The sequence below is a fragment of the Nelumbo nucifera genome, chromosome 2, assembly GCF_055504915.1.
Source record: "Nelumbo nucifera cultivar China Antique chromosome 2, China Antique-T2T, whole genome shotgun sequence".
Taxonomy (NCBI): domain Eukaryota; kingdom Viridiplantae; phylum Streptophyta; class Magnoliopsida; order Proteales; family Nelumbonaceae; genus Nelumbo; species Nelumbo nucifera.
This window is the reverse complement of record NC_142650.1, coordinates 98,660,587-98,732,675: the sequence shown is the minus strand read 5'-3', so window position 1 is coordinate 98,732,675 and position 72,089 is coordinate 98,660,587. Positions and strand designations below refer to the sequence as shown.

The window sequence follows — 72,089 nt, the reverse complement described above, 5'->3', positions numbered from 1 at the left end:
GCTTGCTTGTTAGTTGATATATTAAACTAGGGAAATAACCTATAAACTGTTTTTTTTTTCTTCAGAAAATTCCATTGTGTAGGCAATTTTTATCTAGACATGGGTTGTTAATGGAGTTCTTGTTGACTACCATGCGTTATAACTAGGTGCTGGATTTTATTTAAATGCTACACAAGAGAAATGGAAGAATTGGCGCATGTATGATTATATTGTCAAGGAATTGCCAAAACTTCTGAGTGAAAATTTTCAGCAGCTTGATACATCACGAGCATCCATATCTGGGCATTCAATGGGTGGACATGGAGCTTTGACAATCTACCTCAAAAACCTTGACAAATATAAGGTACTAGATCATCCTTTTTAACTGTTGGGGGAAATATTGGTGTGCATAGGCTATATTATTATTATGTTCCAATTGGGGGTTCCAAAGGAAAATATTGTATGGGGATATCTGGGCCAGTTGCTGAATTGTAAATTAATATGTTTCCTGTTTTCTTCAGTTCATGGGGCTAAATAGTTAAATGCCATTCTCTGTGCCCTGCTCATTATTTTTTCTGGGAAGGATTTCTTTCTTAAAGGAATGAAATTTTGTCTATTGTTGATGATAAAAGAAGTATTAACATGCTGTTTTTTTTTTTTACAAGCAGCATTAACATGCTTTTACTTACATAACTTATTCTTTTTCAGTCAGTGTCTGCTTTTGCACCAATTGTGAACCCTATAAACTGCCCCTGGGGTCAGAAAGCTTTCACAAACTATTTGGGTGGTAATAAATCTGATTGGGAGGTGAGCTTTTAGAAAATCTAGCTGATTACAACTTTAGCTATGCTCAAATTGTAAGAGTTCCTGTTAGTTCTGGAAAGAGCATTGAAGTTGTTAGTTGGTACAAAATTGCAGGATTACGATGCAACTTGCTTGATTTCAAAGCACAACAATGTTTCAGCCACTATTCTAATTGATCAGGTAAAAGCATGAGAATTTTAATTTTAGTGATTTGATTCCACAACAATGTTTCAGCCACTATTCTAATTGATCAGGTAAAAGCATGAGAATTTTAATTTTAGTGATTTGAATGTCAAGAGTCCATAGTCCTTCAGAATTCCAATTCATCCACCCAGTCATTACCTGTGAATCTACCTCCACTTCAACCTGATCTTAGCCAAAGAAAACAGTGACCTCAAGGCCTGTATCAATGGGTTGCTCATGCTTTAGTAGAGTTATCTTGGCCAATGGGTACAGAATAAACATGGATAATATCCACTTTACTGATAAAATCCACCAGCTACTCCTAAAGGGTTTGGTTGCATTACCACTTGTTTTGAGTATCTAGCAACCTCCTGCCAACCCATAACTACATCATCCACTGAGAAGTATTTGAACTTTTCAATGTCCAATGTGCAACTCTATTGGTGACCAAATCAGTCGCTTTGACCATTGTTACCAAGGTGGCAAGGTGCGCCTAGGTGATTGTTTTAAACAGAAGATGACCCTTTTAGGATATGTTCCCTGTTGACATGGAACATGTTTCTACTTGGATATGCCTTTCATATAGGAACTAGGCAGGTTAGTACAACAAGAACCAATCAAATAAACAAGGTAGTAGCATATTAAATCCAAGAAAACAAGTGTTGTTGTAGAATTCCAAGCAAAAGGCAATAAAAAATTCAATCTAAGCAATAAATATTACAGGAAAAAAAGCAATAAGCACAACTAGAATTTAAGTGCAAAGCAAATAAGCAGAAATGGAAGTTGTGCTTATTTCAAGCAAGAAATCAGAAACTCTAAGATCAAACATCCAAATTGAAGTTCAAAAATATTAAGAAAAACCGTAAATTAAAGTTTTATCCCAAAATGAATTGGTGAATCCTTCAAAGGATAACAAAACCAAAGGCAAATGCCTCTAGCAAGGTGATAATAGGAGTGATCAAAGGAGGCCTACGTTGCAGCTTAAATCATCAGATACCCAATTAGGGAAAGAGAAACAAGTAAACAAGGAGGGTGTTGAAAGTGCTGACTCTGGTGGGAAACTGGGAACTTGCCGATACAAACAAGCGACAAAAAGAAGGATGATTCAGATGACATGTCTATCCAGAAATTAGCAGAAAGAGAGGTAACAGTTGGAAAAAGCATGGGCTTATGATTTTAGGGTGGCAAGGAATTTGTTAGAAGGGCTTTCGAGGAGTTCGGGAGGAAAAGAAGGGATGAGAAGTTGAATAAAAGAGCTCGACTGAAAGAAGGCAAGGTTTGGGATGAGGAAGATTCTGGGCAAGAAGATGCTCTGGTGGACGAAGATCGAGGCTGTGTTCATATCACAAGTAGAGGCTTAGTCGGCTCACGGTCAGTATTGTGGCGGTCTCAGCTCTAGGGGTTTCCTTTTTAGTGTCTGGGGTTTGTAGCTGTCCTCAGGTAATGTGTGGTGTTTGCATCTTTGTGTGGCTTTGGGTTGGTTATGGTCGCTGTTTAAGGGTCTTTTGGATGTGCCTCTTTCTCAGGTGATATCTTATCACTTTTCTTTTGTACTCTTTTTCTTTTAATAAATCTTTTTTTTTCTGATTCTTAAAAAAAAGCCTCTAGCAAGGTGCCAACTGGCTAGTTGGTATGGTCTCTTGCTGGTTGTAGCGGAGACTTGGGATGATATGCACAAATCGAGAAATGGTCCAAATTTTTTATTTATAAAAAAAACCTCACCTGCACCAGGGTTGGGGGGATGGGCTACCCTCCGTTGTGTAGCGCCCATGGAGCAAAAAAAAAAAAAAAACGTTAAATACATCTGAAAAACATGTAGCGATCTTTGATTAGATCAATGTAACACTGGTATCTTGCAAGGAAACATGATAGGAAGAAAATAGTGAAGTAAATCAATAAATTCGATTGAGACTTGATTTGATTTAGTTTCACTTCTTAAACTCTTCAATCATTTGCTTTTCTACCACATAATGAATCTGCATTCCTTCCATTCGATAATACTAATAATTAGCTGATATACATATACAGGGGGATGATGATAAGTTCTTGCATGAACAATTGCTTCCTCATAAGTTTGAGGAGGCATGCAGGAATGCAAATGTTCCACTGCTCTTGCGCTTGCAGCCTGGGTATGATCATTCTTACTTCTTCATTTCGACTTTCATTGATGATCACATTCGGCACCATGCCCAAGCTCTTAAGTTGTGAAACCTGCATCATTGGAGGCTTTGAACAATCTAGGATGGATGTGTGTGCTATTTTTCTTGTTCTTGATTTGAGTTTCCTGGTGTACCTAAACTTCCTCAACTCCGTAATGCTTGAATAAGTTTCTCTACTATCTCCTGCATGAAATTACTCTTTGTAGGTTGAGCATTTCTCTTGGTTCTTACAACAATTTTCGACAGATTTGGCATGGGAAATAGGGAATAGTGCTTGAGATTACTTGCTGGTCGAGTCTATCATGTGGTAGCAATGACCAAGGTTTTTAAAACCGACCCAGAGACCGAACCAGTCAGGGGTCCGGTTACTGGGTCGAGCGGGGTTCAAACGGTCAGCCCTTTCTGACAAAAATAAAAAAAATAAAAAATGGTCTAAACCATTGAACGGTTTGAATGGTTCAACCACCTGAGTCAGTGGTTTGCTGACCAAATCAACGGTTTTTTGCAAAAATCCGGTTTTGGAGAAAACGGAATCGGTCACCTGACCAGTTCCTGCTTTTTTTGGTATGACGGTCTGGTGCGGTCTGGTTTTGAAAACCATGGTAATGACGGGTGCATTTGGTATTATCTGATTACTGTTGAATTTTACTTGGGCGGGTGTCACCTACTCACCTATTGAATGCTAGCTCTCACTATTGCAAGTTAACACTATGACACCCGAATGCTATTTACAACAGCTTGGCCAGGCCAACCAACGCAGGTGGAATTTGCTAAAGCTGAAATGTGAAATCTGAAAAGTAAAAAAGCTTTGTTTAACCATTTGAAATCTGAAAAGTGAAAAGCAAAGACCTGTTTCTCTTTTTTCTCCCCTTTTTAGAGCCATCGTAAGCCAACCAACGCAGGTGGAATTTGCTAAAGCTGAAATGTGAAATCTGAAAAGCAAAAAAGCTTTGTTTAACCATTTGAAATCTGAAAAGTGAAAAGCAAAGACCTGTTTCTCTCTTTTTCTCCCCTTTTTAGAGCCATCGTAAGCTAAGTGGGGGTGTGGGGGGGGGGGGGGGGGGGGGGGGCTTTTAGTCCTTTATGAGCCAATAAGCACTTAAATAAGCAATTGTGATCCTTTTATCTTTCATTTTCTTTTAAATTTTCAAAATACCTAATCCAAAGTGTATGAATAAAAATACTTTGATAAAAGTGTTTTCATAAAAGTACTTTGGTAAAAGTATTTTTATAAAAATACTTTTTATAATAGTGATTTGTAAATGATTTTATAAAAGTACTTTCATAAAAGTTTTTTTATAAAATTGTTTTCGTAAAAGTTATCTTATAAAAGTGCTTTCATAAAAGTGTTTTTATAAAAATATTTCTGTAAAAGTGCTTTTGTAAAAATACTTTTATAAGACTACTTTGTAAAAGTGCATTTGTAAAAGGGCTTTTGTAACAGGGCTTTTGTAAAAGTATTTTTGTAAGTGTTTTTGTAAAAGTACTTTTATAAAAGTGCTTTTGTTAAAGTACTTTCACAAAATGTATTTCTATAAAAGTGTTATCATAAAAAGTATTTTTATAAAGGTGTTTTCATATAAAAGTACTTCTATGAAAGTGCTTTTGTGAAAGTATTTTTATAAGTGTTTTTGTAAAAATACTTTCATAAAAGTACTTTTCATAAAATTACTTTTATAAAAGTGCCTTTGTAAAAGTGTTTTTATAAAAGGGTATAATTGGTATTCTAAAAATTTACTTGGGACAATTATGGGAGAAAATTTTAGTAAGTGCTTATTGAATGAGAACTTAAAAAAGCTAGAAATTAAAATAAGCACTTATTTTTCAAACATCAATAAGTGCTTAATAGTGTGGTTCCCACTCAAATAAGCATTTATTTCAAATAAGCACTCCTAAAATTGGCCTAAAACACATTTGAAAAAGGTATGGTTCAAATATTAATACTGTAGGTACATAGTGGTCACTAAGACCCTCAGAGTATAAAATGTGTCAAACCAACACCACACAGATGCCTGTGATGAATCCAAAACTTATTGCACGATTGTGATGAGTTCATCGTAGATTCGTGATTGTGATAAACTCATACCTGGGACAGGTTGCGATGAATTTTGGTTAGTGCGAATCTGCGATAAAGCTAAGACACATGCGCGATTGCGATGAACCCCGAACACACGGATTTATGATGAACCCGAACACGCGTAAAGCTGCGATAAACCCGACACCATTACAGAATCACGAAATCACAGTAAAACGGGAATACATATAGGTTACACGTATGTCTTTAACTTACGCATGCAAATTTAATGAAAGTATGCCTGCCAAATGGTGATGTCACCCGTGTCACGTCAGTATAATAGGGTCGCATACGGAGAGAAACTGGAAGGGATAAGATTCTTTGATAATGATCCTTTAATATTCAAACAAAAGGAAATATCTCATTTCCTAATAGAAAATATCATCTTTCCTAACAGGAAAGAACTTCCTTGATAACCTTAACTTCCTCCCTATAAAAGGGAGAGAGCAATTCTTTCCCAGGGAGAACACAATATAACCTTGACCTAGGGTTTCCCGGGAGGGTCATCTTTCTCTTCTCCCTCTCTCTCTCTCTCTCTCTCTCTCTCTCTCTCTATTTCTTCTCTATTTCTCTCTTCTCCACCCATCTCCGGACCTTCGGAGATTGACCAACTACTCGGAGTCTACGGTGAAAACAAATACAAATGAGACATAACTTTTAAAAAGCAAACTTTTCAAATTTAGGGATCAATTAATCAAGTGCCGCCCAAGTTCAGGTTGGATATGTTTTGCTCTTGTTAGAAGTGCTCTTAGCATTGTCTGAACTACAGGTGTAAATAGGCCTATAAATGGATCAAATTCAAATTGAATCATGTCATATTCAAATTCGTTAATCGAATATTTAAATCAATTAGAATTTGATAAGTTAATAAACGAAGTTGAAGAATAACAAAAAAAATAGAAAACACAAAATAAAAATAAAAAACTCAAAACAACCAAGTTCAAATGCCGGCATTCTGTATGTCTCTTGCTTCTTATTTCCCATTCAGTTTTGAGTCTTTCAACAATTAAGCATAAAGGTAGATTACTGACAGGTATAGCAGTATAGGACACATTACTTTATATAGGTAGGTATTTAGGTATATATATATATATATATATATATATATATATATATATATATATATATATATATATATATATAATACTATTTTATTTAAATTCGGTTACATTATTTTGCGAATTTGAACTCAAATTTTCGAATATCATTTACACCCCTACGTGTAAATCAGCTTGCATGACATGGCCTATTGGTTGAGCTGTCCTTACTACCTCTGGGAATTGGGATGTTTCAAAAGTATGGTCTGGCACGGCTCATGGGCCTGGAAACTCAAACCTGACATTGCTCAATCCATCATGCTGTGCCTGGCATGGCTCATGTGCCGTTGTACCGGCCACGGGCAGTACGATACAATTTACATCTCTAGTCTGAACAGACGGTTAAATATTAAATGCCTAAAGAACAATTTTTTGAGAGCCTCGACAGGGTTATGCTATCGAAGTAAATAGATTATCCTTCTCAATCGGCCACAAGCAGAATAGACTGAAGGTTCAGAAATGAATTCATCCTCCATATATCTTGATATGCATTTCACAGACTAGTATATAAGTTTGCAATGCCATGCATGGTTTTCAAAACCGGACCGGACTGGAAAAACCGGGAACCGGTCAGACGACTTGTTTCGGTTTTCCCCAAAATCGAATTTTCTTCAAAAATTGTTGATTTTGGTCAACAAATCACTGACCTGGGCAGTTAATCGTTCAAACGGTTGACCATTTTTTATTTTTTTTGTCAGAACGGGTTGACCATTCGGTTCGAATAGTCAGACCATTTGACCCGGTAATCAGACTCTTGACCAGTTCGATCTCTGGGTCGGTTTTAAAAACCATGATGCCATGTTTGTCAAAAGAATGCAGTCAGTTCGACTATGGGCTGCAAATGGATTGGATCAAACTCGATAAAGGGTATATTCAACTCAGTTTGATAAAAAATTCCTAGCGAGTTAAATCTAACAAGAAATCGTTGGATTTTCAAGATTATGATTCAAATTCAAATTCAAATTTTTATCATATACGAATTTGATTTGAATTGTTATAAAAAAATTGATGATACCAGGAAGAAAGGTTTTAAAAACTGACCCCGAAATAAAACTGGTGTGGCCACTAGTTTTTGGGTCAATGGTTCGACTGTCCAGATTAAATGGTTTAGGCAGTTTGGAATATTAAGGTAAATAATATTCATTACTCTTAGTCTTTTATAAGAAAAAAGAAATGGTTGTAGGCTGATAAAGAAAGAAAGGCAAAAAAAAGAAAGAAAAAAAGGAAGGAGGTAAGAAGAAGAGGAGGAGCATCCAATGTTCACTGGCTATGACGACAACAATGGCGATGGTGGTAGCAACAAAAAATGCTATGGCAACCATTCAGATCTCTTTGAGATCTCAGATATGAGATCTCTCTTCTGTTCTCCAGTCTCTCTCTCTCTCTCTCTCTCTCTCTCTCTCTCTCTCTTTGGGATCTTAGTGATCTCAGATCTGAGATCTGACTTGATCGTCCAGGTCAATGACGGTTCAAAATCACTGCCTTGACCAATTGATGCACCCTTATGAATTTTGATTAATATCACCTGATTGATCACCTCTTTTGTGATATCAATTGATTGGCCATAAGCTTTTTCCAATACCATTTTTTTTTCTGCATTATAGTTGAACCCTAATATATTATAATATACAATATAATTATATATAATTTATGTAAATAAAATATAATATATAATATTTTATAATTAAGTAGATCGACTTTTCTGATCCAATCCAATTTGTTAGAATCAAATTAGGTGTTTGAATCCAGCTCTTATCAGATCGAATTTGTATTCGAATCGGATCTCATCCGACTTATTTACAGCCCTAGTAGTTCAACCATCTTCAATGGAGTCATAGGTTTCACCCATCAACTGACGGGGCATGATACTAATGAGGTCCTAAGTCCAATAACTAGTGAAGCGTTTCATGGGAAATGAATTAAAGTTGTCTGGCTCGGTATCTTAGCAGTTTGGCCATGTGGTTGTGTGGCTCATCCATTGTAACGTTCGAAGTTGTGAAAAACTCGTATACTTTTACCCTTGCAGGTTGTCTGTTCACCTGGGTCAATGATTTGCACATTATCTGCCTGGGTTGAGAATGATTTGAAAAGCATTCCTCATGAGTGGCCTTTTCCCGGGGTTGATTCGAGCCGAACTGAGCCGAATAGTATGAGGCTCGAGTTTGGCTCTTCAAGGCAGTACAAGGTTCGAGCTCAAGCTTGAGTTTGGTTTGAGCTAGAACCTTGAGCTTAAGCTCGATTCAGCTTGAGCTCGATTTAAGAAAAATATTTTATAAAAATAAAAAATTATATATAAAAATATTTTTATTATATATATTAATTTCTATAATTTTCTATAATTATATATATATATTCGAGTCGGATTACGAGCCTCACGAGCCAAACTTTTCACGAGTTGAGTTCGAATAGCTCATGAAGAACTCGGCTCGTGGTCACCCCTACCTGAGGTGCTATCCATTTAATTATGGGATTTATCTCACTAAAGGCTTGCTTGTTTTTGCCTTTTTTGAATTTTGAAAGAGGAGGAAAGTTGGTTAATAGGATTTTGGTTCTTATTGATAGAGATATCTATGTTCTTTTTTCAGATTTATGTGGGATTCATGGAAAATTCATTTTCTCTAGGTATCTCTGTGGATAACTTTCTCACCTATATAAGGAAATTTGCTAATACATGAATGAGACAAAATTGCTCTTTTTAATAATGACTTTTTATGCCTAAAATGGCTATTATCTTATTTACCTAGGAAATAAAAGAATATGGATGAGGACTAAGATCGTTAGATCTATTAAATTAAATTCCTATGGAAGTAATATGCAAAGTCTGCTGAACAAAGGTGCCAATGAAGTTAGTGCCACGTTCTAATAAGGTTTAAAATATTGATGTTGTATTTGTTTCCTACCTGCAGGGTGAAACATGGCTGAGGTGGAATGGTCAATATTAATGTCATTCCTCTCGTGCTGATTTGTATGTGCCTTGTATTGAATGTATGGTTTTAAAAACCAATCCAAAAATGGAATTGCTTTGACTACCGGTTTTTAGATCAAACAGTCTGAATCTGGTGAAGTGGTATTTTTGTCCAAAATCAGACCCAAAATGATGACCGATTCCTGATTAAATGGTCCAACCGTCTGGTCCAGTCTGGTTTTTAAAACCATAATTGTATGTATCTGCTAGGGACTGATATATTGATATATGGCTCCATATCAACCAATGCAAATTGTATTTTGAAATTTAAATTTAAATTTTATTTTTTAATAATTAAACTTAAATTCAAATTGATGCTTCCATTATTATTCCACCATTCACTTCAATGATTGGGGATAGTCGGATAGATACAAATTTAAATGCTATAAAAAATATTAAAACCTAGGAGGCTAGGGCTTCTAGACTGAAGGCTTAAGTGCTCATCAATCACCACTAAGCCATTTCTATTAATGTGATAATAACTAAGATGATGCAATATTTGTTTATATCAAGGGCCATATTATATAATTCAAATAATTATTGTTATATATGAATGTTCAACCAGAAAAAAAATTAAAGAAAAAATAATCATCAAAATTAGGGTATGTTTGGTTTGCAGCTGGAATCAGAATTGGAATGGTCAATATTCATAGTCTATTTGGTTCAGACAGGAATGTGAATGGGGATTAAAAGGAATCAGGGGCAAAGCCAAGTATATTAGTGGGGGTCCTTGGCCCCCCAAACTTTTTGTTAGATAATATTTATATATAGTTACTAAGTAGTGATAAGGTAAAAAATGTAATAAAATGGGTCCTTTGCCCTTCTCTCCCTTTCAACTAATGTTATGCATCTTTATTCTTTTTAATATAAAAGATTTTTATTAAAAATAAAGAAAAAATGAGATCCCCCTTCCTCTTCATCCTCTTCCTAACCCCCTCTTCTTAAGGAGGCTTATGCCTCCTATGTTCTGAACTACGCCTCACGCCTCTAGGTAGTGGAACATCTCGCGTCACGCCTCTATGTTTTAAAACATTGTTACTGATTGTGGTGAATTTAGCTCCTGATTTTGAATTATTTGTATATTTTGTGGTTTATTTTGTTTAGTGTTTAAATTGCAATGGATTATTATAATTTAGTGACATTTAGTGCTTAAGTTGTGGTGTATTTAATGAGTAATTTACTAAAAATTAATAATCCTAGGCCACAACCCACTTTACCTTAACCGAAGCCATATAGGCCACATAGGGGACTACCCAATTTGCCCAAGCTAGACCATATAATTTACATAATTTTTCCACACTTAATATATCCTTTTGATCCTTTTTTATCATCGAGTTCGATATTAAGTTTGAGTTTTCCTAGCATCGCATGGTCTCCGCTAGTTTAATATATAGATATAAATTCTGGACTTGTATGATCCCAACACTTATTCTAATTTCTAAAATCTAAACCCATATAATATGGCTATTTCATTCTTCTTCCACTTCCATGTCGATTGGCAACTTGTAATTCTTGAAGATTAAGGGAGTGTTCTGTAACGTAGATGAGAAATTGGGTGGTGTGTTTTCATCCGCACCAAAAGTGTGGTGTGGTTGAAAACACACCACACTCCAACAAGATAGTTGTTCTGCACCATGGACAAAAATGTTCGTACTGATCCATACCGCACCTTAATGGGCATTCTACAAGGTATGGCACATTTCTATCCACATCATGTGTTTGATTCCATGCATCCCAACTACAATATGTGAGATTATTTATGCCGTTAATGGTTAAAATACAATATTATATTTTTAGTAATATATTATAGAAAAAACATTAATAAATTACAAAAAAATTAATAATTAACAAAAACAATATTAATAATATTTAATAACAAATAATTATATTAATATTAACTAAAATTAGTAATAATTATAATAATTAAAAAATAATTATTAATATTAATAATTAATGATTAATAAAATAATGTTAGCAATAATTAACAATATTAATAATAATATTTATAATATTTGATAATAATTAATAATATTGTTACTAATCACTAATAATTAACAATGATTAATAATATTAATAAAAATAATATTCAAATTTTATTAATTAATAAAAATATTATTAATAATATTACTAATATTGTTTTATGATGTTATTGACAATTTGACATTACTACTATTTATTTATGTAAAATAACATGGTTTTTAAAATCGGACCAGACCGGCTGGTCAAACTAGAAAATCGGGAACCGGTCACGTGACCGGTTCCGTTTTTTCCCAAAACTATATTTTAGCCAAAAAACGTTGGTTTGGTCAGCAAACCGCTGACTTGGGCGGTTGAACTGTTCGAATCGTTCAACGGTTTTGATCATTGTTTTTTTATTTTTTTCTGTCAGAACGGGCCGACCATTTGACCCGAGAACCGAACCCCTGACCGGTTCGTTCTTTGGGTCAGTTTTAAAAACCTTGTAAAATAATAAATAATAAAATACACATTTATTCAATTAAATGTTACTACTTTTTCCATGGTTTTCAAACCGGACTGGAAAAACCAAGAACCAGTCAGGTGACCGGTTTCGTTTTTTGCCAAAACCGAATTTTGGCCAAAAAACATTGATTTGGTCAACAAACCATTGACCTGTGCAGTTGAACCGTTCGAACCATTCAAACTGTTCCACGATTTTGATCATTTTTTATTTTTTTATTTTTTCTGTCAAAACAGGCCAATTGTTTAACCGGGAACCGGACTCCTAACCGGTTCGTTCTCTGGGTTAGTTTTAGAAACCTTGTAAAATAATAAATAATAAAATATACATTTATCCAATTAAATGTTATTAATTTTTCCATAGTTTTCAAAGCTAGACTGGACTGGACGGTCGGACCGAAAAAACCAGGAACCGGTAAGGTGACAAGTTCCATTTTTTTCCAAAATCGGATTTTGGCCAAACACGTTGATTTGGTCAGCAAACCGCTGACAGTTCCCAGGTTCCCAAGTTGACGGTTCGACCATCTAGTTCGAAAGAACGACCTGTTTTGACAACAAAATTAAATTATAAAAAAAGTAATTAAAATAATAATAACAGTAAAAAACTATTGAATAGGTTAAATGGGTCGACGGTTCAATTTCCTGGCTCAACAGGTCATTGACCAATACAGCGGTTTTGGCTAGCGTTCGAGTTTGGGGTAAAACGAAACCGGTTGCTTGGACAGTTCCCAAGCCAAATGGTTCGGCCATCCGAATCAACGGCAGTTCGAAAACATTAATAAAAATGTAAGATAAATTGAATAAAACATATTATGTAAAGCATGGGATCATTATTGATAAAAAATTCCACAGTTGCGTGAATCAATCCACGATAAAAACATGTGGATGAGAAATTGACTTGTGGTGTGGACTCATCCACGAGATAGTGTGGATGAATCCACACCACAGGATAAGCAAACACCTTAATTTAGTGTAGTGCATTTCAAAACATAATATATCATGGTCTGACCACGGTATTGAACACCCACTAAGTATGTATTTGGTTCCGTTTACGTTTTCTCACCATTATAACCATTTATGACAACTAAGCACCACATCAACGTAATAGTGAAAACGCCTAACTGTTACATCAGCGTATGTATTTGGTTCCGTTTGTGTTGGATTTTAATCTCATAAGAGATTAAATCCAATGGGTTTGATTTGTCAATTACATGAGAAATTGCACCTGCACACTTGATTGAAAAAATTAGCTTTTCTCTTACAAAACCCAATTTTGAACTTGTCCTACATTGGAAAATTATAAGCTTTGTTTTCAGTATTTTAATAGGAGTTGATTTACACTCCTTAGAAATAGTAGAGGAGAGTATGGGGGTTTGATACCGCGCAACGCGCGCGTACGCGTGTGTACGGCGCAATGAGGCGCTTTAGAGGCACACTTTGCTCGCACCCGCGTGGCTCGCAAAGGGCGGCTTTGGTTTTGGTGCGATGCTGACCGTTGATCACCGTTGATGAGATCAACGGTCACGATTCGATTGGGTGTGATCAATAGGCACAATTCAAAGTTAACAGTCATTTAACTGTTAACTACTTTTTAAACAGTCACAATGTTTGAAATTGTGACTGTTCAAGGTGCCTTCTTTGAACCAGCACCTACCTTTACTTAATACCTCTTCATAAACTATTTAAGGAGCATGAATCAGACTTCAAAAACACACATTTTTGAAATCCACTCTCTCTCTCTCAGTCCGGTCTGCTACAGTCTCATAGAAGGTTTCTTCGGAGATTCTTCAACTTTGTTGGTTGCAAATTCTCGCCCAAGGCTTTATTGTATCCTGAGAACGGATTTGCCTGTAACCCAACAACAAACTCAGTGAAATTGAGTGGGGGCAAATAACATTCTAAAGACAGTGTCTTCAGACGCGCCTCAGAGCTTCTCCTCCAAAGCTACAGTGACCCCATTTCCCAGCAATTTTAGAACGTTATTCTGCAATGGAGGCGGAAGCAAGCATGACTTTGATCAAGATGATGAACCAAGATCTTATTCGACTGGACCAGTTCGATGGAGCAAACTTCAGCCGATGGCAAGACAAGATGATCTTCTTTCTGGCCACACTAAAACTATATTATCTACTGAACCCGAATCTGCAATCACTTCCTGAACGCACTGACAAAGACTTAGAAAAACTAAAGAAGGAAAGAGCAAAACGAGAAGAGGACTCACTTCTGTGCCGAGGACACATACTGAATACCTTATCAGACCGGCTCTACAACTTCTACAAGGAACTTACATCTCCAAAAGAAATATGGAAGGCCTTGGAATTCAAATACAAGGTGCAAGAAACAGGTACGAATAAGTATCTTTTTGCAAAATACTTTGACTTCACCATGAATGACCATAAACCCATATTGGAGCAAGTTCATGAACTACAGGTGATAGTCAACAAAATTTGATCCCTTGACATCATCCTTCCTGAATCTTTCCAAGTGGGAGCAATCATTGCCAAACTTCCACCCTCTTGGAAGGATTACAGGAAGAAGCTTTTGCACAAGGCTGAAGAACTTACATTGGAGCAAATTCAGCAACACCTTCGTATTGAAGAAGAGTCTCAGATTAGAGACAGTAGGGAAAAGGCTCTGGTCGGTATGCTGAACTCTAAGGTCAATTTTGTAGAAAATTGATCGAAGAAGACTAACCATGCATTACAAGTAAAGAAAAAGGATGGGAACTTCAAGAAGAGCAACAATAAGAAACGTTCCTACTATGTTTGTGGAAAGAATGAGCATTATGCCCGAGTCTGCCGACATCGGAAAGGTGGAACCAAGTCTGTAAACATGGTAGAAGACAATCTAGTGGCCACGATTACTGAAGTCAACATGGCAGAATCGTCTTTTGGATGGTGGTTTGATTCATGTGCCACAGTCCATGTTTGCAAGGACAAGTCCTTATTCAAAACATATGAAGAAATGACTGATGGCCAGGAGGTACAGATGGGAAACCAAACATGTGTCAAAGTTGCTGGAAGAGGCAGCGTAGAGTTGAACTTCACCAGACATTGACTCTCCTGAATGTTCTCCATATTCCTGACATTAGAAAGAACTTGGTATCAGTAAACCTTGTCTGTAAGAGGGGATTCAAAGTTGCTTTTGAATCCGACAAACTAATCCTATACAAGAATGGGATGTTTGTTGGAAATGGATATGGTTGTAATGGTATGTTCAAATTAAGTATTAATGAAGGAAAAATTTCTGCTTATATTGTTGATTCTTTCTTTTTATGGCATGATAGATTAGCACACTTGAATTTTAAATCCATAAAGAGCATGAGCAAACTTGATATAATTGCTTACAGTAATGAATCAACTGAAAAATGTAAGATATGTGTAAAATCTAAAATGGCTAAGAAACATTTCCCTAGTGTTGAGAGAAATTCTCAACTTGTACAACTAATTTATTCTGACATCTGTGAACTCAATGGTGTATTAACTAGAGGAGGTAAGAGATACTTCATAGCATTTATAGATGACTTTTCTAAGTACACCTATGTCTACCTTATGAGAATTAAGGATGAAGCCTTTGACATATTTAAACTGTACAAGACTGAAGTTGAAAATCAACTAGAAAAGAAAATTAAAATCCTTAGAAGTGATAGGGGTGCTGAATACTTTAAAAATGAGTTTAATTCTTTATGTGAAGAATTTGGAATAATACATCAGTGTTCTGCTCCCTATACCCCTCAACAGAATGGCCTGACCGAAAGAAAAAATAGAACACTTATAGAAATGATAAACTACGTATTGTTAAAAGATAATGCACCCTTAAAATTGTGGGGGGAAGCACTCCTAACAGCCTACCATTTACATAACAGAATTGTTTCTAGAGTTAATAACAAATGCCCATATGAATTATGGACAGGAAGAAAGCTTAATTTAACATATCTAAAAGTGTGGGGGTGCTTAGCATATTATAGAGTTTCAGATCCTAAAAGAACCAAGTTAGGACTCAGAGCTAAGAGAAGTATGTTTGTTGGATATGCAGAACATAGCAAGGCCTATAGGCTTCTAGACTTAGAGTGCAACATAATAATTGCAACTAAAGATGTTGAATTCGTTGAGAATAAACTGTGTTCTGAATCCACAGAAAATGATAGAGAACTTGAAAGAGAAACTCGGATCTCAATACCTGTTGATAATAATGATATTGAAAGAAGAAATGACACAGTTGTAACACCTACAATAGAACCTAGAAAAGTCAAAGACAAAGAACAGAGAAACACTTAGGTTTATATTTTATCTATACTCAGTCAATTGTATTTTTGGTTGAGGCTGATAGAGAGAAGATTTTAAATAAGATACCCATTGTCCTAAACATTGAAAATGATCCAAAAACCTACAATGAGGCCATGACCTCTAGGGATGCTGTCTTTTGAAAGGAAGCTATAAATGATGAAATTGATTCAATAATATCAAATAACACATGGGTACTAGTAGACTTGCATCTAGGATCAAAACCAATCAAATATAAATGGGTGTTTAGAAGAAAATACAATATGATGGAATTGTACAGACTTTTAAGGCTAGATTGGTAGCCAAAGGATTTAGTCAAAAGGAAGGGATTGATTACTTTGACACCTATGCACTAGTGACTAGAACAACTTCTATTAGAACACTCATAGCATTAGCATCCATTTATCACTTATTTGTTCATCAAATGGATGTTAAAACTGCATTCTTAAATGGTGATTTAAATGAAGAGGTTTATATGGAACAACCAGAAGGGTTTGTTCTTCCTGGAAATGAGAAGAAAGTCTGTAAACTGATTAAATCACTATATGGATTAAAACAAGCACCTAAACAGTGGCATGAGAAATTTGATTCTTGCATTGTAGCTTTTGGTTTTAAAAATAATAGTGCTGATAGATGCATCTACTCAAAATTCACTGAAAATTATAGAGTAATTGTATGTCTTTATGTTGATGATATGCTTATTGTGGGTATACATATGGTTGGCCTAAATGAAACAAAAAACTACTTATCCTTTAATTTCAAGATGAAAGATTTAGGAGAAGTAGATACCATCTTGGGAATAAAAGTTAAAAAGCATAGTAGGGGTTATGCATTAAGCCAATCACATTATATTGAAAAAGTACTTGAGAAATTTAAGCATTTAGGGTTTAAAGAATATAGCACGCCATATGATTCTAGTATAAAGCTAGTAGAAAATACTGGTAGAGCAATTGCACATTTTGAGTATGCTAGTGCAGTATGAAGCTTGATGTATGCTATGCTTTGTACTAGACCTGATATTGCATTTGTAGTAAGTAAACATAGTCGGTTTATAAGGAATCCCGATGCAGAGCACTAGAAGGCAATTGGGAGAGTTCTTAGGTATCTCAAGAGAACCTTGGAACTTGGCTTATTTTATTGTGATTATCCAGCTACACTAGAAGGGTACACTGATGCAAGTTGGATTACCGGTAATGGAGATAACAAGTGTACCTCTGGATGGATTTTCATCATTGGTGGGGGTGTGATCTCTTGGGCATCCAAGAGGCAAACTTGTATATCTCACTCGACCATGGAATCCGAATTCATAGCCTTAGCGGCTGCTGGAAAGGAGGCTGAATGGATTAGGAATTTATTATTGGCCTCCAATTTCCATTTACTGTGATAGTGAGACAACTCTGTCAAGAGCCTATAGTGGTATTTACAATGGTAAGTCTAGACATATAAGTCTGAGACATCAATTTGTTAGGCAACTGATTCAAGATGGAGTCATCACTATAACCTATGCGAGGTCATGTAAAAACTTGGCTGATCCTCTTACCAAGGGCTTGGCCAGAGAATTGGTAAGAATGACAACCAAAGAGTTGGGATTAAAACCCTTTACTTAGTCACCTGTAATTGTAACTCGACTGAACTGAAAAACCATCAGTATTGGGTTTAATGGGTAACAACAAGTTACAACAATGTGACTGTTAGCACTGACATTGAGAAATTTCCCATCACAACATAAACAGTGTTGTCCGTTATGATGAGAGGTTGAGTTAAACTCTTAATGAAGTTCTAAAATGTGTCAAATAACAGAACACATAGTGGAACTTCACATATGTGAACATAGAAGTGGTGCCGCTTCTCATGAGAGTTTGAGTTTGCTCTCGGGATTGTTCATGAAACTAGGAAAAAAGCACATGGCCATAACAGTGCTGAGCAAAACGTGAAACTCTTGCAGAGACTAGACATTTTTGTGTGTATGGGTGTTTCCAGTCTATTTTGAGAGTAATTAGTTTAAGGTCTTACCACCAATAACTTTGACAAGGCTTTGAGATATTTATACTAACAAAAGGTTTAAGTTGATAAACACATTTTGTATGCATAACTGTGTCATAGTAGTTTGGATTGAGAGAGAACTATGTAATTGATCAATCAATGTGGGGGATTGTTGGATTTTAATCTCATAAGAGATTAAATCTAATGGGTTTGATTGGTCAATTATATGAGAAATTGCACCTGCACACTTGATTGAAAAATTATCTTTTCTCTTACAAAACCCAATTTTGAACTTGTCCCACATTGGAAAATTATAAGCTTTGTTTTCAGTATTTTAATAGGAGCTGATTTACACTCCTTAGAAACAGTAGATGAGAGTATGGGGGTTTGATATCGCGCAACGCGCGTGTGCGGCGCAATGGGGTGCTTTATAGGTGCACTTTGCTTGCACCCGCGTGGCTCGCGAAGGGCGACTTTGGTTTTGGTGCGATGCTGACCGTTGATCACCGTTGATGAAATCAACGGTCATGATTCAATCGGGTGTGATTAAGAGGCATAATTCAAAATTAACAGTCATTAATTGTTAACCACTTTTTAAATAGTCACAATGTTTGAAATTGTGACTGTTCAAGGTGCCTTCTCTGAATTAGCACCTACCTTTTCTTCATACCTCTTCATAAACTATTTAAGGAGCATGAATCAGTCTTCCAAAACACACATTTTCGAAATCCACTTTCTCTCTCTCTCTCTCTGTCCGGTCTGCTACAGTCTCACAGAAGGTTAGATTCTTCAACTTTGCTGGTTGCAGATTCTCGCTCAAGGCTCTGTTATATCCAGTGAACGAATTTTCCTATAACCCAACAACAAACTCAATGAAACTGAATAGGGACAAATAACGTTCTAAAGACAGTGTGTTCAGATGCGTCTCAAAGCTTCTCCTCCAAAGTTACAGTGACCCCATTTCCCAGCATGTTGCTATTCTTGATATATAAACAAAAGAGTATAAGAGAGGAATTGATGCCTATGTGACAACATTTATTGAAATGCTCACGGAACCAAAACCCTGTGAATCTAAAGTTAGCATGTGTTTAAGGGTTTTGATCGGCTCACTCGGCTCCAACAGGATACCAACTAATGACGCCAAATAATTCAATGAAAAAGGAGAGAAGAAGACAATCAACTCAAGGTTGGCACCCAGAAAAAATAATAATCAATCCAATGGAAAACTCTAACCATCTCAATTGGTTGAACTTACTTCTGGGCCGTCAATCATGGAGTAGGTTCTATGGATTTTCAAGCTGGAGAATTACAATGATAAAGAAAGTATTACAATTCAAAATGGGCCCGTCTTGGGTCCCCACTGTCGACCCATGGACCTTGTCCTGATTTGAGACTTCATTACTTTACATGGGCAAAAACTAAAATGTAAGAAAATAATAAAAAAGTATTTGTCTAGGTTTAACAAATCAAAAGTTACAATTGTCCACTAACTAGCTAGTTTAATTTTGAAAACATTAACCCACCCGTAGTTCTTTTTTAAGCCAAAGCCCAGTAGTTGTTTATTTAAGTGGGTGTTAAAATTTGTATTGGGAAATGGGGTCATTGAAATTTGGAGGAGAAGTTCTGAGGCACATCTGAAGATACTGTCTTTAGAATGTTATTTGCCCATACTCAGTTTCATTGAGTTTGTTATTGGGTTATATGCAAATTTGTTCCTAGGATAAAATAGAGCATTGGGCGAGAATCTGCAACTAGCAAAGTTGAAGAGTCTCCGAAGAAACCTTCTGTGAGACTGTAGCAGACCGGAGAGAGAGAGAGAGAGAGAGAGAAAGTGATTTTCGAAATTGTTGTGTGTGTACAAATGCTTGATTTGTACTCTTTAAATAATCTTTGAAGAGTCATAAAGGTGTTGGTTCAGAAAAGGCTCTTTGCAAAAGGTAGTTAACAGTTAATGACTGTTAACTTTGAATTATGCCTCTTGGTCACACCTGATCGAATCGTGGCCATTGATCACATCAACAGTCAACATAGCACCAAAGCCAAAGCCGCCCTTCACGAGCAAAGTGCACTTCTAAAGTGCCTCATTGCGCCGCACACATGCACACACACATTGCACGGTAACAAGCCTCCATACTCTCCTCTCTATGTAAGGAGTGTAAATCAACTCCTATTAAAAAACCCAAAACAAATCTTATAACTTTCCAATGTGGGACAAGTTAAAACTGGTTTTAGTAAGAGAAAGACTATTTTTCAAAACATGTGTGCAGGTGAAAATTCTCATGTAATTGACCAATCAAACCCATTGGATTTCATCTTTAATGAGATTAAAATCCAACAATTTGAATATACAATTCTATCGAAGGAAGCCTTGCAATAATTTGTTGTAAAATCTTCCACTAAAATTATGACACCATGGCATTTCATGTACTATGAAACCCCACCTTAAGGTCTGATGGGAATAAAAAATATCATATTTTTATCCCCAAATATTCATTCTTTTACATTAAATTAGCACTTAATTGGACTCATTACTCTTGTATTTTGATTCAGGGCAAGCAAGAAGGTGGCAGGAGGAAAACAAGGCTAATCGGACGATTTTGCATAGTTTCGGCACCGTTCAGTAATCTGGGCATAACTCTCACATCCGGACTCCGTTGGAATGATTCAAGATACATTGAAAAGATAAGGAAGAACTCAAAAACTTTAATGCTTTGGATTTTGATATATTCAGTCTGCAATAAGGTTGAAATCGGGCCCGAAGTCGAAGCAAATTCGTAGAAAAACCCACCTCACAGCTGAAGCCCAATTCGCAGAAAAGCCTTGTAGCGGCCCAAATTATTAAAGAAGCCCAACTCGAATTCAAGAATAAAGAGTCCAATCAGATTTAAATTTCAGTTGTAATCCTAGAAAGATAAAAAAGATTGAGACTACTAGATAAGAGATAGGATAGGATTAGATCAAAACTGATTAGGACTTTTTATTTTTGAGGATAATCTCGTAAGAGGAGTTGGAGAGAGCCCCTCCTCCTAAAGCTATATAAAGGGGGGGTGACCAGATTTAGGCATTAATCAATCAATCAATCAAGGACTCAATCAATTCAGAAGATCAGTCCATCCATCTGGGAAGCAGAGCAAGAGGGAGTCGACAACCATGAGCGGCTAAGCTTTTCTTTTCTGATTCAAGGGGGATTTTTGATTCAATTGTGTCATCGTGAGGTTCTGTGTTTAATTTAAATTCTTGCTTTTAATTCAAGTATTCGTTGATTCTTGTGCATGTTCTTATGGATGTTAATGTTAATTAGTCTGACAAATTAATTAATGTTGATCTTCCTACTGCTATCCATGGTTCGATGATCCGTAATTGTCATGAATAGTGGTACAAGTAGCAATTAGGTTATTATCTTTTTGGGTCAATTGTTCATGATAGCCTTTGACCAATGTATTGGCATGTTTTAACCTAAGGGGAATCAACGGAACAAGATTCGATAATTACAGCTATCTCAATTATTGTTATTTTGGTTTAACTATTTTCACAAAAGTTATTGCTATCATTAATTGATATGGAACGCTATCGTACCCAGTCGGTTAATGATAAGTGTTGATCGAATGTTGGGTTTCGTCAACTAATCCAGGAAAACACGAGGTTTATTATGGCTATCCTAATAAATCCTAAGGTTAAATACTTGAATTGCAAGACTACTGAAGTTTACCTATGATCGATGACCAATTGACTCAATCCGAACCCTTGGATCAGAATTCGGTAAGACTGAATTTTCATTGTTAATTGTTATTTGCTATTTCGCGTTAATTGTTATTTTAGAAATTTAATTATTTGAATTTTCCACTCTTTAAATTGCGCATTCGGCTGAGAAATTACTAGCTCCCTGTGGGATTTGACCTGGTACCACTGTTACTACAAATTTATTGTAAGGTGGGACTAGCATTAATTTTGAGGGCTTTGACAACCCGTCAAGGTCACACATCTAATTCAAGTTGGGGTCATAGCAATACATCCAAGGGCTGTTGATGTAGCGCGATCCGGTCACTCCTAGCTGGTGCTCACGTGGCTCCTGGAAGGTACCTGAGATGAGAAAGAAGAAGAATCTCCGGGGAATTTACCCGGCGGAGATACTCCGATGCTTAAGTTAGTACTATGGAGGAGAAGCAAGAAGGAGATGAAGGCTAAGAGTGCAGATAGCGCGTTCTCACTATACTTGAGAGATTAGAAGTCTCAAGAAGGAGTTTCTCTTCTGCCCTGAGGGCTTTTATAGGGACACTCACATCAGGTCGGGCATAACCGCCACTGGGCTCCTGCCACAGCCGTTACCTGCCAGGGCTGCGCAGGTGGCCGTTGTGGCATACATCTCGCCCGGGTGAGTGACACGTTTCCAAAGTGGCAAGCATGCATTTGTCTGCTGAGAGACGTGGACGCAGACTGTCGAAAGGACTGGGACTGCGCCGTCAGTAAGGGATATGGCGCAGTCTGACCGGTACGGTCTGTCAGTCAGGAGCTTCCTGGAGAGCGCTCGTGCGGCTCATTCACGAGCTATTTTGTAGTGAGCTTGGAACACTCTAGGATTACCCTTAGCGGAATTGGTCCTCGGAATGACTTGTCTGCTTGGGAGCTCGGACAAGCTAATAGCTTTAGCTCGCGAGCTAAAGTTGCCTCGGAGTATCTCTTCAAAGGTAGCTTGGGGAGCCTGGGGTTCGCGTCGCGGCAAAATCCTCTCGCGAGCTACAACGTAGCGAGCTGCTTTGTAGGCCCATCACTTGGTCGTACCAGGTTACAACGCTGAGCTGTCGCTCGTGCTGATTCAGTGTCCACATGTCACTGTTTCATAGGTTGGGTCAAATCATCCTTCATCAATTGCCCCCCACTCCTCGAGCTAAGAGTACTGCCTTAGCGCGGGGAGTTTATGAAGCGCGATTGACTGATTTGACCGAAATTCAAACTTGATTGACTGCCCTCATTAAATGCATTTACGGGAATCAAGAGATTTTCTGACTTTCCTGACTTTTTGGATTCCGAAAACGTGCTGAGGTGGCTTTTAACTCCGAACGTCGTGCGGCTGCGACTACCTTAATTATGGAAGACGTGCTGCCAATCGCCTTCGGTTTTCAGAAGGCATGCGGTCAGGGCGCCTGCAGGCCATTGGATCTGCTTTGATCCGAGCCATCAATTTGAAAGGGTGGAGACTATAAATAGGGGGCCCCCTCGGGCCTCATTTTCTCCCACGCCATCTTGCTGTCTTTGGATTTTGAGGTCGCGCACTTCACCTAGTCTACCCGAATTCCTCAGTTTGCTTCGTTTCGTCTCCTCTGGTGAGTCCCAATCGCTGTCAGCCATGTCTGGGTACCCATACCACACCTATCACAGGGGCGATAGCCAGAATGATGATGCTCCCTCGATCTCGGGGGGAGCCTGGGAGCAGATCCCGGAGGCTCGGGAGGCCTCTGGCGACATAGCATCTACTTCTAGGGGGAGGGAGCCTGATACCTTTGGCCCTTCCTTGGTGACAGTGGATAGACTTAGGTCTCTGATCCGCTACTTTCGCCTCCCTAGGGACCTGGTTTATAGCCTCCCTACTGGCAACTTCCCTTGGGAGCATGGTCCCAATGACATAGTAATCTTTCAGGAACAGCTCAAGGCTGGCTTGCGTCTGCCCCTGCACCCCTTGATAGTGGAGGTGTTAAATCACTTTAACGTCACCATTGACCAGTTTCATCCTAACGCCATTCAAAACATGGTTGGGACTATATCCCTGTGTTACGAGTACTGCCTTCCTTTGGACCTTGATATTTTTGTCTCTATCCTTTGTATAAAGAACACTGCTCCTGGGGTTCCTCCGGAGAGGCGCTTTTATTACCTCTCTCCCCGTCGTGACTATAAGCTCTTATACGAGCTGCCGAATAAGATTCCCGCCTGGAAGCGGGATTACTTTGTGGTTCGTAACCCCGAGGGGTGGCCCTTCCCAATTGCTTGGAGGGGCGCCATCCAGGACCCCGGGGCCGAGCTGGACCCTGAAATTCGGAAAATGATGTTGTCCTGGGCGTCGGTAGGCTTCCTTTGCTCGGACTACTTAGCCGAGGAGAAACTCGCGCAGGCCGGCTTGAGCCCGGGTAGGTTGCCTTTTTAGGTCGCGTAGTGCCTTGTAACAATATTATGTACACATGTACTTTGTTTCTTACCAGACTAATATCTTGTGGTTTTTTGGCAGCCATCATGTTTAGTGCTGATTCACGCCGCCTTCTCTCGAGCAGCCAGAGGTGCCATGCGAAGGGGACGCGCCCCGACCAGATCCCCTCTTCAGAAAGTACTGAGTTCGGGTCTGCCGAGCCAGTTTTACCCTCTCCTCCGCCCGAGACTGCGACGCCCCCACCCGAGGGGACTAGTGGGATTAACCTCGGGGGGACGAGCTCCCTCAGTCGGGGGAGGCTCCCTATAATCCCCTCCAGCCATGCCCTTACCCTCGGTTCCCAGTGGGAAATGGGAAGGAGTAAATGATTATCTTGTGGCTCGCCGGAGGAGCTGGAAGGCGATTACTAATGATGAGGTCGCACAGTGGGGGAATATGGAGCCCGGGGACCTCTCTGCATTCGCCTCTGCCCATTGCATGGAGGTAAGTGACCCCTTTCCCTTTTCCTCACTTGTTTTGCTCCTCTCCGCTGTCCTCTGATCTTCTCTTTCGTCGGCAGGTGAATTCCGCCATCCATGCCATGGCTCTCCAAACGCACATCCATCGCGTCGACGCCCTCGACCAGCGGGCTGCTAACAAGAAGCTCCAGGAGGCTCAAATCGCCCAGCTTTTTGAAGAAAGCGCGCGTTACAGTGAGGAATCGTTGAGGATGGCGGCGGAGAGGGAGCTCCTCGGGCAGCAGGTGTGGGACTTGGAGTCCACTCTGTTAACTCGGACTCGAAACTTTGATCAGATGGTGGAGGCTGAATGAGAGAAAGCGGTCTGGGATTTTAAAGACTTTCAAGAATTCCACGACCTCCAGGCGGAGTATGGTTCGGGTTCGTACCGCTCTGGGTTTAAGCTTTTCCGGTGGCTGGTTCGGAAGAAGTTCTCCGGACTCAACCTCGACGGCATTACTATGAAGGGTCTATCTCCTGAGACGGCGGACCAAGCGGAGGAAGAGGAGCCTGACTCCCCAGAGGATGAGGAGGCGGATCCTTGAGGTGGTGTTTCTCTGGACTTTTGGTGGCTTCCGGGTGCCGTAAACCCGGTCTTTCACAGGTCTTTGGTTGGGCGGTTGTGCCCCGTGATAGTCAGACTTTCCCGAGCCGTTTAGCTCGGTTATTGCACTGTTATTTTTCTTTTTTTTTTTGAAGTGATAATGAAAGTTCTTTCTTTCTTCTTCCAAGTATGATAGGCTCTTTGTATCTTTGCTAAGGCGATCTCGATACCTAAGCTATTAGAGCTATTTACTCGAAGTAAGGCATCTCCATGGTGCACGACAAGTCGACTACCACGTGTACCCGAACTATTTGTCCGTCGGTTATTCTTTACTTTGATCGTTGTACTAGGACAAGCTACGTTTGGTGGGGTTTAAGCCCGAGCTGCTTACACTCCTCACCTTGACAAGCTATCATGGAGACGACTGGGTCTAACTGCGTCGAGATCGTGTTAGCTCGGCATTCTTTGCCCTTAGGCTCTGAGGGTGACTTATAGTCTACTTTTGAGGTTTGCCCATGCCTCAAAGGCAACTGGGTCTTATTGCACCGAGTTCGTGTTAGCTCGGCATTTTTGCCCTTAGGCTTTGGGAGTGGCTCGTGGCCTACTCGGTTGTTACAGATAGTATTGTCTTAACTTGACAATATTCCATGCTCGAGGTACTTGTTTCCCTTTGAGGGTCTCGAGCTCGTACGTTCCTTCCCCGAGCACTCGCTTCACTCGGTAGGGACCTTCCCAGTTGGACCTGAGCTTGCCAACGCCGGGCTCAGGTACCATAACTTTACGAAGGACCAGGTCGCCAATGCGGAGGTTCCGCCTCTTGACCCTGGCGTTATAGTACCGAGCTACTCTCTGCTGGTAGGCTGCGGTCCTGATGTACGCGAGGTCCCTTACTTCATCGAGTAGATCGAGGTTGGTACATAACTCATCTTCGTTTGTTTGATCACTGTATGCTTCTAGCCGCAGCGTAGGTACTTCGATCTCTACGGGGATTACTGCTTCGGTGCCGTAGGTGAGATTGAAGGGTGTTTCTCCCGTGGAAGTCTTCTCCGTGGTCCGGTATGCCCATAGAACACTGGGTAGTTCATCTGCCCACAATCCTTTAGCTCTGTTCATGACTTCTACCTGTCCGTTTGCTTGAGGGTGTTCGACTGAAGTAAAGTTCTATCGGATTCCCATGTCTTGGCACCAGTCTTGAAGTTTGATGTCTTCGAACTGTTTGCCATTGTCGGAAATCAATACCCGAGGTAATCCGAAGCGGCACACGATGTTTTTCCAAAAGAAGTTTTGAACATTTCGGGCTGTGATCGTTACGAGGGGTTCGGCTTCTACCCACTTGGTAAAGTAGTCCACTGCTACTACTAAGAACTTCCTTTCACCCGTTGCTGGTGGGAATGGCCCGAGTAGATCGATGCCCCACTGTGCAAAGGGCCACGGGCTGGTGAGATACTTGAGGTCGGCTGCGGGTTGGTGGTGAATATTGGCATGTCTCTGGCATTTGTCACATTTTCTGACGAGTTCAATGGCATCTGCCTTCATTGTTGGCCAATAATACCATTGTCAAAGTGCCTTTTGGGTGAGGGCCCTGCCCCCCAAGTGTCTGCCGCACAGACCCTCATGAGTGTCACGGAGTACGAGCTCGGCTTTGGTAGGTCGCAAGCAACGCAGGTAGGGTAGCGTGTAAGATCTCTGGTATAGCCGTTCTTCTATCATGACGTATTTGTCTGTCTGGCGCTGCACCCTTCTGGCTGCATTGCGATCTGTAGGGAGGGTCCCGTGTAGCAAGAAGCTCACGAGTGGGTCAATCCAGCTCGGCTCTGCTTGGACGACGGGAGCGACCTCCTCTGCCCCCCCGAGAATGCTAGGCCGAGGCAGGTCCTCTATGTACACGGTTCTCATGGTGATGTCGCAGGTGCTGGCTAACCTGGACAGGGCGTCGGCCTCAGCGTTCTTCGGCCTAGGGATTTGTCTGATGAAGTGTGATTGGAAGTTGAACAGGGCCTCTTTGACTTTGGCTAAGTAGGCGACCATGGTAGGCTCGCGAGCTTCGTACTCGCCAGTGACCTGGTTGACCACAAGCTGGGAGTCGCTGCAGATAACGATGTGCTTGGCTTTGACTTCTCTGGCTAAGGCTAGTCGGCTATCAACGCCTCGTATTCTGCTTCATTGTTAGATGCCGCGAACTCGAAGCGTAGCGCGTACTCCAGTTTCGTGCCACTTGGGCCGTGCAGAACTATTCCGGCTCCGCTGCCCTATTGGTTCGAAGAGGCGTCTACATGAAGGATCCAGGGTTCCTCGTCCCAGCTCGCGCTTGGCCTAACTAGGAGGGATGCCACACTGGCTTCTACCTCACAGGGCTTAGACAGAACTGGCCTGGGAGCCTCGGGCTCACCCGAACCGGGGACCTCGTGCTCAACCGGCCTGGGAACTTCGGAGCTGAATGTGCACTCGGCAATGAAATCTGCTAAGGCTTGAGCCTTAATGGCAGTTCACGGCTTGTACTGGAGGTCGTACTCGCTGAGCTCAACGGCCCACTTTGTCAACCGACCAGAGACCTCGGGCTTAAGTAAAACTTGCCTCAGAGGTTTGTCGGTGAGGACGATAATAGTATGAGCTTGGAAGTACGGGCGGAGCTTCCGAGCTGCAATTACCAGTGCGTATGCTAGCTTTTCTATCTCTAGGTATCTCATCTCTGCTCCCTGCAATACTTTACTAACATAATAGATGGGTCGCTGGACCCGATCTACTTCCTTTATTAGTACCGAATTGACCACTTCATCGCTCGCCGAAAGGTACAGTTCCAAAACATCGCCCTCCTCGGGCTGGGTTAAGATCGGCACACTGGCGAGGTATTTCTTGAGCTCGTCAAACGCAAGCTGGCAGTCTTGGGTCCATTCGAACCCTTTGCTCTTAATTGCCTTAAAGAACGAAAGACAACGGTCCGCCAATTTGGACATGAAGCGGCTCAGGGCGGCTATACGACCATTCAACCTCTGAACCTCCTTCAACTTCCGGGGTGGTCTCATATCTAATATGGCCTTAATCTTGTCTGGGTTGGCCTCAATGCCGCGCCGGTTAACGATGTATCCTAGGAACTTACCCAAGGTCACACCGAATACACACTTGTTTGGGTTCAGTCTCATATTAAACTTACGTAGAATTTCAAAAACATAATGCAAATCTTGTATTAATTCATGCGAGAGTTGGGTTTTGACGACCATGTCGTCTACATAGCATTCTACTTTTCTGCCAATTAACGGCGCAAACAATTTATTTACAAGCCTTTGAAAGGTTGCCCCTGCGTTTTTCAACCCGAAGGGCATAACCTTGTCACAGTACAAACCGAACTCCGTGATGAAGGCAGTCTTTTCTTCATCCGCCAGGTCCATCTTGATTTGGTTATAGCCCGAATAGGCATCCAAGAAACTTAACAACTCATGCCCTGAGGTCGCGTCCACCAAGCAGTCAATTCTGGGGAGCGAGAAGCAGTCTTTTGGGCAAGCCCGGTTCAGGTCGGTATAGTCGACGCACATGCGCCACTTGCCGTTGGCCTTCTTTACCAAGACGGGGTTGGCTACCCAGCTTGGGTAATGGACTTCTCTTATGAAGTCAGCTGCGAGGAGCTTCTCGACCTCCTCATCGACCGCTTTCCACCGCTCCAGGGCTAGGTTGCGTTTCTTCTGTCTAACGGGCCTAACTACATGATCAATATTCAGTTTGTGAGTTATGAGGTCAGGGTCTATACCCGGCATCTCTGCCGCGGACCATGCAAAAATATCTAAATTTTGAAGTAAGAAACTTACCAGTTCGGATCGTAGAGGTTCCTGGACGGAAGCGCCGATCTGAAGCGTCCGAGCTAGGTCTGCTGCTGAGGTCAAAACTGTGACTATTTCTTCTGTTGGCGCGGGGGTTCTGGAAGCAGCCCAAGTAGCAAAGAAGCCCAACTCGGATACAAGAGTCTAGAGTCCTAATTCGAATGTAATCTCACAAGAGGGAGAGAGTCTTATTAGATCTAAACGTTGAATGTAACCCTATAAAGATAAGAAGGTTGGGGATTAGATAAGAGATAGGATAGGATTAGTTCAAAGAAGATCAAGACTCCCTAAAGATAAGATGATCTCCTAGAAGGAGTTGGAAAACAGCCCTCTCCTTTGGCTATATAAAGAGGGGGGCAAACCAGCTCTAGCATCACTCACTCTCAGATCCAAAAGATCATCAAGAAGACCAAGAAGCTCAAGAAGGCAGTTCGGCTATGGAGAAGAAAAGCATGGAGATTTCGCAGATCATGAGTAGCTAAGCTTCTTTTTTTCTGGTTCAAGGGGGGAGGTTCGATTGTGTCATTGTGAGGTTCTGTAGTTACTTTATTTTCTTGCTTTTTAATTCAAGTATTCATTGATTCTTGTGCATATCTTTATTGGATCTTGATGTTAATTAGTTTGACAAACTAAATTAATGTTGATTTTCCAACTGCTATCCATGATTTCGGTGATCCGTAATTGTCACGAATAATGGTACAAGTAGCAATTAGGTTGATATCTTTTTGGGTCAATTGTTCGTGACAGCCTTTGACCAATGTTTTAACATGGTTCAACCTAAAGGAATCGATGGAACAAGATTTAGTAATTGCAGCTATCTCAATTATTGTTATTTTGCTTTAACTGTTTTCACAAATCTTAATGCTATCACTGGTTAATATGGAGCGCTATCGTACCCAGTTGAGTGGTGATAAGTGTTGATCGAATGCTGGGTTTGGTCAACTGAATTAGGAAAACACAAGGTTTATTATGGCTATTCTAATAAATCTAAGGTTAAATGCTTGAATGGCAAGAATGCTGAAATTTACCTAGGATCGATGGCCAATCGATTCAACCCGAACCCTTGAACCAGAATTTGGTAAGACTGATTTTCTCTTGTTTAAGTTGCTATTTATTTTCTTTTCTTTTAATTTCAGTATTTAAATTCTCTCACTCAATTACATCACCCATTCGGCTAAGAGATTATTGATTTGCTCCCTGTGGGATTCGACCTAGAACCACTTATACTGCAAATATTTTATTGTGGGACTAGAAATAATTTTGAGGGCTTCGACAAACCCGTTAGAGTGTCCGCCGGTTTCAAGTCACTTTTCTACAACTGAAGCTGGTCGAACGCAGCTTTGAAGAGGATATCTACCGAGCTGCCCGAGTCAACGAGTACGCGTCTGACCTCAAAGTTGTTGATCCTCAACTTTATCACAAGTGCGTCATCATGCGGGTAGTGGACCCCTGTGCGTCATCTTCTGTGAAGAAAATTGGCTCTCATGTCCTCGACCGCTTTAGAAGGTTCCGTTCTTCCTGGGCGGCTTCGCAAACCGATGTCCGAGTTGTTGCTGAAGTGTAACCCGCGACGATCAAACCTCCCACTATAACGTGGATGGTGCCCCGGACCGGCCTCTCTTCCGGAGGCTGCCTCTGTGACTGCTCGGTCAGCCTGCTACTGGACTCGGGAGCATCCTTGCCATGCTCCCCTTGCCGACCTATTTTATTATTATTACTACTATTATGTACAAAATTTCTTAAATACCTGCGACGGATGAGCTCTTCAATCTCGTCGCGGAGGTTTTTACAATTTTCGGTACTATGACCGTGATCTCTATGAAAACTGCAGTACAGATTCTTGTTTCTTTCATTAGGATTCCCCTTCAAACGAGGCGGCCACTTCACGTACGGGGCGTCCTTGATCGCCATCAGGATTTCGGCCCTGTTCATGTTCAGTGGAGTTTAATCAGTTCGGTCCGCCGCGGGAGCTCAGTACGACTAACCCGGCTTGGCCCCCTGACCTGCATCCTTTTTCTTTCGGCTGTCCCCTTGACTGGAAGGCTCTCCTTCCCTCTTCCTCTTTTCAGGCGCACCCTTAACCTTCTGGTCGATCTCTTCCTCGGTGGCTATAAACCTGTCCGCGAGCTTAAGAAATTCGGTTATGGTCATTGGTTGGTTGACGACCATGTGCCACTTGAACTCCTTGTGCGTCACGCCTTTCTTGGCTGCTGCAAGGCGTACGACGGGGTCCAGGCGCAATATCTGCATACAAGCATCATTGAACCGCTTGATGTAGCCCCGGATGGACTCTCCCTCTCTCTACACTATGCTGAGGAGACTCTCTTCAGTTCGCGGACTCCGCTTGCTGGTAACGAAGTGGGACGTGAAGGCTTGCATGAACTGCGCCCAACTTCTTATCGACCCAGGTGCCAGGTTCCGGTACCACGTACAGGCTGCTCCTCTAAAAGTGGTGAAGAAGGCCACACACATGCACGACTCGCTGGCTCTTGCCAAGTGCATCTGCGATTGGAAGGCATCTACGTGATCATTTGGGTCGAACGACCCATCGTACTTGTCAAGAGGGGGGAGCTTAAAGTCTTTAGGCATTGGGACTGCCAGGAGCTCGGGAGATAGGGTGGATTGAACTGAAAGGATGGGGGCCTTGGCTTCACCTGAGCTTACTTCTTCTTTGCCTCCGAGCTCGGGCAGGTCGTGGGTGGCAGACCAGCGAGCTCGGCGGCATCGTCTCTGCTTCTTGGCGGGCTCGACATTCGTGCTGCTCACTTCTGTACTGTCAGGAACGGTGTGTGTAGGAAGTAGCTCAGGCCGCTGGTGATGGCTACGGACAGAGGACTCCTACTTGGAGCCTGCAACTAGGATCTCAAACCGGTTCTCTAAGAACGGGGTATCGGGCTTGGAGGGCTGAGACGATGTGGCCTTGGCGAGCTGGGGTCCTTCCGACCTGACCTCCCATGGCGAGGCTGGAGTGGCCGGCCTTTCCTGCCTGCTGCGGGAGGAGGCCTGGCTCCTTGGAGGGTTCCAGGGGGCCTTTCCTTGGCGAGGAAGGTGCTCTTGACGATGAGACCTAGCCTGCTGTGAGGCTGGGTGCCGAGGAGGGAGTTGCGATTGCTGAAGCTGAGGTTGCGACAGCTGGGGAAATTGCTGCTGATACTGGTACTGAGAGACCTGGTGTAGCACGTGCTGTTGGTAGATCTGGAACTGTTGAAACTGTTGCATTTGAGCCTGCATGGCCTGCATGCACTACACCAAGTCTTCCACCTGGTTCGGGCTGGCCGCAGGGGGCACAACCGAGGGTTCAGTGAAGGTTGTTCCAACTGCGGTAGGGAGTGGAGCAACGACGGGTGCCGCTGCAAGAGGCACTTCCAAACTGGGGATCCCATCCGCTGAGAGGGGGACGATGAACTGTCCAATACATACAGTAGGAAGCTGGAGTTGCTCCCTGGAGTTATTCATCTCCGTGCTTTGTCCGATGTTGCTAGAGGAAGCTATGAGCATTGAGTTTTTGGAGAGTAAGAGGATGTGAAAGTTTAGAGAAAGGATTTTTGAAGCGTTTTCCCACAGACGACGCCAAATGATGTAGCGCGATCCGGTCACTCCTAGCTGGCACTCACGTGGCTCCTAGAAGGTACCTAAGATGAGAAAGAAGAAGAATCTCCGGGGAGTTTACCCGGCAGAGATACTTCGATACTTAAGTTAGTACTATGGAGGAGAAGCAAGAAGGAGATGAAGGCTAAGAGTGCAGATAGCGCGTTCTCACTATACTTGAGAGATTAGAAGTCTCAAGAAGAAGTTTCTCTTCTGCCCTGAGGGCTTTTATAGGGACACTCACATCAGGTCAGGCATAACCGCCACTGGGCTCCTACAACAGCCGTTACCTGCCAGGGCTGCGCGGGTGGCCGTTGTGGCGTACGTCTCGCCCGGGTGAGTGACACGTTTCCAAAGTGGTAGGCACGCCTTTGTCTGCTGAGAGACGTGGACACAGACTGCCGAAAGGACTGGGACTGTGCCGTCAGTAAGGGATATGGTGCAGTCTGACCGGTACGGTTAGTCAATCAGGAGCTTCTTGGAGAGCGCTCGTGCGGCTCATTCGCGAGCTATTTTGTAGTGAGCTTGGTACACTCCAGGATTACCCTTAGCGGAATTGGTCCTCAGAATGACTTGTCTGCTTGGGAGCTCGAACAAGCTAATAGCTTTAGCTCGCGAGCTAAAGTTGCCTCGGAGTATCTCTTCAAAGGTAGCTCGGGGAGCCTGGGGTTCGTGTCGCGGCGAAATCCTCTTGCGAGCTACAACGTAGCGAGCTGCTTTGCAGGCCCGTCACTTGGTCGTACCAGGGTACAATGCTGAGCTGTCGCTCGTGCTGATTCAGTGTCCATGTGTCACCGTTTCATAGGTTGGGTCAAATCATCCTTTATCAGCCGTGATTCTAGTTTTGTAGCCCAAGGCTATACCAACGGGTATAGCAGATTGCAGTTTTTTTTTTAATACTCCTTCAATGGGTAAATGGGTAAGTGAATATTATCATTATTAATTCACGAAAAAACTAATATATTTTATTAGCCACAAGAAGCCATATTGAGTACATTTTAAAACCTCTCTTGACGTTTAGTAAGCACAATTATTTCTCTTCAACTTTTTGATACAGTTGCAAATAGACCCCTTCTTTTAAAATCCTCCAGTCTCTAACAAGAGGCATAAAAATGTCCTAAATACCCATACAATTACTATTGAAGTTGGTTTGTATAGACAAAACAATAAAAACTTTGTGAACAACAAAAGAAGAGATTTCAAAGTTGTAATTTTACCTTCCAACCATTGATATAAAGGGTAAATTTGAAAAATAAATCAATTTTAATTTAAAAATTGATGAAAAGGGTTTGGAAAAGAAATTGATATGAATAAAAATTTGAAAAAATAAACATTTTGACTAACTAATGTATATTTTGGACATCTTAGTGCCTCTTGTTAAAGGATTGTAAATTGTCAAACTTGAGAAAAGTTTCAGTTGTGGTTAAACACTTACATTGTGTTTGGTTTGAAGGAAAAAGTAGGGAAAGGAAAGAAAAGGTAGGGAAACCTTTACAAACCTTGTATGAGTTAAGTTTCCCTACCTTTTCCTTCAAACCAAACATAGCCTTAGGTGGAGGTTTTAACAATTTATTAAGGGATAATTACAGTTCAGTTTCCCTACCTTTACAATTTATTAAGGTTGTGCTTGGTTTGAAGGAAAAAGTAGGGAAACCTATACAAGCTTTCCTTTCCCTACGTTTTCCTTCAAACCAAACATAGCCTTAGGTGGAGGTTTTAACGATTTAAGGGAAAATTCCCGATTAGTACTCTATACTTTGGGCCTAGTGCCATTTTGGTCCTCAAACTTTAAAACGTGACAATTTAGTACCCAAACTTTTAAAACGTGACAATCCAGTACCTGCCGTTAACTAGCTATTAACCATCTGTTAAGTAGCATTTGAAAAAGACACAAATACCCATCAAGTGTTATTTAATTTCTTTATCAACCATTTAAATGTTGGCAAAAAATTAATAGTCCCAAATTGTTGCCTTTTCCATTCAAGAAAGTTGGGGTCATGTTTGAGTGGGCATTTTGGTGACACCAACTTTCTTGAATAGAAAAGACAAGGATCTGAGACTGTTAATTTTTTGTCAATGTTTGGATGGTTGATAAAGAAAATTAGATGACATTTGAAGGACATTTATGTTTTTCTTTCAAATGCCACTTAACGGTTGGTTAACGGATAATTAACAACAGGTATTGTATTGTCATGTTTTAAAAGTTCAGGTATTGAATTATCGCATTTTAAAGTTCGTGACCAAAGTGGCAGTAATTTTCCCATAATTTAATTATGTGCATCATTTCAATAACTATTTCAGATATGGACACGACTACGGCCTATGGGAATCCGCCTCCTACAAAAGACAAAGTGCCTGGGGTTCTGTGGAGAAGACTTCTATTCTATTAGCCACATGTAGTTCCAGATGCGTTTGATTTTTTTAGGATAAAATACAAAAACCTCCCCTATAGTTTTACTTTAGCAAAACCTCGTCTCTATTTTTGAAAAATTCAATAAATACCTCCTTTCTTTCAATGACCAAGACGGAAAACATTAAAGAGATGATATTTTTTCAAAATACCTATTTTACCCTTTTACGAATTAATGTGCATCTATTAAAATAGCCCTGTTTCAACAACTCCATAATCTGCTTGAACACTATTCACACGCAGGCTAGATTTGCACTAGTCCACCTAGTCCCGGTTGAACACTGCAATACCAACATCACCACCTACGCCATACGATTGCAACTAAGAGGTATAGTGTAGGCTCTGATGCCATTTGTTATGTGCCTTAGGAGAACTCACCCCTAAAAGCTAGCTGTTAAAGGGAGGGAACTTAGACACATATACACCCCACAACAGCATCCCATACTATCGATGTGAGACCAATAGATCATAGCAGAGGGTCTTCAATCTTTTTAGGGTTTTTTATTTTTGTTCTTAGTGTTAGAAGGATGACCTCAAGAAAAAAGTTACAGGTCCTATGAAATAATGTTTGCTTGTTCTCAGGTCTATAGGTAAGACAAAAGGAAAAAAAAAAAAAAAAACATAGAAACAACAGAAAATAAGCAGTCAAATATCCGCGGTTCCCCTCCAGGGTTAGTTTTAAGGTCTTAGGATGTTAAAGTATGGATTATAGAACTCTATATGTGCTTGTGTTAGAAATTTTGGTTTATTAGATCTAGGGAGAGAGTGTTCTCACCCTGAAAGTCAACCCTTCGATGTGGCCTTGATGGAGAGGTCTATTGTTGCTGTTTGAGGAAGAAGATGAATAGTATTCGAGACAAGGCTATTTTAATAGATGCACGTTAATTTGTAAAATGAAACTATAAGGGAGGTTTTTATGATTGTTAGAAATTTCAAGGGAGAATTTTGTATTTTACCTTTTTTTATTAGCAGATGCGTTTGATTTGTGATTGGTTGTTATCATTCTATCCGTGTTTGACTTTTCTCGCAGTCGCAGTATCTTCGGTATCAAAGATTATTTCTTTGTTCTACTATCAATCACACTTGATTTCTGGACGTTCAGATGACAGAAGTAATTCTTTCTGCTTCTGTTTCTTCTACTGTGAAGATGATATTATGGAACTTGAGCTCGCTAATCTTCCAGGAGTTTGCATTAAGAGAGGGTGTCTCAATAAGTGAACTGGAAATGCTTTATTCCACGTTATCACTGATCCAAACCGTGATTCATGATGCAGAGGAGAGGCAAAGTCACGAAGAAGCAGTAAAGGATTGGCTCAAAAGTCTTGGAGATGCGGCTTGCGATGCAGATGATGTGTTGGATGAGTTATTAGTAAGGGCTCTGCGTTGGAAAGAGGACAAGGGCATGATGAAAAAGGTTAGACAATTTTCTTCCCCTTCAAAATTAGTGTTTCGCTTCAAGATTGGTCATAAAATTAAAGAAGTTATGAGGAGGTTAGATGTGATTGCTAAATATACAGAAAATTTTAACTTCAAAATGTATGTAGTGAGTCCAAGACGTCGAGTGGAAAGAACACCCACTGATTCCTATATATTAATCGATTCAAAAGTTTATGGAAGAGAAGAAGATAGAGATAAAATTGTAAAAATGTTAACCAGCAGTGATGATAAAGATGAAATTTCAGTCATCCCCATTGTCGGCATGGGGGGGCTGGGTAAGACAACAATTGCTCAGTTGGCATACCGAGATGATAGAGTAGCAAGGTGTTTTAACCTACAAATGTGGGTTTGTGTTTCTGATGATTTGATGTGAAAAGGCTTGCTAGATCAATTATAGAATCTGCTACAACTGGTAATAAATGTGATATCTCAGACATGGATCAGTTGCAGCTTCGTTTGCAAGAGGTATTGCGGGGGAAGCTATTTTTACTCATTCTAGACGATGTATGGAATGAGGATGAGGAGAAATGGGACGAGTTGAGAAAATATTTTATGTGTGGCTCAAGAGGAAGCAAAATTCTAGTAACTACTCGTAGTTACAAAGTGGCAGAGATAATGGGCACAATGGTCCCATACGCTTTGAGTGGTCTGTCTGATGATGTCTGTTGGTCTTTATTCAGGGAAAGAGCTTTTAGGGGGGGAGAAGAAGAGACTAATCCAAACCTGGTTGCTATAGGAAAGAAGATTGTGAAGAAGTGTGGAGGCCTACCATTAGCTGCAAAAGCTCTAGGAGGTTTACTAAGGTCGTTTGATAGAGATGAAAGGACATGGTTATCTGTTTTATATGATAGCAATTTCCCGGAGGATGAAAGTGAAATCTTACCTGCCTTGAAGTCGAGTTACAACCATCTTCCATCATCCATTAAGCAGTGTTTTGCATATTGCGCAATTTTTCCTAAAGGCTATGAAATTAAAAAGGATGTTCTAATTCAGTTGTGGATTGCACAAAGCTTTATTCATGAATCATGTGGGAGAGGTATAGAGCTGGAGGATATTGGGAATGAATATTTCAATTACTTGCTAATGAGGTGTTTCTTCCAAGATATAGTAAGAGACGAGTATGGTACGATTTTAAGATGTAAGATGCACAACTTGGTGCACAATCTTGCTCAATCTGTTGGAAGGACGGAATGCATGTATGTTGATAATGAAAATTGGATAGAAAGTATTCATAGAAGGGTTCGTCATGTATCAGTAGTTGGTGATAGGAAGAAGGTTGCAGAAGTTTTCACGCCTCTTCACAAAGCAGAGAGTCTACGAACATTCCTTATATTGCACCCATACAGGTTGGATACCGTGGATGTTCCACATAACTTGTCCTTAAGATTTAAAGGATTACGTGTGCTTGATTTACATGGTACAAGTATTAAAAAGTTGCCAATTTCCATCAGTAAGCTTAAGCATCTACGGTATTTAGACCTCTCCGACACTCTTATTACCAAACTTCCAACATCCTTTACTTCCCTCCTAAATTTGCAAACCTTGAAGCTCTTACATGTTAGATACCTTGTAGAACTGCCTCGAGACTTGAGAAAGATGATTAGCCTCAGGCATCTTGAATTCGATGGTTGCTCTATGGTGAGTGAGATGCCATTAAGGATGGGGCAATTAGCTGGGCTACAGACTCTGACAAAGTTTATTGTTGGTAAGGAGGATGGTAGGACCTTAGCAGAGCTACAAGACCTCAATAGCCTCCGAGGACAACTTAGGATTGAAAGCTTAGAGAATGTAAGTAATGCAGTTGATGCAGTGAGAGCCAACTTGAAGAACAAACCAAACCTATGTAGGTTAGAATTATGCTGGGGATATTTTAGTTTGAAACAAAAGGTGGTGGAGGATGTGATAAATCGTCTACAACCACACCCAAATCTGAAAGAATTATCAATGGAAGGATATCCAGGAATACAAATTCCACCTTGGATGATGAAGGGTTGTTCCTATTGCAGGCTTGTCAAAATATCATTAAGTAGATGCCTTAAGTGGGAATGTCTCTCCCCTCTGGGGCAACTGCCTGACCTCAAGGAGCTTTCCATTGTAAAGATGGATGGGGTACGATACATAGGCAATGAGTTATTCTATCCTGATGATGATGATAATGCAGCGGCCATGGTAGATGCAGTCATATTTCCATCATTGATCAAGCTTGAAGTATCCTCTATGTGCAATTTGGAAGAATGGTCGTTGTTGGGTTTTGAGGTTGATGATCAAGGAGGAAATCGACAACAACAAGTAATATTGCCTTGCCTTCAATCTCTGTCCATCAAATATTGTCCCAAGTTAACAAGTTTGCAGTTGGGACATCTTGCTTCTCTTAAGCAGTTTGATATCACAAGATGCCCCAATCTAAATTGCATACCTGAAGATTCAATTACGAGCTTGAGCTCTCTCTGTCGTTTGTATATTCCAAGGTGTTTTACATTGTTGGGTGGGGCACTACGATGTCTCACAGCTCTTGAGGAGTTACATGTTTATGAAGAACCTGAGATGGAATGCTTACCAGAGAGCATGAAGGACCTCACCAAACTTGAACGTTTGGAGATTTGGGATTGCCCTAAACTGGGATGTTTGCCAGAGTGGATTGACAGATTGGTATCACTTCGAGCCCTCGAACTTGAGGATGTTCCAAATCTGAGGAATCTGCCAGCAGCAATAAAACATCTCAAATCACTTGATTCATTAGTAATAAAAAGATGTCCCCATTTACAGAAACAATGCAAGATGCGAGGTCCAGAGTGGCGTAAGATCTCTCATATAAAGCATGTATATATTTGAAGGATCATTATACATCCCATCATCCTCACACTATATGATAATAAGATGTAAATTCCTCTCCAGTGCAAGGCAAGTTACTTCTCTCATAATTTAATTCCTTTTTACTAGCATATATAGGAAAAATGGTCATTTCAGAATTGTCTCCTCTGATTTTTCATGTAATTCTTTTGCTCAAACGATTGAGTTCTGATTATTTAGTACCACTGTAATACCAATATCATTCGGTCTCAATGAAACAGAGCACATGTATTACAATTGCATGGCTGCTTAGAAATTCTGTTGCTTTCAATATAAATACCTTTGTTCTAAATGTCTGTTGCTTTATTCACTTGTTGTATGATGCATACAATAAATTCTTTCTTCTTAACGTTTTTTTTTTTTTTTGCTTAAGATTGTAGATTCATATTGAACATATACTTTCTCTTCCAAGCCTTAAACCAGTTTTGTATGGATAATCCCAACCGCTGTAATTAGGGGTGAGCATGAGTCTCTTCGGTTTGGTTTCATGGAAGAATCTGAAACCTACCCTGTAGGGACCGGTTCCAGGTTTTTAGAATTGGAACCTACCCCATGAAAGTCACTTCCAGGGTCAGTTCTAACCTTGGAGGTTCCAATGTCAGTTTCAAGGTCTACTTGTGGAACCTGTTTTTTATTTACTCTCCCCTTCAAAAGAAAAGAAACATCAAACATGTTCTTTAAAAACATAATTTTTTTTGATGAATTCTTTAAAAACATGATTTCAATAAATATAATATATAGTTTAAAACTTACATTATCTTTATTGATCAAATTGAGTAATTTAATATGTAGATTATCATAATATATTAATATATGGTTCAAAACTTGTCATTATAATTTAAATTTGTAAATATTACCTTTTACATTACTTATTATACCCATTCAAATATTAAAATGAAAACAAATGATCAAATCACTTAAGTAACTCAATGGTAAAGTGAGACCATGGTCTTTGTAACCATGATTGCTTGGGTTCAAATCTTTACATCCTAAAATGTTTTTTGGAGTTTATTCAAGGCAAGTTTGATTCCAAGGCTAGTTCATCAGGTCAGTTTGGGTAGGTAGGGTAAACCCCTAGATGCTGGAACCAGCCTAGGTTGAGGTTGATTCCAAGAATTTGGAGATAGACCCTACACTATAACAGATTGGACAGGGTTGGTTCAATGCTGATTGAGGTCGGTTCCATTCAATTCTGGGCAGAACCTACCCATTTTTTCAGCCCTAACTGTAATAGAACCTATGAAAACTTCTGAGTTCTCATTCAAACCAAAAGTTATATTATTGCTTAATCTTGGGTCCAAGGTTGACACATGGGTCTAGGGCCCATAAAACTTGCAATCTAGTTCATCAGGTCAGTTTGGGTAGGGTAAACCCCTAGATGCTAGAACCAGCCTAGGTGGAGGTTGATTCCAAGAATTTGGAGCTAGACCCTACACCATAACAGATTGGATAGGGTTGGTTCAATGCCAATTTGAGGTCTGTTCCATTCGGTTCTGGTTAGAACCTACCCATTTTTTCAGCCCTAACTGTAATAGAACCTATGAAAACTTCTGAGTTCTCATTCACCAAAAGTTATATTATTGCTTAATCTTGGGTTCAAGGTTGACACATGGGTTAGGGCCCATAAAACTTGCAATCTGTCAATGTTTTCAAAATCAGGGTCTATCATTAAATTAAAAGTTCACCAAGTGCATTAGCTAGGTAAAAATTCAATATTCAATGAAGATAATATCCATGGAATTCCATGCTTATAATTGAATGGTAGGAAAACATTTAATAAGTGTGCTTCCTACAAAGCTGAGTGACTTAAGGAACATCATATTTTTATTTTAGTTTAGCAAACAATGTATCGTATCAAAAGTGCATATTTTAGAAGAAATAAGATCATTTACTAAAACACCCCTTAAGATTTCACGAATTTACTAAAGTCTACCTTATATTACTTAAACTTCCCTCATTTTGTAACCACTTTACTTAATCAACTTTCTGTTAATAATCATTTGTATTGCCATTTAGGAATAGACATATGACAACCTAAATTGTGCAAAATGTTTAAGGGCATAGACCCATGATTATTTATTCTGAAAGTATTTTTAGCACTTCATATCAATTTTTTAGAAAGAAACAATGTTTGGCTTCCAGATTTATCAAATATTGTTCAATTTTAGTAGAATGAAGAAGAGAGAACAATGACATCTGGGTTTTTTGTCTATAACAACGTAACTTATCTCAAAACAAAGAACAAAACCGATCAGGGTGGTTGCCCGTGTTTTATTAAGGGCAAGAATGAAATTTCCATTTTTATTTTCTTTTGATTAAATTTGTTCAAATGGAAATTACTGTTAAAATTGTCATGTTCTATTGATTCTGTCTAATGGAAAGGTTGATTTAATAAAATGCAAATTATGGGGTAGGTTTTAATAAATCCATGAAATTATAGGGGTATTTTAGTAAATGAGAAAAAAGTCTCCATGCTTTTATTTTTAGGGTCATTTACTAGAACGCCCCCTATAGTTTCATGGATTTACTTGAATCTATCCTATAGTTTTCATTTTTCTAAAACACCCTCTATAATTTGCAACCAATTTACTTAATCGACCTTTCATTAAGAAGTGTTTGTTTTTTCATCTGAAAATAGCAACATTATAACCTAAATTGAGTGTAAAATGTTCAAGGGCATGGTCTCATGGCTGTTTATTCCAAAAGTACCCATTTTTTCATACAAAAAACAAAATTGACCAAATAGAACCAAATAGAGTGGCTGCTCGTATTTTACTAGAGGCAAAAATGGTATTTTCATTTTCATTGAATTTATTCAAATTTATATTAGGGTTAAAGTTGTCATTTTCCACTATCATCTAATAGAAGATCGATTAAATAAACTGATTGCAAATTATAAGGGGTGTTTTAGTAAAACAGAAACTATAAAGTGGATTTTAGTAAATAACCCTTATTTTTATTAGGAAAAGCAATGGATCATAGCTTTTGTTTTAGTACATGGAAGGAAGACAGAGTTAGGCACCGGGTAGCTCAGCCCCAAATATCAGACGAAGCAATTTCAATTGAGTCATCTCTGCTAATGGCTCGAATGCATCCCATATTTGCAAATTAGTCAGCCAACAAATTAGCTTCTGGTGTGAGAGTGTTTGGTGCTCATCCTTATTTCCTCTACTGTATCTTTTGTCTTTGATGAGAGATCTGATGCTCCACAAGGCTTCAGATTTACCTTGTATCTAGACCTTCCTTGCACCAAGACATTGTATTTGACCTTTTTTTAATCTTAACAATAGCCCTCTGTTTCATGACTATTTAGGCCCTGTTTGGCATCGTTTCTGTATATTTCTGTTCTTGAAAAAATTCCTGTTCTGGAACAGGAATCCTGTTTCTTATTCTTGAGAAATAGCTGATGTATTTGGCAATTTGGCAAATTGTTCCTAATGAATAAACAACATGAATAGTGAATGCATGGGGGGACATAACGCAACTGAACTTGGGGATTGATACTTAAAGATTAATTGGATCCACAGGCAAAGGAATCAAAGAAATTTTCAAATAAAATCAATGAAAATCTGATAGTTGCTCTATGAAGCACGGTTCGATAAACTTAATTTCTCAACTAAGTTTTCAGAGACAAGCGGTGAAAATCTAATGGGGCCTTAGATGCCTTGATGCATCAAAAGATTATTTTAATTTCATGCCTTGATGCATCAACTAAGTTTTCAGATTTTTATGCTTTGTATTTCTTTCATGTTAAGTGTCAAAAAAAAAAAAGTACTAGCTCATAACCTTGCTACTAATTTTAGGGATGGTGGGTTATCTCATACCTGGGTTGACTCTCCCCCTGATGTCATCGTTTATGTTCTTGATTCTTTTGATGCTTAAATCTGATCTGTTGTAGCAAAACAAAACAAAAAAAAAAAAAAAGAAAACACTTCTCATTAGTAGTAATGGTAGAATATCGTCACCATAAATTCTCTGGGGTTCAGATGTTTGTAATGGTAAAATCCATAATACAATGAACCCAAATGGATAGAATTGCTCGATTGATTAAGATTTAGGCACAGTTTAGAAGGGTATAAATACAAATATGTACAGCACAAATACAACACAAAATAACATATTTGTATTTGTACTCCTAAACTGGGCCTTGATAAAATTAAGGGTGAAAGAAAACTGACCCTCCATTACTGGTTGCGTGGTACAGTGATTCAAGGGATACCCATTATCAGAAATGCAAATCAGTCAAATTGACACTATTATGCATGCATTTTTTATTATTGTTAGAGTTGTCTATTTGTGAACAACAAGTTTTTTAGGCCTTTCTGATTATTTCTAGGCAATTTTCCATTGACACCATACCACGGAGAGCTGCAGTTCCGCAGGTATGATCCCATCCCTTCAATTTTGGACTGCTGACATCCAACGACCATCTCAACTAGTGGGTGGTGTAATGGTGAATTTGTTGTAGTAGATCCTTGGTCTATCACCTGTCAATCTTATCATATTAATTACCTTCTTATAAGTTCTTACCATGAAATTTTACTTTGTAAATGTTTTTATAAATTATTGATTAATGATATAATTTACAAGGTAAATATCTAAGGTGCAGAAATTGCACCATAAAATTAATAAAAAATCAGTGAATCAATGACAAAGAGAGACATTATATACAAGTGGAATATATCTCATGTAATGTAAACCAATGAAAAGTAGATCGTATCACAATGTGATTAATTAATTTTTTTATTTATTATGCAGTTTATTTTTTGTAATTGAACTCAAATTACAAGAAATAATATTGTATTAATCATTTGCATAAATAAAAATTTTATTTATAAAATTAACTTAATTTACATTAGTGTGTTTTTGTTAAGGCTCAGTTTGTGAGTACAAATACAAATTTGTAGAGTGCAAGACCTTATATTTTATATATATTTGTAGCAAGGTTCAAAATATCGATACGCTCGATACGCCGGTAGGGGTGTATCGGGCGAATCGATACTAATTTTTTTTACTTTTTTTTTTCTAAAACCGGCTCAAGGGGGCCATTTAGAGCTCCTCCACCCCTTGAACCAGTCAGACCCCCGATACACCCACTATAGGGGCATATCGGAGGGGTCCTAGAACGATACGTATCGGCCGTATTGGCCAATACGTGTCGATACTTTGAACCTTGATTTGTAGTGTACATATTTGTATTTATACTCTTTCCAAACTGAGCCTAAAATATTATTAGATGAAGTACTAGTATCACATGCTCTCTTTCCAAAGTTGGTATGTTGCAAGATTCCAAAACTGGACGTACCCCTCCCATATTCTAGTATCTTGCAAGATTACGAGAAGGAGTTAGCTCGGGTTTGCTCTGAACTGAACAAGAGTACATCACAGAGAGGTAAACAATTGGGTACAGGAAATGGTCTTTGTGTAGACCAAGTGACGGGGATTAATTTCCTCCAACCCGAGGAGACAAAGAGCTCCAAATTCTCTAAATAGGGAGTGACAACCAATTATCCTCGTTTGAACACCCCTCTTCACCCTCAGTTGACCTCAAGTATTTTTGTTAACTCTATCAATTCAGTTTTTGATACTGATGAGTGCTATGTGTCCCTTGTTCCAGATTCCTTTCCCAACCTGGTGTCCGAGGCCCATGGACAGAAAACCACGTACAAGGGGATAAGGAAGGGGAGGAAGTGGTGGAGAGAAGTTGTAGGGAGACAGATTTGGGAAATCATTAAAGGATTAATGGGTGAAGCGGAGAGGAAGAAACTATAGAGGGGGACTACAAAAGGGGTAGAAAGGACTAGTGATGGAGGAAATAAAGAAAGGAATGAGAAGATCCATAGGAGTGAGAAGAGTGGAACATTAGAGGAGGAGGAAACTAGTAATGAAGAGTCAGTTGCAGAATTTGTGCAAAAGCTAGGGTGCAAACTGAAGAGTCCAAATGATTTAAAAGTCTATCTGCATAAAAATGAGGATAGTAAGATGAAAGATGAGTGAAGTCGAGAGGTTGAAAAGAGACATTGAGGGGGACAAGAAGTTCGAGGTGAGAGGGGATAAAAGGAAAGGGGTTAAATAGAGGTTAGAGGAGTTGGGGTTGAGCTTGAGAAGTTAAAATGACAATCCTAAGTTGGAACGTGAGGGGCTTGGGCAGTGTTAGGAAGAGAGCAACAATTAAAGAGGCGAAGAAGTTTAACCCGGATGTGGTAATGCTCCAGGAGTCTAAAAGAATGAATTTTGATTGCAGATGGACAAGGAGTGTGGAGAGAGAGGGGGGTAAAGTGAGTGGCCGCTCCATCTTGGGGATCCTCAGGTGGGATTGTAACACTATGGAAAGAAGATATACTAATCGGTGTGAAGGAGCTAATATGTGATTATTCTGTTACCCTGAATTTCAGACAGGTGGAAGATAGGTACGATTGGGTACTAACAAATGTATATGGCCCCAATGACTATAGGTAGAGGAAGAAATTGTGGGAGGAATTGAGTGATAATAGGGGCCTCTGGGAGGAACCTTGGTGTGTGGGAGGGGATTTTAATGTAGTGTGGTTTATAGAGGAAACTAACCCCAGACAAAGAGTGACAACTAGTATGAGAAAATTCAACCATTTTGTGGATACTTTTGAGCTTAAAGAACTTCCACTCCTAAATAATAACTTCACTTGGTCCAACCTTCAGTTGAAGTCAATATGCTCCAAGCTGGATAGGTTTCTGTTCTCAACCGACTGGGAGGAACATTGGGGTAACCAACTATCTAGGGCACTTCCAAGAATTATTTCAGACCATTGGCCTATAGCGATATATAAGGAGGACTTGAGAGGTGATGTACCTACTCCATTCAGGTTTGAAAATATGTGGTTGACCCATCCGAGGTTTAGTGAGAAGATCAGGAAGTGATGGAAACAATCAAATCCGGTAGTAGAATGGGAGGGAATGAGGTTTCATAAGAAACTTCAATTTCTAAAATCATAATTAAAGGAGTGGAATAGGTTGGAGTTTGGAATAATAGAGGAAAGAAAACAAGTCTTGCTGGAGCAGATTGAGGATTTGGATATGAAGGAAGACAAGGGATACTTTGGAGAGGAAGACAGGAAGATGAGATGGGACTTAAAGAGGCAGATGGAGGATATTCTCATTAAGGAGGAAACAAGTTTGAGGCAAAAATCCAGGTGTAAGTAGATAAAGGAGGGAGGTAGAAACACTAGACTTTTCCATTCAATGGCAAATGGGAGGAGAAAAATGAACCTCATTTCAAATTTGGAAGTAGAATGAACAATCTTGTCAAACTCGGCAGAAATAGCAAAGGCCTTAGTAAATCATTTCAAATCTATATTTAGAATGCCTTTGAATGAGATGGTGTGGTTTGAGGGTTTGGATTGGCCGACTTTAAGTGCAGAGAATAGAGAGTGGCTGGAAAAGAGGTTTGATTTGAAAGAAATAAAAGAAGTAGTATTCTCAATGGATAGGACAAAAGCTCTGGGCCCAGATGGCTTTACAATGGCTTTTTATCAGGATTGGTGGGATATCGTGGAGAAGGATTTTAGGTTAGTCTTCGAGGAGTTTCATAGTAGGGGAATAATTAATCCGAGCCTGAACTCAACTTTCATTGCTTTGGTCCCAAAGAAGAAAGAGGCATCACAACCTAAGGATTTCAGACCTATCAATTTAGTGAATAGCTTGTATAAAACAATTGCAAAAGTGTTGCCTCTCAGGATAAAGAAGGTCCTTCCCTCTATTATTGCTCCCAACCAATGAGCTTTTGTGGAGGGAAGACAGATCACTGATCAGATCATCATTGCAAATAAGAGTTTGAAGAGCTTTAAGAAATCTAAGACAAATGGAATGTTTTGCAAATTAGATTTGGATAAGGCTTATGACCTAGTGATTGGTCTTTTTTAGTAGAAGTGTTGAGAAGCTTTGGCTTTGGAGAAAGGTGGTGTAAATGGATTTGGGGTTGTATTAGGACTTGTCACTATTCTATCTTGGTGAATGGAACGATGGTTGACTTTTTTCCTGCTCTGAGAGGTATAAGACAAGGAGACCCACTCTCCCCTTTTCTTTTTACCCTAAGTGCTGATGTACTTGGGAGATTGATACATAGATTAGACTTGAGGAATCTAATAAAATGGTGGCAAGTTGGAAGGGAGGAAGTACCACTGACACATCTCCGGTTTGCATGACACAATTTTGTTTTGTGAGGGTGAGAATATAAGTTGGATCCGGAATTTAAAATTAGCAATACAACTCTTTGAGCAGATGTCTAACATCAAAGTGAACTTTGATAAGAGTTGTGTGGTGGGGGTGAATGTGGAGGAGAGGGAGTTAAGGAATTATACAGGTGTGTTAAATTGTGCAATCTCAAATTGACATTTGACGTACTTGGGCCTCCCATTAGGAGATAATCCTAAGAACGAAAGCTTTTGGACTCCGGTAGTGGAGAGATTTGAGAAGAAGCTTGTGTCTTGGAAGAGAAATTATCTTTCCTTAGGTGGGAAAGTTACTCTGATTAGGTCTACCCTAGCTAATCTACTTGTTTACTATTTGTCAGTGTTTAAGATCCCTACTAAGGTCTCCAACTTATTGGAAAAATTAATGAGGAATTTTCTGTGGGAGCCTGAAGAGGAGAAGAGATATCATAGGGTGAGATGGGAGGTGGTAATTAGATGTAAAAAACTTGGGGGCCTTGGGATTGAAAATATCAAGAAAAAGAATATGGCGTTGTTGGGAAAATGGTTGTGGAGGTTTGTAGTGGAAAAGGAAAAATTGTGGACAAAGATCATGGCTAGCATACATGGGCTGGAAGACAACGGCTGGGATTCTAGAATTGTGGCAAGGGCTACAGCTGCTTCTCCGTGGAAATCCATCCATGATCTGCTTCCAACTTTCTCCCCTTGGATCAGGTGCGGTGTTTAACTCTGGTAATCGTATAAAATTTTGGGAACATCTTTGGTTGGGGCTTCACCTCTGAAGGACCAGTTTCCCTCCCTATATGCTCTGTTAGATTTGAAAAATGAACATATCTCTTCTTTTTTAGGTCCTTCAGACTCCACTTAAGGTTTTGGGTGGAACCTTGGCCTGCAAAGGGCAATTAAGGATATAGACTTGGACAGTCTCTTACCTTTGTTAGCCATTCTCGAGAATTTTTTCCTAAATCCTAATAGGGAAGACACCAGAATTTGGACCCCTTCCACCTCAGGAACCTTCTCTTGTGCTTCGTTTTTTGAAACCTTAACTCAGTCATATGTCCCTCCTGGTTTATCCTTCCCAACTAAGGAAATTTGGAGCAAGCCCATTCCTCCTCGGGTTGGTATTTTTTGTCGAAAATTTTTCCTGAAAAGAGTAAATACAAATGATCTACTTTAGAAAAAGAGACCCAATTATTATTTGCATCCTAATAGATGTTCTCTTTGTAAAGATGATGGTGAATCTGATTACCACTTTATGGTTTCTTGTAAAGTTATTAAAACTATCTGTGAGTGGATATTTTCCCACTTTGGGTGTTCTTGGAACCCTCTCAAAAGTGTCCAAAGTTTGTTCTCCCCTTCGTTTTTCAGATGGCCTAAGAAGCGAGGAAAGATGATATGAAGGTGTATTAGGGCAGCCATGTGTTGGTCTCTGTGAGAGGAAAGAAATTCTCGAATTTTTTTAGATAAGGAAAGATCCCTGGAAAACCTATTAGACCTAATACTTTTAAGGGCTGCCCACTAGCTAAAAACTACAGAATTGTTTTCAAACTTTCCTATAGCTGACCTGTTAAGAAACTGGAAAGAGATATCAACCTCTACTTTGTGTAAGAGGACTCTTAGTCCCTCGTGGTCCCCTCCTCCCTCTGGATTTATAAAATTGAACTTTGATGGCAGTAACCTAAGGAATCCAGAGCCCTCTGGGATTGGGGGTGTTTTCAAGAATGAAAAAGGGATTGTTATGGCCTTGTTCTCAGGCCCCATTGGAGAAGGTTCTTTTAGGGCTGAGATCCTTGCAGCTATGGAAGGAGTTCAAAGAGCAAGGGAACTAAATATCAGTTGGCTGATATTGGAAGGCGATTCAAAAGTGGTGATTAGCTGGTTGAAGAAAGAGGGCAATGGTTTGTGAAGCTACAATAGTGAAAAGAAAAAAATTGTATGGTTGTGTAGGGGCATTGAGATACAATATAGCTAGGTGAAGAGGACCACTAATTCTTTTGCAGATGGGTTGGCTAAGCAAGGGGTGAATAGGGAGTCTATCTTTTAGGCTAATTTTTAATTTCCTTTCATTGTAATGTGTTGTTGGAGAGCTAAGACTTTTTATCTCCCCCTTATTGTATCTAAAGCTTCATAAATTTTCTCTTAATTAATAAAGTTTCTATTATTGATAAAAAAAATCCACTTTTTTTTACACCGACCAACTTTGAGTCTGAAAGTTTACACACAAACTTCACTCTTGTTTTAAATGCAAACATGTCTAGGAATTCATGCTTACTGTCATTTTCAATACACAAGTACATTGTTATCAGAAGCCTATAAAACCGGACCAGAGTGCATAAATGCATTGAGCCTACATTTGCATTCCTTAATCCTTCTCAAATAAAGCCTTAGTTATAATTAATTCAAACTCGTATTTTGGCCCTATTCATCTACAGGTAAACTTCGGGGGGAAGGGGGGTCAATGGGAAAACTAACTTTTCCATGTAAGGGTGTCAATGGATCGGTTTTGAAATGGACCCCCGTCCAGTCCAAAATCAATTTGGACAGATTAAACGAACCAAAAAGACATTGGATTGGACCAAGTTATTTATTGGATTGGAGCAAGACATTGGATCAATTTGTCCAGTCCAAAATATTTATTAGATTGGATTAGACCTAATCCATCCATATTAAATTTATATTGGGTTGAGTTGGATTAAGCCAATATCTGGTCCAAACATTGAAATGGACCGGTCCAAAATAGTCCAAAATATTCATTGGATTGAATTGGACCTGATCCATTTATAATGGATTCACATTGGACCGGATCGGATTGGACCAAATTCAGTCCAACTGACACCCCATTTCCATGTTCTTTTATTAATAAATGTAAGATCAAAGTAAAACAACTTTCGTCTAAGCAAGTTATTTGACAACTTACCCAAAAAAAGAGTCTTACCCTTCTCTCGGGTGGATAAGCTATTTTTCCACTTGGAGAGAAAATTGCTAAAATTAATGAAAAAAACTCCCCATTAATAACAAAAAAAAAGTATGAGAATAAATATTACTTGAGAAACACTTAACCACATTTACGTAAAAAATGGGCTTAGTATTATTATGGATTTGTAGACATTTTTAATATATTTATAAATATCCAAAGCATATCATGACAACCATTTAAAAATTAATCAATACAATATTAGTATATTACCATAACAATATTTTGAACCTTACCTTCTGCGAGGTCATTCAAAACTAAAAGGCTCTAATACTAATGCACAACAGCATGGATTATGAACGTAGTTCTTTAAAAAAAGTATTTACTAACTTATCAAAAACATGGTATTTACTTAGTAAAGTGGATGGTTTAGGGCAAAGCATATGACCAAGTCTAGTCTCACAAGGTGCTGTAAACATCAGATTAGACCCGGTTCACTGCAACAGCAAAGTGACATTCATACAAAAGGTCGCAAGAATGGTCTTGGACGCTTGGATAGGTCTAGTTTTGCTACTTCATTTTTCCCTTTCTTTTTTATATTAATATAGTCAGCCCAACATTAAATGCTGAGACAGTTATACAAGTTCTGCAATATACATTGTGTTGACAGCCAAAAGAATAAAAGCTTTAGAGAGAGAGATTGGTGAGATGGGAAATCCCTCCTGTACATGCTTCCAGGTGTAACCAAGCTGCGTATAACCAGTGAATCTGACCTCTTGTTGGTAAGAAAAAAGAATATGCACAATTATTGTACAGAGCCTTCGCTTGCTTCCCTTCTGTTTCCATGTGGTGGTCACAAGATCAAACCCAACCACAAGGCCACATTTCCATTGCTAATACTCTTAAATGTCGAGCTTGCACTCCACTGCAAATCCAAAAACAATCTGGGCCCAACACCAAATAATATTCGTCCAAAATTTTGGTCTCACTTCTTTTCCCAAATTTTATCAAGTTGAAGACTGGCTAGGAGGTGAAATCTCTTCCTCCACTCCTGCTTTAAAACCAGGACTGTAATCATACAGAGGGTAGTCAGTAGGTTCAGAAGCTACTGCTGCAGCTGCAGTATATGCAGGTTCAAGGTTGTCATTTACACTCTTCTTCGGCCTCTTTGGTCTCTTGGGCTTCTGTTGTTGCAAGTCTGTAGTCCTCTGAAGGTCCAACTCGTAGTCCATTGAGTTGGGTTCATTAGCTCCAATAGAAGAATCACTGTTTTTGGGAGCTTTCCGTGCTTTAGGAGGTGCATGCTTGTCGGCGTTGGCTTTCCTCTGCACACAGATCATTTGTGTAAAAATAGATGAAACCTGCAATTTAATGGGGAAACTTTGGCTGTTTGGGCCAAAACAGCCTATGGTCCATATTGATCTGAAACAAGATTAGCTTCATGGTTGTCAAAACTGGACTGGACGGTCAGACCACAAAAATCCAGAACTGGTCACCTGACCAGTTCCGTTTTACCCCAAAACCGCTTTTTGGCCAAAACCATTGATTTGGTCAGCAAATCGCTGACCCGGGCGGTCCAACCGTCAACCAGGACAACAGTTTTTGTCCTTTTTTTATTTTTAAAATTTTTATTGTCAGAGCGGGCCACCCATTCGGACCAGATGGTTGGAACGTTCAACCCAGGAACCAGACAGCAGAACAGTTCCCTGCCGGTCCGGTTTTAAAAACCTTGATTTGCTTAGTAATAAATGATTTCATTGCTCTGGTGCTACATTATTGTATTAGCTCATTGAGATTGATTGCATAGAAAAAGAACATGCACCAGTGCCATGACCTCAGAATATGGTCTCTATTTCATTTATGTATCTACTTAGTGGTAGGGATTGATGATAGATTCAGTAAGCAAACCTTTTTGTTACTAGCCTTGCCACCCTCCAGTTCAGAAGTGGACCTATATCCAGCACCCTGTGATCCAATGTCTGCAAAATCTTCCAAAGATGCATCCCCTTCTGCATCTAGTCGTATGGCCTTTGTTCCACGTTTCTTCTTCTGCCGATCCTTACTCTGGCAGGGAAAAACAAACAAGAATAGAATAATTTCGTAAATTTCATGCCTTGCAAGTTGACTCCATTATTCAGGGAAGATGGGGTGATCATAGACCGGGCAGATCTAGGCCTAGAACCTAGGATGCTATGTCTAAAGGAAAAGGATCTACAAGCTTAAATAGGAAGAACCAAATAAAATCATCAAGCAAGACCTGCACATTTAAAATACAAAGAATAACAATCTAGACCTACCTGTAATGGAACTTCTCTCAATTTTTGCTCCAACTGGGCGTCATCAAGAAGCAAGGAAACAACATCCTCAGGAGCCAATAGATCGCCTTGAACATGGCCACCAGTCATGACCAACTGCTGCACAGTGTTTTTCTGACTCGCTCTTTGCAGAATCTTTTCTTCAACTGTCTCCTTACAAATCAACCGATACACAGTAACCTATACAGCAAAAAATAATGTCCAGTTACAAAGGCAGTTGTCTGGCAAATGCTCAAATATGTAATACCTAAATACGCACATAAAACATACTAGAAAGGGAGCATCTTGTGTCTGGCCAGTGGCTACATAGGAGTGATAATAAAAGGCGTGCCTAGGCGCACAAGCGAGGCGCATTTTGGGGTATGCGCCTCACCCAGGTCCTAGGCGCACCCCTTTCAAAAGGCACACCAGCCCAGGCGTGCACCTTTTTAAAATTTTGCGCTTTTTGCTTTTTTTTTAGTCTAACGGCTAGGCGCATACCCCCTATTTGCTAATGTTGTTCATTCATTTATTGCAATAAAATATCTTCTTAAAAGGCAATGAAAGTTATAAAATCATTATTTTTTATGTGAGAAATAAGAATTTCAGACCCTAACATAGACTTATTCGGGCTTGCCTCGAGGGGCATGCTACAAAAGCGACTCATAGAATCAAGAATGCAATATGTTTTACATCACATTAACTACTCAGGCGCAAATTGGCCCTTGCGCTTTTAAAACACCGATATTATTAGGACCTATGTGTGAGGGTTGGGGCCTTCATAATTTGCTACCAGTCATGCTTCAAGAACCAGGACAACATTGAATGGGTTCCATCTAAAAATATGCTCATGTTAGAGATCAGTTTAAATAGATGGCCTTTTAAGTTTTAGCCATCTACAAAAATGCTGGTCCCAGCTATCTGGGGTTTTAGAAGGGGTAGAATCATAACTGTCAGCATTTTTTTATCCTCTACAAGCTAATGTTTGGCCCAGCCATTCTTTTGAAAGGTATCTATTTGATGGTGCACTCAAATGCTTGAACAAAAGTGAACGAAAACGATACCAATACTATGTTCTTCAAATAACTTGAGTGTTTTGTTTGAACAAGTTCAAGGGAATAAAAAGATTAAAGATAAGAAAGAAGTGGAAAAAATTCAAGGGAAGAAAAAAAAAAAGAGGCAAGGTGATAAAGAAAAGGGTTCGACTATGATACCAGAAAATTTTCCGGCATCATGTCTTTACAGTAGCATAGATTTTTCCTAAAGAAAAAGGCTTCAATCATCCAACAATGAAGTCCAAGAGACAGAATTTTAGAAACATTACACACAACAATATTTCTGGATTGTACTTGGCTTTGGTTAGTTCCCTGATGATGGGATAAGAAAGTTTATCCCCCCTCTGCATTGTACTTGGCTCTTTCTTCTAAAGTTTACTCATTATTGATCAGAAAAAAAACAACGACAATATTTCTGGACAAGTAATTGTCTTTCCCTTTCCCAAACCGAGAGCTGATATTTTACAGGATTTATTGAACTGGAAATATAGGCAAGTATAGATCATGCATCTTCAAAGAGAAAGTGAGCAGAGGTCCACAATCCAAGGGCTAACTACATGATTGAAGTTTGTTTTAGTTTAATAAATAATTCAGCCTGATTTCCAAAGATCTACATTCATTAATGGGATTCCAACAGTCAATATTTGTTATTTATCCCTTTTTCTTAGATTTTTATTATTTTGTCCATGACATCTACCAACAGACCACTCTTAAACTACGCAAATAACAAAAAATGACTACATATAATCACATTTGACCAACCTTCTTATCATCTTTGAAATGATTCTTTAAAGGATCATGTTCTGGAAACTAGTACAGAGTTCTTAGATATTCCTTTTTTATATATTTTTGAGAAAGGGTTTCTTAGATATTCTAGAATGCGGTTAAAATGTTGTGCTATGTGTGGCCTCTTGTTTCTTGAAGTGCAGTAATGTAGTTGTCTACATACAAAGTTGCTCTATTGCACCAAGCAGAAGAGCCCAAGAAAGGGAAACATGTCACAAGCAAATGGTGAAAAGAGGATCTGGTGAACCATCAAGCCAACAAGTGTGTGCTGTTGGTATTCATAAAATCTGAGTAATAGACGTTAACTAACCTCCTTGGTCTGGCCTAAACGATGTGCTCTATCCATTGCCTGTAGATCCAGGGTGGGATTCCAATCACTTTCATAGAAGATGACAGTATCAGCAGCTGTCAGGTTAATACCCAATCCACCAGCTCTGGTACTTAGCAAGAAGACAAAAATGTCACTCCTGTATCAAGAGAGAAGTCACTTTTTGGTTATTGTCAACTCTAAACAACTGCCATGAATCGTGATGATAAGGAAAGCAGAAATAAAAACCATGATACTAGCAATACCCACCGATGCTGGAAATCTCTGACCATGTCTCGACGATCCATGATAGTGGAGGACCCATCAAGTCGAAGATATCGATATTTCCTATAATTCATATAGTCCTGCAAATAAATATATGGAATCATCACCAACACCAATTCCAAGAAAACATCAAAAAGGTGGCTAAACAAAATATCAGAAGGAAACTAGTTCCAGAAGGCAGAATAATCGCAACATTTTCTCCAGGCTCTGAATGTATCAAGGCCATGGAGTGTGGTGCAGCTTGTGGCCCGAGTTAGAGCAAAACTACAAAATGTATATGCACCATAAGACGAATCTTGTCATATGATGATTCACACAAATAAATGCAACTTAGTCTTTACATCACAGCACAGGATTGGGAAATAAAAAGAACGTGTTGTATTCATCTCAGGGATAACTACATCTTGGGATTTAATGGGCCCTGCACTGGAAAAGGTATTAGAGACCTTCACCAAAAGCAACACTTATCTCCTATCATTGTTCAAATTGCTAGATGAAATTCCTGAATCTTCTCAAAGAGTAGCCTTTAATATTAGCCATCCTTGTAGGAGCAGATGTCCATGGTGCTATCTGCCTATCTCAAAATACCAGTGATTAGAAAGGTGTGCCTTAGGAGCAGGTGAGGCGCATTTTAAGGGATGTGCCTTGCCTAGGCCCCAAGTGAAGCACCTTGAAAGGGTGCACTCCTGGTGCACCTTGAAAGGGTGCACTCCTGGTGCACCTTGTGCTTCAGCCTAGGCATGCACTTGGCGTCTTTTTTATGCCTAGCGGCTGGGCCAGGGGTGGAGCCCCTGGACCCCCAACCAAACCCCTTGAGGCAAGCCAGGGTCTTAAATTCTTAATCCCTATGGAATATATATATATATATATATAATTTTAATTCTCTTTTAGACATATCTTTTATAAGAACGAATGAATGATCAACATTAGCAAATAGGGGGTTCTACTTCACTCCACTTCGTTCACTCATTGAAGCTCCGAGAACCCCTATTTGTTATTTGCTAATGTTGATCATTCATTTATTCTAATAAAAGATATTTCTAAAAGAGAATTAAAATTATAAAATCTTTTTTAGGGATTAAGAATTTAAGACCCAATATAGAGTTGGTTGGGCTTTGCTTCAAGGGGCTTGGTACAAAAATGGCTCATAAAATAAGGAATTATGTTAGTTATTTGAAATAATGCAATTGGGAAAGAATTGAAAGCTTGACATGCTTGAATATGTTTTATATGTTACTTTTTACTATATTTTTGCATTTTCACTTTGATTATATTTTATTTTAATTTGAGCTAATAGGCTTTTTAATATATTTATTTTAAAATTAAAGTTTGCTTTTTTTAATTAACATTATTTTTTATATTTCTTAGTTTATTTTGAATTTAACATTTTTTGCAGTTTTTATTTTTAAAATTCTGTGCCTTGCTTCAAAAAGGTGCTTGCCTCACCTTGCATCTTCAGCATAAAATGGCCTTTGCACATTTTTTTGTCCCTTGTGTTTTTAAACACTACAAACTACTTAAATTACAAAGAGAGAAGGTAACAACACCTATCTAGTACCCCCTATTAACACAGATTGTGAAAGGCTGCCTCACTTGGACAATCTTTGGTTTCGGTAAAAGTTGTTCCACCACCACAATACAGCAGGTAATTTTCACAAGTTGCTTACATTGAACCACCTAAGCAATCATGAGATAGGGATGAAGAGATGTAATCCTCCAAGACAGTTTTTCATCATATACACCTCTCAAACCAACTATAGCTCACTACATTCTCCATGGATTCAGAAGGGAGGAAAAGATCACTGTAGAGCTGAATAGTGACTTAAGAAATGGGGCATGCTCATGTATTATTACTGGTAGAACTACAAGCCTAACTCAAGGTAAAGTTTAGATGGCTGTGAGCCTGTGACAGAGATTTGCCAAGGTTGAGAGCAATATTGTCATTTGAATATTCTACGGTGTTGCTACTAGTCAGACTGAATAACCAGCAAATTGAAAAGGAACTACTAATACCTCAAGAATATTTAACATTTTTGTCATTTGTGCAAACAATAGCACACGGTGGTTTTCAGCTCGCAGGCGCTTTAATAAAATATCCAGCGTCTGAAGCTTTCCAGAGTCCTGATTAGAGGTAAAGTCAAAAAGTTGCAATTTTAATCATCAAAGCAAGACAGATATCATCAAAAAACACAAGATAAAATGGAAACAGAAAGGAGCAAATAGCTTTACTGTAAGCATCTTTGCAGGGTCAAAGCTTTGCACGGGAGGAGAAGACCCAAATATTTTGTATGTTAGCTGAAGAATGGGCCGTTCAACAGGTAGCTCAGAATCAATTTCTTGTACCAAATGATGAGGACCATCAGGCTTTCTAGGTCCATTACATTCTGATGTGCGTGCAAAACCAAAGAAAAGCCTTTTAATCCATGGGTGGTGTAATTCCTCTTGCATTTTGTATGCAAAGTTTCTATCGGAACAATGAGCATTTATCTGTCAAGACAACGAGAAATAAGTATGGTTGATCAAGCTATTTCTGCAAATACATGCAAAAACACGTTAAACTTACAGGGGGAGCTCTGGCTCGTGGGATGAAAGCATATGTTGAATGAAGTAGCTTGGTATTTTCTGCAAGCCTATCCTGATGAGAGACAACCAGGGCTTCATATGGGGCATGGCCAGGACCAGTTGCAAGTTTCCTTCTAAGCAACCTAGACTCAGATCTAGAGGGCATCAGTAACATCCTTGTAACAGCTCTAACTGTTCCCCTCTCGAGGTAACTATATTGAATATCATCGGCCTCAGATTCCATGAATAAATCCAGCATGTCATCTAAAAATTGTCTGTCACATGTCATAATGGAATGTAACAGCCTTTCCATAAAAGAACCATTTGCCTGAAAAGCAAACTCTTCTGGCGATAAATCCATCAAATGGGTAAAACCAAATGTTCCACTTTTAAGAAGGGAAGACTCATCTGATGCTTCATCTTCTGGAAGTACAGAATGATAAACATTCTCTGTAGAGAATATATTGAAAAGCTTCTGCAATGATTCTCGTTGGATGCCATGACCAAATACTGAGGGCATTTCAAAACTTTCAATGATTTCTCTATGAATCAACTTTGGTACCTAAGGAGAAAAGATATAAAAATAATGTATTATTTTGTATATTTGTAATAATCACAAAGGTGAATTACAGTTCCAGAAAAGTACCTTATAAGTTATAGGATTCCAACCACCAGCATAGTGTATGTCCTCCAACTCCCCAAAGGGAGGAGGCAGAAGAGGATTTGGGATCATTCCAAAGTACAGGTATGTGCTCCCCTCATTCCTTTCAAACAATTCAGGGTGGTTGCACACCTACCATTACACAAATAAATCAAAGAAATAAATGTTTGTATTCAACAACATGAAACAAACACCATACCACTGATTGAGAGCAAAAGAAGGTCCCTTTGTAGCATATTTCTAGTAAAAGAACAAACTGGGAACCCAAACAAGACTAATACGGTACCTTCCTCAGCTGGATGACAATATTCATGAGGTTAAGAATTTTCTTCTCATTGAGATGTCCTCGGCTTCCATCAAACAACTCAGCAAGAGATATCTTATTCTTTATAGCTTGATAAAACGCTTGCTGCCGAGAACTTAATTTGCAGTGCACTGTGACCTCTGTTTTTCCGGTCATCTCAGATATCACATCTTTTTTAACTCGCCGTAACATAAATGGCTTCAGAACTGCATGCTGTCAGAAAAATAATCACCAAGAGGTAAGGATCGGGAAAGGTACAGCATAAGGTAATTATAAGGCTGTCAACGGGTCAGGTCTGGTTTAGGACAGCCTATACCAGTCATGGACCGATTCTTTAAGCAGGATAAAAGTAAAACATAGACCCAGAACTGTCCCCAATTAATAATCGAATCTGAAATCTTTTAATATACTAATAACAATTACAACACTTTTTTATCGATGGAAAATCACATACACATACAACACACTTTTAATACTCATTTTTTATAACTACTATAATACTTGTAAGAAACCAGCTATCACAACTTATTTAAGGGTAATGGAAGAAATAACAAACATAATCAGAGACGAGAAACACAAGTATAAAGTAATATACATAGTGCAGGAAAACACAATGAACAAATGAAAGTAGTAATGTCAAAACTCATATACATTGGTATGTGCATGTTTTTAGAGGGAAATTTAACCAAATTTCATTAAAGAAAGAAGAGGTACATGATAAGATGAAAAAACCAGGGGAAGATCCCCAAAAGATTACAAAGGAGGAAGCCTGTCACTATACAAATTATCCAAATACACACCACATTTATACATTGGTAGGTGCATGTCATACCATCCCTCAGTAACAAGTTACCCAATTTCATTAGCCACTGAAATATCATAACTAAACACCCAATTTCACTAGCCACTGAAATATCATAATTAAACCTCCACTTACCAGTCTGTTAAGTTGATGTTCATTCAAGGTGCCTCCATGTTCTGCATGATTCTCAATGCTGATGAACACAAGGTTGAATGATGAGTGAACCTTGTCAGCTTAAGTACTCAAATTAACTAATGATTAAAAAAAAAAACGGCCAAGGGGGCACATACCCTTTTGAAAACCACTCATTGAACTGCTCATGACTGTCAAATAAGGTGGGCATTATGAAATGAAGAAGGGCCCACAGCTCTGCCATGTTATTCTGTATGGGTGTACCAGTTAGAAGCAAGCGATTTCTACAATTAAAACTGAGCAATGTCTTCCACCTTATACTGTAAAGCCAAAAAATTCAACTCAATTATACATAAATTAGAAGGCATAAGATAAATAAACTTCATATGATGGTAGAGAATTAAAAATTGTGAGGGATATGCTGAAACACTTGTCATCTACATGTGAATATTATGGGTGCTAATGTACACAATAAATGAATAATGCCACATACAACCATATAAATGTAACTCCAATGTAGATGCATACAAGAACGTAACTAAAAATAAACAAACTATAAGCAAATTAAGAAAAGTAATGTAAACCCTGAACCAAGAGAATCATGTCAACTTTTATCTGCAAATGTATCATAGTGAAGTTAGTAAATTAGAAGATACATACTCGGATTTGTATGAAAAAGCCATGTCAACTAAAAGAAATAAAGAAAAGAAAAGCAAACCTAATATATGGTCATAGCAGATTCCACATACTGCTCATGATTTTCTTCACTTCAGCTTTCTAAATATTGGTAATAATATCAGATATCAAGTACAGTGTAATTTATCACTTTTTCAATGTTTTAGAATATCAGCCTCCTGGAATTGTTGAGGTGAAAAAGGTTCTAAAATTGGCAGGTTAGATGGTGCTCAGTAGGAAACTGAAAGCATATACAAAATGCATCCAATAATACAAATATGTTACCTCTTCTCAAATAAAAATGTAAAAGAGAAGAGAAAATGCAAATTCTAATGAATCTAATCCCAACAAATCATTGAATAACACAAACAATTTAAGAACTAGCAGCAAAACAATTTGGACGATGAAGTTTTACCTGTTTGAACTTTTAATTGCTTGAGCTTCATCTAACACCATATATTGCCATTTCACACGACGGAAATACTTCTCATCAGATACTAGCAGTTGGTAGCTGGTAATCAGTATGTGGAATCCAGAGTCCCTGTAGGAAAAATACGAAAAGACAAAGAATCATGTAGTGAACAACTACACTTTGACACAAGAGAAATAAGGCATAATAACCAAAGGGAATAACAAATATGAAATAAATAACTAAATAAAATTAAGGGTCATTTACTAGAACACCCCCTATAGTTTCATGGATTTACTTAAACCAAGGTTCAAAATTTCAACATGTATCAGGCCATATCAGCTGATGCATATCGCATAGTTGTCAAGGCAATGCCTAAGCGGGGGCACCTAGGCGACAAGGCACCTTGGAGGCTCGCCTCGCCCAGTCGCCTAGCAGTTTTGTATACTGTCTTATAAAATATTTTTATATTGTTACTTTTTTGAAATTATAATTATAAAATAGACATTATTAAACAAAAATATTCATTTTTGTGTTTATAATCTAATTTATTTTTATTATTTTCTTATTTGTTAGGGTTTAATCAACACAAACATTGCTAACTGCTGTATTGAACCCTCAAAGACTTCAGAATTTGAACCAATAAGTAAGGGAAAAACTTAATGTTTTGTCTAATCAACACATTTCTTCCTCCACATCTCCTCCTCCTCCTCCTCCTCCTCCTCCTTCTTCTTCTTCTTCTTCCACCTTTTCTTTTCTTCTTTTCCTATAACAAAAATAGGGGTTCAGTCCCCATATTTTTTGAATTTTCTTTTCTTTCTTCTTTTTCTTCTCACAAATATGTTGACTTTCTGGACATAAACATGAAGTTTATAATTTTCTTATGAAAATTATGGGTTGTTATTAAGGAAAGATGGTTATAGAACCTAGGGAACTACCTAGGATATGTATTTTTCACTTAAAAAAATCCATTGCCTAGGCGATGCCTAGGCGCCCCGCCCCCCCTGTCGCCTAGCCTCACCTTGGCGCCTTGAAAATTATGATGTATCGTATAGAGAGCTTCCCGATACACCCCTATAGAGGGTGTTTTGGGGTCTGAGCTGGTTCAGGGGGTAGAAGGGCCTTAAACCAACCCCTCTGAACCAGTTGCAAAAGAAAACTAACAAAAGAAAAAACAAAACTGAGCCACAATACAGGCAGATACGTCCCTATTATTATGAACCTTGACTCAAACCCACCCTATTGTTTTCATTTTACTAAAACACCCCCTATAGTTTACAACCTATTTACTTAACTGACCTTTCACTAAGAAGTGTTTGTTTTGCCATTTGAAAATAGTAAGATGCCATCTAAATTGAGTGGGAAATGTTCAAGGGCATGAGCCCATGATTGTTTATTCCAAAATTACCTCTAACACTTCTCCATACAGAAAACAAATTTGATCAAATAGAGCCAAATAGAGTGATTGCCCATGTCTTACCAGGGGCAAAAATGGTATTTTCATTTTTTTATTTTCTTTTGATTAAATTAATTCAAATGGATGTTAGGATCAAAACTGTCATTTTCCGCTGTCATCTAATGGAAGGTCGATTAAGTAAATTGAGTACAAACTAATAGGAGGTATTTTAGTAAAACACAAACTATAGGGTAGATTTAGTAAATCCATGAAACTATAGGAGGTGTTTTAGTAAATGACCCTAAAATTGATGCACAGAAATTCCAGAGGAAAGTCAAGTGAGACCACAGTAACTGCTGAAAGATTGTTGTAAATTTGGTATTAATGCAACTGATTAACAACCTTCATCTCTCCATTATCAGATCTTTATTGTTTGGTCTTCTGAAGTTAATGATTATTACAAAGCAGGAAAAAGAAAAAGAAAAAAAAAAAACTCTAAGAAAGGGAACATCAACATTAATGGGCTCTAAGGTAGTGGCCAAAGGGCTTCCTCCTCAGTAGATTTTGAAAAGAGGACGGGGGAATCACAAACGTCTAGACACTCCACTTAGACACATTTTATAAAGAAGATACTATTCCTGACATTCAACAGAATTATTACTATAATTTGATCAGCAACAGTGATCAAGAATTTTATTTATATAGCATGGAAAAGGAACCTCAACATTCCACTATTTTGAAATTAAGACTGAGGACCGATCAGTAGTTTAAAAAGCACAAGGGGCAATTTGCGCCCAAGGTGCAAGGTGCAAGGTGAGGTGCATGCCATTTCAAAGAAAGGCACAAAAATACAAAAAATGCCAATAAAATTCAAAAAAATGCAAAAATAAAATAAAATATTAAACATAATATTATATTATTAATAAAAATATAAACTTAAATTTTAAAAGAAATTCTTTAAAGAACCTGTTATCTATAATTAAAATACATAAACATAACATGTAAAGCATATTCAAATGAAAATTTAAAAACAAAATCAAACATTTAAAACATTTTCAAGCATGTAAAACCCACAATCTCTTTTTTTCCACAATTGCATTACTTCAAATAGCTAATGTGATGTAAAACATCTTGCATTCTTGATTCTACGAGCCGCCTTTGTACCAAACCCCTCAAGCCAAGCCCAAACAAGTCCATGTTAGGGTCTCAAATTCTTAATCCTTAAACAAAAAAAAAATTTGATTTTATAATTTTAATAGCCTTTTAAGAAGATATTTTATTAGGATGAATGAATGAACAACATTAGCAAAAAATAAAGGCACACACACACAAACACACACACACCTGGGCTGAAGCACGAGGAACACCAGGCTCACGCCTTTTGAAAGTGCTACACCTGAGGCCTAGGTGAGGCACACACCTTAAAATGCACCTCGCCTAAGCACCTAGGCACACCTTTTAATTCACTAGGACCAATATGAAAAGAAGAGGCTTACATAGAGAAATGAACCACCAAAACATCACTGCGTTGACCCTGGGCTTGTTGCCCCCAATACCATGTTCCCATTTTTTATAGGAAACGGTAACTTTCATTAATGTTTAAGGAGATTAAGAACAACTTTCACCTTCATAAGCAAGGTGACCCCTCAACAAAAATTACAGATACGCCCAATAAAGGTTCTCCCTACTAACTCCTTGCGTTGCTTAAGTATCAGCCATCGCATTGGCTGATCTCTAATGCAATGGCTGATAATCATTTGAAGATCTTGTGATCCATCATCCATGTCAACAAGCAATTTAGATTAGCTGATAATCATTTGCTTCTTACAATAAAAAAATCTAAGGAGCCAGGGGCATTCCATTCTAGCCAGTGTTTCGTAATTCAGTGACCCAGATCAGAAATCAAACAATCTGGACTAAGCTGGTCAAATACCTGGTAGAATTGACTATTCAAATGATTGACCTTGACCAGGTCAACACAAAAAAGAATTGCTAAACTCAGCCTGGGTGTTGGATACCCAACTCATTTATGTTTTAGAACTTCAGAAGACAAAAACTAGATAAATGGAGAACTTAAGAACGAGAAAGAACCAATAAATCATCCTATCCAATCTCAGCTTTTCAACTTATGTGATCCAGCAAAAAGCAAAAGGACTGCAACATAGTTGTCAAGGCGGGGGACGCCCAGGCGACAAGGCGCCCTTGGAGTTTCGCCTCGCCTAATCGCCAAGCAATTTTCTGTAGCATATTATAACAAACTTTTATATTCTTATATTTTTTAGGTTATAATTATAAAATAGACATTTTTAAACAAAAATATTCATTTTGTGTGTTTATATACTAATTTCTTTTTGTTATTTTCTTATTTGTTAGGGTTTAATCAACACAAACATTGCTAAATGCTGTATTGAACCCTCAAAGACTTCAAAACCTTAACCAATAAGTAAGAAAGAACATAAAATGTTGTCCAATCAACACATTTTCTTCTTTTTCTTTACTAATTTTGTGTTTTTATATACTAATTTCTTCTTCTTCGACCTTTTCTTTTCTTCTTTTCCGATAACAGAAATAGGGGTTCAGCCCCTATATTTTTTGAATTTTCTTTTCTTTCTTCTTTTTCTTCTCATGAATATGTTGGAAAATGTTGATTTTCTGTACTTTAACATGAAGTTTATATTTTTCTTATGAAAATTATGGATATTTATTAAGGAAATATGATTATGGAACCTAGGGAACTACCCTAGGATACATGTTTTTACTTTAAAAAAATCTATCGCCTAGGCGACTAGGCGTCCCCCTGTCGCCTAGCCTCGCCTTGGTGCCTGGAAAACTATGGACTGCAATGGAATGTTTTAGTCAGAACCAATGGTGGACAACAGTGAGATATATTGCTGCAGCCACATTTGGAAGGAAGAAAGTGCAGACAGTCATATATAGAGAGTGTTGCAAATAGGAAAAAACAAAGGAGAAAGAGTATTGCAGAGATAGAAGACAAAGAGACTAAGATGGTAATTCAGAGTGAAAGGTGAGTAGGAATTGTAATTATATGAGTTTTGGAATTTGAGACTGATAGAAAGGGAAAACAAGCATGAGTAGAAAAATAACTTGAATAACATGAATATTTATAATCATTGCCCCTGCCTCAACGTTTGGGAGTCATTGCATCTACAAATTACAAATAGCATTTCTACTTAGAATATATTTAAATTATTTAGTATTTGATATCAAGTCAACTCAGCAGAATCGCAACTCAACTTGGATCTACAACCTTCCAATACTAAGTTTCCAGGTTTTGAAACACTAGCTCTAGATATACCCCAGCCTATCACTTAATTATTGCCTTGTACCATCAAGCCATTCCAGCCCATAAAATACGGGCTAGTTTCAGGCCTTCGAGTAGATCCATAAGTTAAGTCCTTTGGAAAGTACCTTCACCAATGTTTTTCCAACATGGTCTCTAAAGGAAAACCTGGAAAACCTTCCTTTTATATCTTCCACTTGTCTTTCAAATAAAAAGATGATGCACTCATCCAAAAAGAAGCAAAATAAACATTGCTGAGGCAGAAAATTACCTTCTATAGAGACGTTTTGGATTGATGTTTTTCCTAAGAATCACTCTTTCATTAAGTCCACCCCAGTATGGAAGTGTTTTTAAGTCAGGGCAGAAGCGACTAATCTCATCAGCCCAGTTGTTCAAAACAGAAGCAGGTGCAACAACAAGAAAAGGTCCCCATATATTTTTCTCCTACACAGTACAGCTAATTCAATTATTATAAATGAATACCATAGTTAAAGAAACAAAATTGTTAATTAATTACTAATTACCTCAGCTAAATGAGCCAAGAATGCCATGGCTTGGATGGTCTTTCCCAGACCCATTTCATCAGCAAGTATACCATTTAAACCCTGAAGCACAGAAATAGAAATTCTAAAGATAAAAACCAAATACCATGTAATGTAAGAAGAAGAGAAAATTTATTTAAAGATTGCCTGCAACCTGCTCATAACAATTAACCAGCCACTGCAGACCCTTTAGTTGGTATTCTTTAAGACAGCCTTTAAACATCTCTGGTGTTTGCACTGATGATGCTACAGGCATAGTTGAGCTGAAAGCAATGAGAGGTCCAATGTCTTAGACCAATATCAGAGGATACATCCATCATTCAATACAAGAAAAAGAAGAAAACTCACGGGTGAAGGAGATCTATGTTGCTAGATCCTGCAATAGAGGCATCATTTGGAGGGCCTTCAGTTTCAGCTGCCTGGCGCAACTTTTCACATTCACTGTCAAATGCGCTTGTTATCTTTCTCTGCTGGGATACTGCTTGCTGAGCTGCTCTTAAAGCTTCCCTTTTCAATTCAGCCTCCTCAGGATCCTCTTCCTCTCCTGGCTTGACTTGTAGAGAGCCCAAAGCTGCTTCTTGGTCATTCAGTTCCCCATCTCCTGTAGGTAAAGCTTCTGATGGTTGTGAAGTTGACTTATTTTGCATGAAATGGCTGTAGAGCTCTGTCTGCGATAATAGAAAATTGAGCCTCTGTTGCTGTCTCTTCGCTTCTCGGAGCTCCTCTTCACGCTTCAGAGCTTCTGCAGCTTCTTTTTCCTCTTTCTTCCTTAGTTCTGCCTGAAAGTAGAGGAGATGGGAATAATGCATTTAATAAAATGATCTCGATCAAATTCTCTGGCTCCAGATGGCGGTGATTGGTTAATGGCCCTTTCGTCTCAGGGTTGTTTGATAACAACAAAGGTGGCTGAACTGAAAAGCTTATTGATTTGTCTTTTAGTAAATAGGTTTTTAAGGAGGATTTGGGCTCCCCGAGCCAAAGTTGGGTAGATTACTATACCATTGAATATTTTATTGTTTAATTATTCTATCCACTAAATGACAAAGTACTAAGTCATTCAGTTTGGCAACTACAGTGTTATCAAACAGCCCCTCAAATTCTCCGATATCATGCATATGCTTATTTAAAATCCTATAGAATTTCATCCAAAAGACATTGCCTATGTCCAATATGTAACAGGAAGGAATCCACACATTCAAAAAAAAAAAAAAGAACATGACAATAAGTTTAATATGTAGGTAATTATGATGTAAGGCAATTCCATATGAATGAAAGCTAGCCTGATTTTGAGTTTTTTGGCAAAAAAATATGTAGGTAATCATATACTTGCTTATCAAAAAATATGCGGGTAAATATATACTTGAGGCTTGGGCAATGCATGTAAGAGTTTTAGTTGGTAGCCAACCTCTTTGCTAGACACCATCCAATTCCAACCCAGAGAATTATCTTTTTTTTTCAAAATTAAACTTTTATCAGTAACCAAATCACGTACATGCATAGCTAGAAAACACAAAGATACACATGCATGGCTGCTGTTTTATGTGATATATGATATATGCACAAGTAGATAAGTGAAATATGGACACAAGGTCCTTCATCCTTAACAGACCTCTTCCTGGATCCTCTAATTTGTTATAGCAACTGGCCCAACTTAAAGCAAAGAGTGTTTAATTGGCATACACCTTTGGGTAAGATTAGATAAACAGTCTAACCTTTGGGTTGTGACAGCACAAATGTGGTTCACCAATTAATTAAATTGTCTAGAGTGATGATATAGCCAACCATGCAAATAGATAATTTAGAATATAGTTTTCAATGTGGATGATGGCAGTGTTTTAAAAGCGCAAAATGCAAAAAAAAAAACACAAGGGGCATTTTGCACCCAAGATGTGAGGCACAAGGCAAGGCATGCACCTTTTCGAAGCAAGGTGCAAAAATGCAAAAAAGAAGAAAAAATTAAGAATTCAAAAAATACCAAAAAATCAAAAAAGAGCAAAAAATAAGCATAATATTAATTAAAGATATAAACAAAATTTTTCAAATCAATGTTTTTAAAAAAACTAGTACATCAAATTAAAATACATAAACATAACAGGTAAAACATATTTAAAAGGAAAATTTAAAAATAAAATCAAGCATAACATATAATACATATTCAAGCAATGTAAACCTCTCAATCTCTTTATTTTATTTTATTTTTTGCCAATTGCATTACCTCAAATAGCTAACGTGATGTTAAACATTATGCATTCCTGATTCTATGAGCTGCCTTCTGACCAAGCCCCTCGAGGCAAGCCCAAAGGCCCCAAACAAGTCCATCTTAGGGTCTTAAAATTCTTAATCCCTATAAAAGAAACAGAAAAATGCGCAATTTTTCAAAAGGCACATGCCTGGGCAGAAGCACAAGGTGTACCAGGCACATGCTTTTTGAAAGTGCTGCACCTGGGACCAAGGTGAGGCGTGAATTTGATTATCTGAACACAATAGCTGTTCAGCGAGCTATGGAACCAATGATAAGGTCCCACACCAGTAAAATACATGGGACCCGCACCATGTAGCTAGTGCACCTTGTGCAGCAATCCTTGTTCTTGAGGTGCATACCCCAAAATGTGCCTCACCTGTGCGCCTAGGTGCACCTGAAGCGCACCTTTTAAATCATTGGGTCATGATGGTACCAAAACTCACAATAGAAGTCACAAAATAGGACCGACTATGATACTAGAAAGGTATGATACCTAAAAACATGATAACCAATCAACTAGTATCATAAAAGTGGTAACCAACCAGCTGCTATTCAACAAAATTCAGAGGGGGGGTTCTGATTGGTTAAAGTTCTTTTGGTATCATACCTTCTGACATTATAGAAATTTCCCTCAAAATATTTTCATATATAGGATGGTGGGAAAAAAATCATGGCACCCATACCCAGATTTAACCAACTTAAACAAGTCGGCCCTTAAAAACTTCTCAAGCTCTGTTTTCTTTCTGGGACCGGTAACCCTCCTAATAGCACATAAAATGACCCTATTTCAAAATTCAAATAAATGTACTGAAACACACATTGGGCCTTCAAGCACACAGGTCTTGCCAAATTAGCAAGAGTTTAGGTCAAATGAAGATGACTGTATTCAGGTTCATCATGTGCGTACTACATGCATTGGACTTCACTGGGAATTACAAAGATAATTTTTTCTTAATTGTTCTTATGGGAGAATACATTGATATTATCATATATCATATAGCCAATAAAAAATGATATATTATAACAAAAACCATAATGTCAAAACAAAACCCAGCTAATTCTAAAATATAGGAGAATAATACCTGCTCCTTATCCACTCTTTTCCAAAATACCAGCATATCTCTAGCCAATTTTCTAGTGCGGATTGCTGCTCCTCTCATCAATTTAAGTGACCTACTCACCTTCAATTTTACCTGGAAACAAATACCATCTGTGAATAAAGTTTATGGGGGAAATACTTTAAGCACAACAGAAAATTGAAACAACATCTACAGCTAGACTGCAAATTAAACTTCACGTGCCTCTCTTTGGCATGTTTCAGAGCACCTCTTGGCATCAGCTAGTTGTTTCCTATGAAAATTAGTAAAGATCTTGTGATGTTTAGGAATGTCTCTTCTCACAATATTTACCCAGACTTTCCCAATCTTTTCCATCTCCTCTTTCTCAATCAAGGCTTGATCTTTCTTCACTATTTGCTTCTTTGGCAACCTGCGTTCAATGATCTGTTCCCCAAAGATAAAACTTGAATTTTTCTTTTGAAAAAGTAAAGAGAAAAGTTGAAGAAGAAAATAACCAAGATGGTCACACAAGCTGTTATTAACACAAAGAAAATACTAACCTCATAAGTGTCTCCTTTCTCCAGCACCTTCACATAGCAAACCTGCAAGGTACCCGCCTCAGACATAATAGACCGTTGTATTCCTCCAGCTGCCCCCTCTGGTATGGAAGATGAATCCAACCCAATATCACAAACCTGGAGATTGAACTTCTGAACTGAATTACAAGCTGACAGGGCCTTTAATCTCGCCTGAAGTGATTCATACTGGGGCTGCGGCTCACCCATCCCCGCCCGGCTTCGTGGCCCTAATCTTCTATCAGAGGCTATCATTGCAGCTAGAGACCCCAAATCGAGTGTACCCTTTAAGTAATACTCCTCCACACGAATATCTGAGAAGCTAGGCAAGTTCAAGGAAGTTGCCAGCTTATCATAAGTAGGAGGAATCCTATAAGTTATCCCCTCACCGAGATCTAAATAAGCAGAATCAATGGAGGAGGAGAACTTATCAGTCCCATATTCTGGTGTTAAATCTGACTCATAGTAGCTTCCAGGCTTAAGAGGACTAATGTCATTGTGATATTCTGATGGGTTTTCCATCCCATGTAACACTTTGTCTTCAGTAGCCAATTTCCGACCCTTGGAACCAAGATTACGCTTCAGAGCTGGCATTCCCATTCGGGTTGCTGCTGGATTGGAGGATGAGTCTTTGAACCTCACCCTCCTGTACTTCTGAATGTGCTCTCCAAGCATTGATCGATATCGCTCCTCCGTAATGTGTGTTCTGTAATCACCGTCTTCTTCCTCGTCGTTACTGTCAGCGTCTCTCCTAGCAGAAGAATTTGAACCAGCCTCAGCCTCAATGCATGCCCGTCTCTTCTTCTTCCTCAGGCCCACTTCAGAAGACCTCTCTAACAAAGTCCCATTCCCATGGTCCGCCATGGCTCCCCTACCTGTTTAACAAGCAACAGACAACCAGCATTGTGGACGTAACTCAACAATTGTCTGCCCCAAATCCTCCACACCAGCCCAATTGGGGGAAATCAAGTAAAAAGGTACTAATGAGTAATGACGCTAAAAAGAGCAAGGTTAATTGCAAAATATCAATATGCATTCAAGCCTAGAAACAAATGAATAGTCCTGATTTCCTGTCGGAATCTCAGAACATTTTTTTAAATGATAAGTTAATATATAGAAATCAACAATCTAGAAAAAATAGTGCCTACCTTGGCTATCTCTGCTCTCATCCTGACTACTATTCCCATAATTATCAAAATCATCATCTTGTTGAGGAAGTTGAAAGTTCATCAAAGACTACAATACAGCAACCCAAAAATAAAAACAAAAATAAAATACATAAACGTAAACCTCAAATTGATCAAGAAGATATATAAAGGAAACAGAAAAAACAAACAACACAAACACACACCCACCCCATAAAATCCAATTAAAATAAACTTTTAAAACGTATTTTCTCACAAACCCTTTTAAGCCCTAAAGGAAAAACGAGAGCTTTTGCCCCAATACCTTGTTCAGATCAGAAAACAAGTAGAACCCATTTCGAAGGAATAAAAACCCATATGACTAACCTCAAGGTTGAACAAATTGGAGTACGACAATCCGTTCTTCGAGTGGCGCTTGTGCTCCATCGATTAGGGTTGCAGTCTCTGCAAGACGAACCCCAATAACCGAAACCCTAGTTTCCGAAGGAGAATACAAAGTGAGATTCCTGAGCTTGTGAGAAAAGAAAAAAGAAAGCCTGGGGGACAAAGAAGATCTGAAATCGCATGGCTGGGTGGGAGTGCGCAGGATAAGTAAGAATAGAAGTGAGTTGTGGAAGATGAGAGAGAGAGAAAGAGAAGAATCGAAGAGACAGACGGTAAACAGGAAAGCAGTCCAAGGGTGCTAGCGTGCGCCGCTGCGTAATGTTCCTTAACCTGTACTACGTGTTCCATACGTTCGATCGCCACCAAGCTCCAACATCAACATTGCTCTCAGAAACAGAAACAGAGCTTCACAAAACAATACGCCTCTGATGTGATAGAGCTACGGTCTATTACAGCTGATGGATCCTCTTTTAAGATAATAAATACTACAGACCGTTAAAATTTCAAATATATTAGGATCAATGGTCAGCATAAAAAGCTGGGAGTGAATATATTTATTTTAAATAGAGTCCTGATTGGGTAACCCACGATCTGACGTGGCTAAATCCCTGCAGACGTGGCAGATCATCAGAATATCTCCTACTGAAATTTTGGCGCAATGAAGGGTTAGAGCATCATCTAGAAGACAGAACTATTCAGCCTAGAACTGCTTTAAGTCTGTTTTGCAAAATTTAGGCTGCGTTTGGACCTTAAATTGAGGTATAAGTACTTCTGAGCAAGTGTTGATGAAAGAAACAC

The 72,089-nt window shown here is 38.9% G+C and overlaps 2 protein-coding genes and 1 pseudogene across 4 annotated transcripts in view; 2 read left to right on the top strand and 1 right to left on the bottom strand.

Moving 5' to 3' along the window:
* Positions 1 to 3,304, top strand: part of SFGH (S-formylglutathione hydrolase) — a 9,542-nt gene extending 6,238 nt beyond the window's left edge. Inside the window, exons 4-7 of one of the 2 annotated variants that reach the window (XR_016082810.1) lie at positions 147 to 343; positions 688 to 786; positions 898 to 1,037; positions 2,995 to 3,133. Coding sequence is in view for 1 of the 2 variants with exons in the window: in XM_088898829.1 (XP_088754955.1) it covers positions 147 to 343; positions 688 to 786; positions 898 to 963; positions 2,995 to 3,174 (542 nt within the window). In the remaining variant the exon portion in view is untranslated. Of the gene's footprint in view, positions 1 to 146; positions 344 to 687; positions 787 to 897; positions 1,038 to 2,994 lie in introns of both variants that reach the window. The other variant, XM_088898829.1, reaches the window with a different exon arrangement.
* A 32,684-nt stretch (positions 3,305 to 35,988) lies between these two features.
* LOC104606349 (putative disease resistance protein RGA3) lies at positions 35,989 to 39,571 on the top strand (annotated as a pseudogene).
* An 11,370-nt stretch (positions 39,572 to 50,941) lies between these two features.
* INO80 (DNA helicase INO80-like protein) lies at positions 50,942 to 71,674 on the bottom strand. Of its 2 annotated transcripts, XM_010271368.3 has the most exons (22): positions 71,274 to 71,674; positions 70,911 to 70,998; positions 69,748 to 70,637; positions 69,431 to 69,631; positions 69,212 to 69,322; positions 66,236 to 66,666; positions 66,042 to 66,150; positions 65,870 to 65,950; positions 65,617 to 65,789; positions 60,655 to 60,780; positions 59,723 to 59,884; positions 59,568 to 59,625; positions 58,613 to 58,843; positions 58,312 to 58,458; positions 57,667 to 58,227; positions 57,333 to 57,590; positions 57,117 to 57,224; positions 55,089 to 55,183; positions 54,822 to 54,978; positions 52,674 to 52,871; positions 52,285 to 52,440; positions 50,942 to 51,701 (listed from the first exon to the last, which is right to left on the bottom strand). In XM_010271368.3, exons 1-22 carry the CDS (start codon positions 71,331 to 71,333, stop codon positions 51,384 to 51,386), a joined length of 4,719 nt encoding a protein of 1,572 aa, XP_010269670.1. In that variant the 5' UTR covers positions 71,334 to 71,674; the 3' UTR covers positions 50,942 to 51,383. The 2 variants fall into 2 exon arrangements, with proteins under 2 accessions (XP_010269670.1, XP_010269671.1); XM_010271369.3 differs by lacking the exon at positions 70,911 to 70,998 and having other exon boundaries at positions 71,274 to 71,412.
* Between the last annotated feature and the right edge of the window lie 415 nt (positions 71,675 to 72,089).

Excerpts from the sequence above, each read along its gene's own strand:
- INO80 (XM_010271368.3), bottom strand. The coding sequence starts at position 71,333 with ATGGAGCACAAGCGCCACTCGAAGAACGGATTGTCGTACTCCAATTTG. Across the intron at positions 57,591-57,666 it reads CACGAGCCAGAGCTCCCCCT|ATAAATGCTCATTGTTCCGA; the intron begins GTAAGTTTAACG and ends TTGTCTTGACAG. Across the intron at positions 54,979-55,088 it reads GTCAGAGATTTCCAGCATCG|GAGTGACATTTTTGTCTTCT; the intron begins GTGGGTATTGCT and ends CTCTTGATACAG.